Raw genomic sequence first — 72,089 nt, forward strand, 5'->3', positions numbered from 1 at the left:
TAGACCGCCAGGCTAGCAGTCAAACTCGTGAAGTTCGTTAGACATTACGCTGTTGCGTTGCATTTAGACGACGTCATCTGTGCGAGCAAAGCAATGTGAACTTTCTAGTAGCTGTCGGAATCTCCGCTCAAACTCATTTGATATTAACTACTTTTTTCGTTCTGGATTAGCTGTCTGACTGAAGCATTAAGTACTCAGCCGAGTGATATATTGCTCATAGACATAAAGTGAATCCATCAGATTTTTTGTGAATTGCTGAGATGAATTCTTTTCAATTTAAGATTATTTTGTGCCTGATTTCACAAAGATTGGTCCTATTACTCGAATTATAAATGATAGTCAATGAGCAGGCCCTTTCATCAAAACATTGTCGGTAATTTGGGGAAACCATGCAGCGACGATTTATGAAGGATGAACAAAGCAGTGGGATCTGAATAATTTATAGTTTTTGTACTTTTTGATTATTCAGAAACTGGATGACGGATAATAAGTCGAAGTTAGGAGCGATAAATCTGAGAGAATTTCTGTTAGAAAACCACACCATCAGTAACACAATATTTTACAAGAGAATATAGTAGAATAACCAGCCATAAATTATTTTGTGGCACTGGATTTAAATTCACGATTTATACAAATACGAGAAGCAGACAAGTGTTCCCTGCGCAGCAGTTCAAGCGACGCCTCAGCCGCGGTAAGTTTTTCTTACTGAACGGGGATTTTCCCGTTTAAATACTTGAGGTTAAACGGCAATATCAAGGAAAAACGGTTGGGACTTCAATTTTCCTTTTATTAACGGTTTAATTTTAATGCGTAGCAACACCAACTGGATGATCACCAACGTAGCAACACCAACTGGATGATCACCAACGTAGCAACACCAACTGGAACACCTTTATTCTTGCACACTTAAATATGGATATAATTTAATATGTACAGCTACTTGTTCATGAATGTTACAATTAATGGCATGGGCTTTCGTGGGAGAGAGAAGTGTGTCCGGCAGGACAGAGACGTGTATCTTGCAGGAGAGATACGTGTACCTCATAATAAATAGATGAGTATCCTGTTTACTGTGTGGAGTGCATTGGTTGTTTAGGATACTTGGTATGTATTGAGTTTCTGAAGCAATTGGAGTTCGCATAAGTTAAAATAGCTTATTTACCGAGTTTGATGAAACTCTAATTTCATTGATGGCATGAACCGGCTATTTAACTATTTCAGAAACGTCTAAACCCACATGCTTGAAATTATGCATACATACTTGAAAATATGCGCAAGTAGAAATTGAAATATTTTATGAGTTTGATGGGGATCCAATTTCAATTGTGACAATTATCTGTTAATTAATTAAACATTAAGAAAAGATTAACACCAGATACATTGAATAGTCACTGTGCAGTTGCATAATTAAAATATTTCATGAATTTGGTGGTGTCCAGATTTAATTTTGATAGGTGACAGTTACTTAAATAATTCAAAAATATTAGATTATCCATTTCAGAATTGATGGTTTTCGGTGATAACTATAACGATTCAGCAGCGAATATCGCATAACTCAAGGATTGATTTCCTTCACCTACTATATAAGAGTGCAGTGGCTACATTTAATAACATAGACGGCACAGTGGCTATTCCAAAATAAGGTTCCTCAATTTCAAAAGAAGTCAGTTAAGCCGTTTCAAAATTGCATTTTCGATTAGTAATAACTTTCACTATTCAACAACAGTTATTGATTCAAATACTTAAATCATTTTATTTATATTACTTTTCCGTTCAACTTGAAAATTCCCTTTAACATAGAAATTTATTCACTTCAAAACGGCATTTAAGGTGTTCAAATTTCACGAGTGTCAGTTCAGCCATTTCTGCAGTAGAATTAGAATAAATAACTCATTAATTTTAACTTGAAAATTCTTTCATGCCTAAAAATTTATTCACTTTAAAACGGTAAAAATGCTTTTCAAATTCTCATGTCTGAGTCATAGTGCAGCCACTTCTGAAATAGAACTAATTTAGAAAGCTTCTCAACTTTAACTTCAGCCGTTTCCGTCCAGCCATTTCGTAAATGGCTGGACGGAACTGGACATCTTTCTCAACTTTAGTGAAAATCCAACCCTATATATGCAGCAAGTATCAGACTATCAGTTAATTAACTAATACAGATACACCAAGACTCACATACATGAAATTATCCCAGCCACTGCGTGATGTAAAATTAATATATTTCTCTAGCTTTGTGCATGAGACCGAACATCAATTGTGACAGTTATCGGTTAATTGATTCTGAGGGTATTGCGATGCATGGAAGGTTCATACAGTGTATGTGTTTAAGACCGTGTGAATAAAATTCATGGTGTCGGTTAGTCCCATATTATGTTTCTACGGAGATTGCCCTCTTTGCCAAGATTTTGCATGGCGTGTGTAAAAACTCTCGAGTAGAAATAACTTTTATCTTGGGTAATTGCTAATGAAGCCAAGATTATTACAATGAGAGACTGTTATCGTGGGCAAATTATCGGTGAACAACAGTGGCTGTTGAACAGAAATTAGCGGGCAGGTCTTGACTGCCATTGTCTGCGCTATACGGGAACAGAGAAGACTGTTTGTACTCTGTTGCCTTTTCTTGACAAAAGCCTGCCCGCTTTTCCTTGGAACCTTTGCTTAAATTAGAGAAAGCTTGCCGGCTTCACGTGGATTTAGAATGTATTCAGCTCGAGCTGGTACCACAGAGCTGGAGCAATGAGCAATGACTGCGCTAGATCTCTAGATCTCATTAAAAAATATGAACTCAGACCAAAGTTATATCTTCTTTGCTTTAGAATGAGTTATTTCGCTTGTAAAGACGGTCAGCTCGCTGAAAATATTTCGCCTCGTGAGAATACGAATCTGAAATTGCATTAATTTTTGATATATTTATTCATTTTCTATGCTACTGCCGGAGAAAATCTTGAAAAAAGGCTATCGAAATACCGTATAAAAATCTTCGCATTATGCAAGAAGAACCATCCCGATGTGAAACAAGAAAATTATAACAAATATTAATGAATTATTCCGTTATGTACAGGGCATAAATTAACCCGCTACGAGAAATGAATGATCACACTATATACAGTATCATGAATCACCACGCTACGAGACCGTAATTAACACGTCATGTAATAATTATTCGGGACGTAAATTATAAATAATCGCGTTATATTGAATATGTGTCGTCAGGCTGCGAAACATGAAATTGCTCCCACATTTCAAACATTCGCTCACATGTTAATTGCACCATTAATAGTTTAATTGACACAAATATTTTGTGGATAAATCAAGTACATAAATTGAAAATTATCTCGAAAAATTTAATCAGTTTTAAAATCTGAGTCATTGAAAGAATTATCAGGAAATTGATGCTTTAAACTTTAAAGCATTCAAGCAAACACACACCGAAGATACGAAGCAAAGGAACTTCCAACTTTCCCGCGAAGACCAAGAACTTTCGCTGCATAGGCAAATTTTGCAAAACATTTGGTTCAATACCAATGCAAATATTTACAGTACTCCAAAGCATATGTTCTGCTCAACATTAACTCAAAAGGAGCAAAATTCGAAAGCTAGTTAAGTTAATTATTTCTCTTCCAACTAACGTTTTTTCGAGGAAAGATGCAGACAAAGTAGAAGAATGATTATCGGAAGCTGCAGCAATTTTAAAGCTGCAATTGGGTTTCATTTTTCGACAATTTCGTCGAGAACACGCGCAAGTTTTGGGGCTCGCATCGGTCCCGTCTATTGGGCAATTTTCTGAGCAGTTTGATACGCTCCGCCGTCACCTCGCACCCAAATTGAGTTACTTTTCCTTCCATGTCGATAAGGTAAGCGAAGAAATTGGCATCCCCTTAGTTGAGCGGTATGGGTGTATGAATTTTCAACGTTATTATCACTTGATTTAGTCAGAGCGTGACAGTTTTTCTAATGACGATGGTCGAGTTGGTGCAATAATTTGAATTTGATATCGCACTTGTGGACAGCAAAGTTCGGTTTCAGGCAGTTAGGGAAAACAGCTGAGAAAAGTTTGGCTTAAATTATTTCTTGCTGTGAAATAGCTCGCTATTCCTTAACTGTTTTTGATGCTGAAGAATTGATGTCACTTATTTGCTTAAATCACAAGTTAACTAAAAATTAAAAGCAAAGAATAGTCCACAAAAATTCATATCTTTATAGAAAACGTTTCGGAGTCCAGCTCCATCGTCAGTTCGTAGAATCTAGAATTTACATAGAAAGTCACAAATTAATACAATTGAAAGCACAGCAAAAAAAATTGAACGCTGATTGAACATAAGCAAAAATTTAACACTGTTAATTTTTGATACATTGGGAGGCAGAGAAAAAACTAAACATAAAACTTTTTTATGAGAATTTTAAACACTTGATCAGTGCACTAATTTGGTCGATAATAGGTTTACCGCACTGTCTCCGGAATAATTATTAAACCAGGAGATGGTGTATTTCATCATCTTGTTATTCTATAGTAACTCCTATCAATAAAACTGTTAAAAGATACGACGAGTATTTTAGCATCTCATGCCATGACTTTACTAAAATGATTTATTCACAACCCTTATCGCTTGTTCGAAAAAGATATCGAGGTTATTAAATATCTCAGCGCCTTCGATGATGAATTTAATCAAAGTTGACTTGTACTTTCTATTCCAAATTATCTCGACTATGTTTTTTTAAAACAGGAAAATTTTGGGGCCCGAAGGAAGCCTCGCTAGAAGACGGTACTTCAACGAACCCGTCGGAATATTCTCCTGCCTCGAGGCAATTTTCCTGGGAGATGATTGAAATTTTGGCTTTTTTCTCATTACTCTTCGGTATTTTGGAAAGCGGATATTGGCGCTGGAACTCCTGTGATTCCAGGAAATTAGTAAGATGAGTTAGGAAGACGATGAACAGGATGCAAGATGGTTTGAAAATAAACGTCTTGTAATCGAAAGGTGTTTTAAACATGAATCTTTCAAAATGAATGAACATTTGTTCATAAAATTTATAAATCTCAACATTTTACTCAACACGGTCCTGCAGTGAAGAGATACGCTGAAACGAGTCCGTAATAAAGATAATTACTAATACGAAATAGAAATTATGAATAGGACAGATTCACCAATGTCGTCTTGAAGTGCGTACAGGTTGTTATTGACAAAGTCGTTGGTTGATTATGAAGATGTAGAAGAAACAACTCTCTCACAGAAGCAATATACAGGTGATTTCCGCACCACTGATCGACACCTTCTCGAATATTTATCTTTTATTTCATAAAATCTTCGTTTTATGCTTTCCCTTAATAATGTGATAATGTATGAAAATTCTTTGTAAAGTATTTCACTGTATTTGTAAGGTTATGAAGATATCGTAGCCGGATAGACCGTGCTCCAAGACAACGACAAGAAGTTTCGTCAACTCAATTCATTCTCTCTGCCGGGTAGGTTACCTACAAGTCATGCCGAAAATGACAAATTTCAAGCAAATGAAGGTTCTTGTTCTGCGCTGCAGCTGGAGTTGACTGGAGCGTTTCCTCGTGTTCTAGGAGCTCTTGAGAGCTGCTCAGTGCTGAGGGAATAGAACGGAAGCTGGAAACCAAACGATGGTCGGGGGTCTGAGTGGCATTGCCGAAATCTAGGACGATGTCGTGTCTCGGACCTCACTTCACTAATGTCCTCACTGAACCTCATTGCCAATAGCGAGAAGAACGGAGCTCCTTGAACACGATTTTCCCCTCCTTCCAGGAGGTGACACGGCATCCAACATGCAACTCATTTTCTTATTATTTTGGCAGGATCTGTTCACGATAGTCCGTCGTCGTACGAACGACACATCACGATTGTTTATTAATCACACGAACGGCGCATCATTATTGTTAATTATCACATGAACGGAACGATAGTTCATTCTCGTACAAACGTTACGCACACGTTAGTTTATATTCGTGCGAACAACGCGTCACGTAAAGACGAATTATTTGTCAATGATGAATCTTCAATGCGACATTTATTGATTTGTGCTAAAAAATACTACCTCAAACCTGCTCTTTTGTCCCTAAATTTTTTCTCTTCTTGACGTATCAAAGGTACATTTAGGTGAAAATATAATTGGATACAGTCAGTATCCTCAAAAAGAAATTATTGACATTAAGTTTATGTTAATAACTGAAGATAATTCGGAAGCGAAAGAGAGGAATGAACGTTAGCGTTCATCGCATATGTTTTGCAAGAAAGTATTTTTTATAACATTTCGCTACGAAAACATTAAATATTTATGGAACAGTTTTATCGGTTAGGAACAATTTGCATCAGCTTTTCTCAGTCACGATTTAGAACGGCAGAACTAAACGAGACGACAGCTGTTTACTTTTCTGCTTGAAATGCTATTAGATTCATAAATACACCCTTTAAAATTTTCAGATTTCAACTTGTGTCTATTGCTTGACGATTTCTGAAATGTCTCAGAAAGGTAAGCATCCGCGAAAAAGAAAAAAGCTCCCGGCGGAAGAGTTTTTAGAGGTGCTTTCCTCATGAACAAAGCATGACCGGATCTATACAAGGCCCGGCAGCAGGTATTAAAGTCTTTAGTAGTCCGGGACCACACCCTTCCGAGGGCCCGATTTGTATCTGCAGATCCATTAATTCCTGTACATGCCAGGACAAAAATACAAATTCTTGCGGCAAATTCCGAGTAAAATATTTACTTGGGAAGATTAGACAGCGTTCCTAGCTGGCTTCCATAGCTCCCTCTTGGAACACGAAAAAATAGAGCTTTATTGTTAGGTCTTAACAATGGCAGCCTTACGACCATAGCGTGGCTCTGCTCGGGAGCTGGTAAACACGCTCGCAATCGGCCAACTTTCGGTTGCTTTTTCTGCAATAAGCAAGACCTAAAGCAGGCAGAAGCCATGCTGTAATTCAGCCCATTTGTTGCGAAGTAAAATAGTGGCAAGTATTTTTATTAGCAGTGAGACTGTGCATCGTAAAGGGCGCTGCCAAAATTAGTTTAGTGAGTGGTTCAGCTAGCGTCTGCTGCGCACTCCTGACTTCTGCAAGTGAAAAAATAAACTTACATTACAGCACTCAACCGTAATGTGCTGCTTGCTCCTAAGTAGGAACATGAAATTTTTTTTTCTTTTTGAGAGAAGTTAATTTGTGACGTAATATGAAATTGTGAAGAAAAAAAAGGAGACAGAAATCAGTCAATTCTCGGTATTCAAATTGAAATGCATCATTTTCAATCCTAGACTAGCTTCATTGATTCAATTCATTATTATATTTTTCAATACTAAGTATTTAAAATATTTCAATGAAGTGTTTCTTCTATGGAGTTATTCATAAATACACAAATTGCCATGCAGTACGTAAATTCACAGTCAACTGAGCGCTGTAAGTGTAATGTCGCCCTTGTTTTCACTTTTTCACATATTTCACAAAAATTTTCATTCCTTTGTGTCATCAAACTCATAGCGATTTTATTCCCTCTTATTTTCCCAATCCTGCACACGTGTATCGCCGTAATATCAATTCTCATCTTCGTTCTTCTCCTTCTACTATTTATACTCTATCGTTATAATCGTGAATCACATACATTTACTTCTACTCCTAATCAAAATTCATAATCACGATAATAATTTAATTTAATTTGAAGAAGTGCGGCAGTGGCAAGCCAGGCCACGTCCGCTAGTCAGCCTCGCGCACCGCTCCTCTTGGCCGTTAAAGAGGAGGTCCTGAAGTGCCTACGCCGGTCACACAGCACTGGCTCCGGCCTCCAGTCCTTGTCAAGTGACTTGACTCGTCCTTACCACGCAGGCTCCGGCCTCCAGTCCTTGTCAAGTGACTTGACTCGTCCTTACCACGCAGGCTCCGGCCTCCAGTCCTTGTCAAGTGACTTGACTCGTCCCTCTTTACCACGCAGGATTTTATAATAATTTGATATTTAAATTCAGCGATTAATTTTTTTGAACTTGTTACCTTGTGTTTAAACAAAATAATACTAATATTATATTTTAGGGTAACGTTAAGCACAAAAAATACATATTATTAGCTCGGATATTACATGCCTTCTGATTGCTTGAGTCCGTGTTGTGTTGTAGTAACAGCTTCATTTATTAAAGATTTCATTATAGAGATTTTCTTGCTCGATCTTTTGCAGTTCAAATGAATGAACTTGAGACTTTGAATAAATGATGAAATCTAATATCGAGATGACGGAACTAGACTGCACATAATAGTTAAGTACCCGATACATCTGTCGCAGCAGCGTGAGTCGTGAATGTTCAAACGGGACGAACATATACTCATGTTCTACAAAAGAGGTCCTGGAAATTATAGGGAAAATGAAAATGTGAATGCGTGAATTCGATACCTTACTTATATATATATATCGATTATCGTGTATACGAGGAAATAATTTCATAATTCCATGTACGTGTCGTGCCCAACATATTATTTATTTAATGCTAATAAACAAGCAGCAAAAAATTAATTTTAATATTACTTTATTTGTAAAACTCGCTATGACAATATAAAACTCAAACTACACACCTGAGCGTGCAAGTCGCAAAAAATGAAATTTCAATTGAAAATTGAAAAAAGTTGAAATTTTTTCTCTGGGATATCAGTGATACTTCACAGCTCAAACGCAAAGCGAACATAAAATAAAGAACATTTCGCCTGTCCGATGATTCTTCAGGTATTACTGAAAAAGTATTTTTCTGAATTCGCAGTCTTTCTGAAATTGAATCCACTATTCAATCACACGGCCTGGCATTACACGGGTCAGTAAAAAATTCTACAGATCGTGTCTAGCTTTTATGTATGACACTCGAGATTCAGAAAATTGTAGGACTTTGAATGAATACAATACTCCCTTAATTTTTTTTAGAATTCAAGCTGTAATCTAACTTTAATGGATTAAGAAAGGCTTTTAACAGTACTCTCGGCTTAAAGGGATTTTTTGAAACATCAGTTCTAAAGTTCGTTACAGTTTTCTTCAATACAGACTCCTTACAATTTTAGCTTGCCCTTATATTTCATTGGACAATGGTTACTTTTACTATTTTAAATCGGAATCATGATTCTATTTTTATTGAACAGATTTATATGGAAAATTCAAACGTTTTGGGGGGGGGGGGGTAACAGATTATTTTTATTTTCTTAATTCAATTAAGGTGGTGTTTTTCAAGAGAAATGTTCAAATTAAAATGTTTTCTGAACTCATGGATTGTTTATTTTTTTAAGGAATGCATGAGAGGTTTCAAAGAAAAGGTTTTGTAGGTCTTGTTATTTAGCATACAATCACGGAACATGAAACCATTTTTTCTTGAAAAGTTTCATCAATAGTTCGGATAATTTAAAAAGCAATTGGTGATAGCTTATATCTCTCTCTGTAATATTCAAACTGAATGGTTATTTTTTCAGTATAGACACATTAAATTAAGTAACTCAGTCTTATCTCATCGCTAATAATTGATCATACATCGAGCGTAGATATGTTGCAGACGCGAATCCTAGCATTTTAGTGGAGTTACCTCAGTCGTGTTAGATTCAGTTAAGGTTATTTGCGAACAAATTTTATTGCATAATTTACAATTTTAGCATTCAAGCCAGTCAATGTTGCATTTCACACAGCCTACGTCAACAAAATATGTGATATGCATGTCAATTACAAATATTGTCATTTCTGTACCAAAAAATCGAGTTGTAAGCTTGATTTTCTGGCTTTAGTTAATTTATATTATCTCTACGAATCTAGATATTCTTATACGAGTTTCTTTATCCAATCATGGCGCATGTTCAGGTGTTCACACGCCAAGCTCGAAAATCCGGCAAACATCTTTATTTGGACTAAATTCTGGGTGATAAAGTCTAATATGTGGTGTAATTTTCTTATAAAGCACTCCCACGTGAAATTTGCCACCTTCATGTATTGAACAATAAACCTTATTAAATTCACAAGCTCTAACTCCCAACCAATAACAAAATATCGTCCCACTTGGAACGGTCTTAGTCCCTCAACAGGGCTATAGATTGGAGAAACAAACTCGTATAAGAATATCTAAATTCGTAGAGATAATATACATTAATTAAAGCCAGAAAATCAAGCTAACAACTCGATTTTTTTTTTGGTACAGAAATGGTAATATTTGTAATTGACATGCAAATCACATATCTGACGAAAAGGTGCCGATAAATAGAGAAATATAGCTGAGCTAATTTGTTATTCATGATAAACTTAAAGAGATCGCTGAATCACAGTAATTGTCCGAAATAAATGGGATATGGATTGTCAATTATTTTTTGCGTGCCGTCTGTTATTTACTGGAGCGTCTGGGTGGACAAGCTTGAGGTGTCTAATAACACATTAATTATTAACTTGAGTGTGACTGGATGCTATTAATAATGTGTGTCTGGCAGGAGGCAGATCGAACACATCGACTTACAAACATTAAGTCCTCAATAGTTTGTCAACTCTTACATATTCGTGCTCCAGGCTCATTATTCAACATTAAGTAAAATTTCTTCGGATAAAACTCAACAGTAAGAGAGAATCACCGTTCTTTGGAGTTGAAGTATTAAAATTGATGCAATGATGTTCCCAAAGGTTCGTGCGATATGACGGTTTAGGCCGAGTCTAAAACGCATGGAGTATGAACGGGGTTTGCGATGACGATGTCGCGAAGTACGACAGAATGTGTTAATTTTACACACATAGCCTTTGAACGACCATGCTTTGTTTAGACTCCACAGCACATGGAGGCTAGAGTACGGCTGAACATAACCGGAGAGACTGCGATACGAGCTGCGTCATGAGTCGAGGAGTATTAGAATAAAGTGTTATGGTGAGCACGCGGCCTGGCAGATATTAATGAAGGTCCGTATAATCAAGCCGAAGTCAGGCGTTAGCGTGGCAATTGATGATGGTCGGGGATCCTGTGGACTAGCGAGAATGCATTGAATAATGTTTTCAGTGAAGATTCTGCGAACCAATAATTCAGGGCGAGTGCAACATGGATGCTCTTCGACATAACAGCGCCAAGTCCCTTTGTGCTGAGGTGCAGAGTTTCGGTGCAGAGCTTCGGGAAATGATTGGTGTTGACACGCAGTTGTTGAGAACTCAATTTGTTTATGCAGGATTTGATTGCCAGATTTTTCTGAATTCAGGCGACTTTCAGGGCTGAAAAATACCACTTAAGACGTATATCCGTGTCAAAGAAATGATAATTACTGGGAAATCTTGCAAGAACCCGTTAATGGAAGTAATCGTCTGAGAAATCACGTATAAACGAGTAATGCGAATATTATATCTTGAATTTCATCTCTTAGCGTCATTTACACAGCGGTGTGTGTAGGTTACTCTTCTCGGTATAACTGAATAATTTTTTGGTACTATCCAGCATCTCTCAAAAAACAATAAGTAGTAATTTTCAAACGAAGCAACTGTCTTTCAATTAATCTAGCAAGGAAAACTGTATCGAAAGTTTGCATAAACAAATTCTTGCACTATGCACAAATTCAACACTTTTCACACTATATCAACCATGGCCAAGGTTTGCCGGCAGTAATCGGCCTCTTCGCTTCAGTTAGTTGAATGATCTGTGCACTATATTGTCCAATGTTGCTGTATATTTCGGCAATACGTGCCGTTATGTAAATATGATAATTGCAGTGTACTGGTAAACAAGATTTAATGTCATCTTAATGATGACGTTTTAATTGAACTTCTGAACTATTCAGTCATAATGGCTGCATTCCTTTGAAAGAGCTGCATTATTCAGAACGTATCGCTGCATTTCTCTGACACCGCTGCATCATTCCGTCCCTATGGCTGCATTTCTCTTGCAACCGCTGCATTATTAAGATTGAATTTCACGGTCGTTCGACGGCTGGCGGTTCACGGCTGTTAAGATAAGCGACCTGAGCTTCAAAGCCGCCCGTGCAGCGAGGCAAGCATTCCTGGCCTGCCTGGCTTGTACTGAAGGTCTGAACGTCCACTTCCTGAAGGTCTGAACGTCCACTTCCTGAAGGTCTGAACGACCTCTTCCTGAAGGTCTGAACGTCCACTTTCTGAAGGTCTGAACGTCCACTTCCTGAAGGTCTGAACGTCCACTTCTTGAAGGGCCTGAACGTCCACTTCCTGAAGGTCTGAACGTCCACTTCCTGCAGGTTTGAACGTCCACTTCCTGCAGGTTTGAACGTCCACTTCCTGCAGGTTTGAACGTCCACTTCCTGCAGGTTTGAACGTCCACTTCCTGAAGGCCTGAACGTCCACTTCCATGCCCTCAGAACGGAGCTGCGTAAGTCCAGAATTTTCTATTAAAATAAGTGCCTGTAAATATTGCACGCGCGGAGTCGTTGTTATGCGCCAGACAAATGCAAAAAGAATTATGCGTTCTGCAAAGTTTGGTCCCACAACTGTCATATTTCCGAGAAAATCTCTTCATCTTGGAGCTTTGCAAAGTGTCGTTCCACAACTTAGAATTGTCATCTTTAAAGGATGCCCGAGAGGCGGAGGTAAGTTCGCCAAGTTTATATGAGTGTCGTGGATAATTACAAGGAGAAAACTGCCAACTCGAACGGCTGGTCGTGTCTCTCAGTCCTCCAAGTTTTAGGATAAAATAGAAGAGATGGAGCAATTGGCTGCCGATTGAACTTTATTCGTGGCTAAGTTTGGAGCAAGAGAAAAACTTTAGCACAGGAAGGTTGGACTTGGTAATGTTCTGCGAGCTTTCAAAACTTCACAGCAATGGCGGTAGCGACGTGTTCGTAAATGTCGCTCGAGCGTGTATACGTAATGAGATAAAACGCGGCCACTTTCGAAATTTTCGCGTTCCAATGATTTAACGAGACTCAAATTTTGGATGGCTGTCTCTTGAGGGGTTTGAATTGATTGAAAGCTTGCCAATTTGTATATTTTTTTTTGCAATTTATAATTTCAATGCTCATTTTTTGATAATTCCACTCTTATACCAGTATGCACATCGAACAAAAATCTTGATTTCACTTCAGACCTTGATATTTTTTAACTTTTCTTTGCCTTCAAGAAATGGCGGTTAATTTTTAACAACGACTACATCGGAAATTTCATGTCGAGGAAGAGTGAGCGTAAATGGTTACACGCATTGTATTTAGGCGCACGCTTGCGTGTGGAATGTCACATGCAATTGCTTTTATGCTTGTGGAACGTTAACACACTCAAGTGGGTGTATGCGTGAGAGCGTCCTCACGCATATATGTATGCGTGTGGAGTTTTAACACACGCACATGCATGCATGCGTGTGGAGTTTCAACACACGCACACGCATGTATGCGTGTGGAGTTTCAACACGCGCAAGCGCATGTATGCGTGTGGAGTTTCAACACACGCACACGCATGTATGCGTGTCGCATGGCCGCTGCACGGCTCAGCCGAGCTCGATGGCGTCAAGCTGCTGACGTCATCAGAAATATTCAGCCATGTAGAAAATATCGGCAAACTGAGATCGCCTTTGAGCGAATTTTCCTCAAAATTATGAGTAAATCCATAGAAGTTTGGCGTCTTGTTCAAGATTTCGATAGATCCTTCTGCAAGCATATTCTCGGGTTCTTGTTCGGCATTTATTTCTCGCTGAATGCTGTTGACCTCGAGCGTTTCAATATTTCAGGTTTCATATCTACTGAAAAGTATTTTGCGGGATTATTTATAAAATGAAAAAATATAATTAATTAAGCTTGACTGATTGGAGCATATATATATCAATGAATATATGTTATGTAAAAGTGGGCACCATAACAGAACGAGAATAACTAACACACTTTGTAAAATTAGCTGGACTTTTAGAAACCGAATTTCAAAGAAAAAAAATTATTCAATCCATTCATATTCAAGTTCTATCACGTATAATATCCCTCAACATGATAAAATAAATTTTGGAACAAAATAAAATTGTGTACCCTATCATGCATGCAATCATCGGATGCGGTCACGTTTATCAACTAAAATAATGTAGAACAAATTATTCATGAGACACAGGTTGTAGGCGGCGTGGCGATTGGGACGTCGATCGCGAATTTTACGAGTCAAAGGTTACAGAAATTTTCTTATTACCTTTGATCAGCATGCATGGAATAACCTAGTGCGTTCAAAAGCATAACATCTTTTTTTTTTGACAGAAATCATTAGTTTCGGTCATGCCATACGTAAAAAGTCAAACAATTAATATTAATGATCATCATTATTCATTACAGATTAAACATATGCTGAGTTATTAGTTTACATTTTTAGAATATTTCACCCGCATTTTGAAATTTTGACATTGCGGTTAACCGGAAATTTTATCTCTTGGTTTACTGAAGGTGAATGGCAACAATTTCAATGACCCAAAAATCGATTTTCAATTTTATTGAATCAATTTGAAGCACAAAAAGTCTGCAAGATTTGAAATTCGTTCAATTTTTTTACCCAACAGTTTGTCCCAAACAGTGCCCAGTGTCGTGCCAGAACCCAGGCATAACTATTTTAATTTGATTAAATTGGTATATTTAATCTATCATATCAACTGTTATGTTGTCATGCAGCAACTCATGTGAATACGTCTCCGTCCACAGTTGGACAAAATTTTTAATGTTTTGGAAAAAATTTTGTTGTTGGAAAATATTACTCATGACTCGGGGAAGCTGATACATGCTTTAGATTAGTCTTGATATCTTACTTCTCCGGAGACTTTTTTATTTGAAGTCAAAAGTATTTTTCTAGTTAAATAAACATTAAACATTGATACAAATCCTGTTAAATTTTTCCAATAAGTTAAATTTTCTCAGTTAAAGTCGCTTCTGGACTTCATTTGCATATGTCTTTGTCATTATATTATTACTTTGTGAAAGAAAAGTTTTTCAATATTCTTCTACTTTTATCCCGTCAACCCAAAACGCATGCATCAGCCCAGTTTCACAATTATAAAATTATATTTATATATTTCAATACCTTCGTCCACGTGGCTGAATGCTGAACACGAGTCGGAATTGCGAAGTTTTGTTGTGAAAATAAATGCATGCACAAATCTTCACAATATTTTATAATTGAAGCTATACGACGTAATCCAAGCCATGTTATCCCAACGGTCGTAAGCGCGGCTATTGTATTTAGGTTGAGGATCACATCGCTGTTCTCTTCACAATAAAATCTTTGACTAATATTAAGCGGCCTATGGGTGGTCAATCATTTGGCCTGTGATCAGTCGTCTGTGATTCTGAACAAAGGTAAACGGAGCGGCTGAGCGCAGGCTTATCAGGAGGAAGGATGTCTTTCTCCAGCGGGTCTCCATAAACCCTTTGAATTTCACTCAAACGAGGGCTCTAAACCGCGTAAAAATTGAGCATGGAATTCATCACTGAGTTCCACGTTGTATTTACTTTAATATTATAGCTATTACGTCAACGCTTGCCGTTGCCAATCAGAAATTGAAAAAACACACGTAAAGTCGGAAATCCACATTTACAGTGCAGTTGAATTATGCTAATTTCTGGAACAATTAATTTGCTGTAAGTTTCACTTCTGAAAGAGCCGTATCTGGAGCGCTTATTTTGATATTTGCCTCGTTAACAGCCGCTCGATACGATATACGATAAATAGTGATATTTATCATTTTTACAGCACTTCATATTGACATTTTAATATTTTTATAGAATAATAATAAAAAAATTTTGAAAGATATAAATGTTAGAAAATAATTTTTGATATTTATATTTGCCTTACGAACAGCGACTCAAGGTGGTATTTATCTTACAGCGTTTTATATTGATATTTACCCTACTATAATAGCGATTTTATTTACCTTTTTAATATTGATATTAATCTTATTGAAAACGCTTTGTATTAATATTTAATGCAACTAGTTACCACGAGAAAAAATGTTAAAATGCTTAAAATGCCAATTCTTTCAGTTCGTTCAAGTAATTCAGTCATTATAGTTAGTTATAGCTGATAACTTGCAAATTACCATGTTTGATTGATTAGCGCTATCAAATAAACTTGAATCTTGAATTATCAATTCAATTAAACATCAAGTTTAATTGAAATATAATTTTTTCCGTATGAATTTTCGTTATGAGATAATTAATTATGGGCAATAATAATATTATGTCATCGTATAAATAATTATCAGGGGCATTGCGACTCATAAACTCGAGTGCCAACATCTCCTAAGATCAGGAGTCCGGAAATGGCCTTTCTGTCTCTTCTGATGGCGAATTTGCCTCTAGCGACGCCCGCCCTGCAACCAGGATAACTTAATCAGCATAATGTGCGAGTCCCCGGGTTGCGGATCTCCTTTGGAAGTCTTAGGGTAACTTTGCGCAGGGTCCAGGTTTCACTCTGACGATCGTCCTGCCAAAGTTCCGAGAAGTACTTCCAACTTTATGCCGAAGCGAACTTTTCGACATATTTTGAATTAGAGACTTACCCGGTGCTGTGATGAACTTAACTTGGTAAGTCCTATTTGATTAGAAGAGCCCTACGGACATCAAGGTTTCGCTGGCTGTAGTAATATGGGTAAGTTGTCATTGAGGGTATATGAACGTTATTTAAATTAAGCAATATATATATATATATAATTAATATATAAAGTGCCACATTTATTTAATTAATTCGAAAGGAAAACAAAAATATGAGATTTTCTTCATTCTAGAAAATATTTGGCTTCTTTAGCGCCGCGGGAAAAGGCACACTCTGACTGAATTAATTATTGCAAAATAAGCTTTTAAGACGACCTTTGCTAATTTTTAAAATTTATAAGTATATAATATATAATTTATAAGCTATAAAAAGCTATATCGACTAGGCTGGTTTCCATTTTATTGAACTGACATTCGAGGATGATTTAGAGAAGCTGTTATATCCTCTCCTAAGCGATCTCTTGTTGCCCGACGTTTGATGCCACATAAATTTTATTCTGAAATGTCGGTGCTAGAAATAAATATATTTTTCAAATGCTAATTCGAATATGCTGACCAGTACCAGCTTCTTGCATATATGAGCTTCTTCCGATAATACAATTTTGTGGATTGTAAAACGTTCAAATTCTGTGATAATTTCATAATTACATTATTTAGATTTTCTCCCAAATATGTATTGCCTGCTAGATTGCAAACTACAAGTGCAGGAAAATGTCTTCAAAATGGAATCATTCATAATTTCATTTTCAAATGCAACGATGTCTGTTAAATTCGTTATGAACTTAATAGCTATGACTTTTAAAGTCTTTCTTTATTTCACGATCTCTTGTTACAGCATCATTACGAGTTCAGATATTGATTGTTCAATCGGATATGATTATATTTTCGGTACTTGATAATGATTATTTACGAACAATACATAAACCGAGTTTAGGAAAGTATCGATTTTCGCTAGAAATGATACCAAAATATAGAGTAGTTAATTGTTCCTGAAGAATGTAGCTAATCAAACAAGGAATAAAACAAATAAAAAAACTTTTAAAAACCGCGTTTTCTTAACGGACAAAAAAGAAAAACATTTACTCTTACATAACATTACATTACATTTTACATAACTTAAATGTTATGTAAGAGTAAATGTTTTTCTTTTTTGTCCGTTAAGAAAACGTGGTTTTAAAGTCTTTTTATTTGTTTTATTTCACTATCTTTATTTTTGTAAAAACCAGAAAAACGTGGTTTTAAAAAATAATTTTAATATTTATTTATTTTCTACTTTTTAGTTAGCAATTTTAGCAATTCAAATCAATTTCCAGGGTTGGCTAGTGTGGATGTTTGAGAAAAAACTGAATTCCAAACCGTGAATTTTTAGTGTTTTTTTTATTTTTTAATTAAAAAAAAATTTAATTATTATTTCTGATGATCAAATCTTGAATTGTTAGGCAGCATAAACATGCATGCCAAATTTCAACTTGCTAGGATGTTTAGAAGTGCTCTAATTTAAGGTTTGAATTTTTTATGACAGACACACACGAAACGAAGTCAAGAAAAACGTGGTAACAAGCAAGCGACAATTGCAACTCCGAAAACGAGTAGTCACGTAAACATAAGAATTTTAATGCTGCCTTGCTTCCTGTCACGAGATGAATTTAAAGTGAACGAAGTCCCCGTTCCCCCATTAAAGTCCCTCAAAATCAGAAATATTTTATATTTCTCCCCTGAAAATCAAGCTTCCGGCCGTAAAAAGCGCCTGTAGGTTTGATGAACTCATGATCACTGAAGGTTTTGGCGAGCCTCTCCGGGGTAACTTTTTACAACGTCTAGGCTGCCATCGAACAGCAGAAGACTCAAGTTTTCGAGATGCTCCATGACGTGAAAAAACTAAAGCCAGGCCAAATAGTTCGCTTTCAAATGCCCTCGAAATGAAAAAAGCTGACGAAGAATTGTTAAAGGAATGTCTGGGCGAAACAGCACCGTCCAAATGGAAGTCAGAGGAAAGAGCAATTTTGCGAGGCACTCTTTAAGACGTTCTTAGGATGCTATAAAAGCTTGATGAGAGGCCCGCTGCCAATGCTCGCCAACAAATCACAAAAGGTCCGACGACGTTTTTACCCAACGTCGCGACTTAAAGAAGACTCGTAAATGGCCCTCAGCCATCACAACCCTCGATACTCACGCCAAATAAGTTGAAAATGCTCAAAAGAATCTGGGAATAGTAAAATCTGTCCAGAAGTGGCCTCGAATTTGACAAAGACGGGCACTACGCGAGCTATTCATTATTTTACGACCGTCTCGCTGTGATGATCTCCTTCCTCTAACATAAAGAAATGTTTCTGACATGAATAAATCTTAGGCAAAATTCAGTTAAAGGCTTCAATTTACATGATGCTATTCGAGCCATAACTCGTTCTAAAGCTTTACTGTACACGGCTTTAATACAGTAGAAGCGTCGTTACTAGAGCCCTCTACTCTGAGATTTCTGATGAAGTGCAAAAACCATGTATACATACACCGTATATGAAGTTTTGAATCTCAAACTCCAACAAAATTCAGTTCCGTGCAAAATCCAGCACTTCATGAACAAAATATAATCCATTTTGAACGAAATTAACTCAAAAAATGTTTTATAGCTACTCGGCATCCGCTTTGTTTAGAAGCTAGAGCGTCCCTTACTGAAATAATATTTTTCAATATCAAGCTCGCTCTATTTATTTTCGCTTGACGTTCCAGGAAAAGATGAATGAAACAAGCTCTCATCTACAGCTCCTTTTTGTTTATCTATGTACAATTGAGCTTTTATTAATTGCCTTTACCGTTCACTTGCTCCTTAAGTTTAATTGCATTAGACGCTGCATGTGCTCGCGTTTTTATATCTGCGACAGGCCAATGTTTACAATCTGTAAATAAAAATAAAGTGATCAGTGAATTTTCGTCCCGTAATGTATTTGACTGGAACCCACATATAGAAACTGTTTTATATCTAGCAGTAAAACAATAGCGCCATCATTTCAAACAATAATTATGTTTGTAATTGACGAATTATATGTATTTTCACTTAGCCGATTTGATTCAATGCCTTCCAGTCTTTTAAAGCTAAAGAGTAGGAATTAATGTTTACTTGGTAATTTATAGAATATAAAATTATTTGAACGACACGTGGGTATATTTTCATTGAAACTTTCGACATATTTTTGAAGTGAAAATTATTTCGATATCGGCGGTCGAAATCAATTGAATGATAATTATTTCAAATAAATTTTGAAATCAAAAGAAGGAAAATTATTTCTAATCAAAGCATAGCTTCTCTAGAGCCGTCAATCGAGCGTAGAGCTTCTCTGTAGCCGTCAACCGAGCGTAGAGCTTCTCTGTAGCCGTCAACCGAGCGTAGAGCTTCTCTGTAGCCGTCAACCGAGCGCAGAGCTTCTCTGCAGCCGTCAACCGAGCGCAGAGCTTCTCTGCGGCCGTCAACCGAGCGCAGAGCTTCTGCAGAGCCGTCAACCAAGCGCAGCCATCTTGGTGCGCATGTCAAGGCCTCGCATCGGTGACAATGTTTTAGTTTGAGCGAAATGTGTTGACCGAAGCTTGGTGGGTTGTTTGCTGCGTGCCGGCTGTGTTTGCCGTCTTTATTCCCTGTTTACCGCGACGATAAACCGGCAGCCAAGGCTTCTTTCAACCAACCAAGCTGGTCATGAACGTAATTGTTATAATCAAGAACACTAGCTGTTCTTATCTGATCCGTGCGCGATCGGGATAATCTCGATACTATTTTCACCAGCCAAATTAATGAACAAAATTATCTTATACTCCTGCATGGCAGTCTCATGAGCACAGAAATGTTCTATCAGTGCCTGAGGGTTCCCACCTGCATGTATGAAAATTGCTGAGTTCCAGGCACAATCTTGCTTAGCGTCCTGCTGTACGTGGGCCTGTAGCGTGTCTGTAGCGAGTCTGAAGGTAGTCTGCAGCTAGTCTGCAGCAAGTTTTCTGGTCTGCAGCTAGTCTGCAGCAAGTCTGCAGCGAGTCTGCAGCTAGTCTGCAGCAAGTTTGCTGGTCTGCAGCGCTTGTCAAACATGTGGCAATTTCCTGGCCCCGGTTGATCGATGTTGGTCCCTCGCTCTGGAGGGGGGGTGGAGGCCCCCTAAATCAGACTACCAACTCACAACGCTGGACAGGTTCATCCTAGATCATTCTTTCACGGCACTGTTAGCGTAACTATACAAACACGAATAGGCCATCTATCGATGTAATTCAATTTAGATTATGTATACTATATTATTTTTGAAGTAGTTATTTATGTTGGTCGTTGGGTTAATCTGAGCGGAAATTTTTTTTCGGGTCATTTAATTCTGTAAATGAGACTTGAAGTACACTGCAGAAGAACTTAATAAAAGTCCAACCAAAAATTAATAGGAGTCTAATCTAGAATTTGCATACAAATTTCTTTTTATCATCTAAATTTTGTAGTGATTGTGGGTCGTGTTATCTTAATTTCCATTAAAATTAAAATTTGGGACATGATGTCATCCATATTTAGGCAACGTCATCAATCGACCGCTGCAACAAAAGTTTTGTAAAACGATCCGCGGGAAAACTAGCTGCTAAAAAATTCTAAAAAAAAACTTCAGGGATAAAACTGGCATTTGTTATCCACCGCTAGGAGTGGATTTTAAGGGTATTAGGTAGGTACCTTTGCGGCAGCTTCGATCCTCGGCGGCTGGTTATAAAGCAACCACCAGATGGCGGTAATGGCTAAAGTTTAATTGGTTTAGCCATTGGATAATAACGCCGCCGATGTTTGCGGTCCCATCGAATTCCGACTTGTTACCAAAAAGTTCCGATTTTGCAATACAGATGAGGCGGCGGAATCATTTCTCGGGCAAGTTTACCTCAACGAGGTTGGGCTTCACAAGATTATCTTCGATATTTCTTACTTTCTGTCAGCGAGGTACTTTGGTTTATTTATACGTTTCCTATTTTGTTACGTTATCGCATAAATAAGCGTTATTTATGTTTTGCACGAGGAAAATTTGGTAATACAGTTTATTAAGAGTTCGATTTTATTCACGTTTTTGTCAGCGTTCAGTTCGATAATTTCCAAATTAACTCCTAATAAAACTAAATAAATAAATTCAGCTTATCTATAATGCTATATAGAAAAATTTTGAAAATCCATTACTCTTTCGAGATTTTTTAAGATGTTTTCAAATCTTTTTAGTTCAGTCCATGATCCGAAATTACAATTGTTTATATAGTCTTTCTTCCTTACTTTCATTGTGTCGAGAAGTCGCGGTCACTTATTATGGTTAAGCAGGTTGCTAACTAACTTGAATGGATCAATTCGTGAACATTCTCACTAGACGCACCTCTTAAGTTTCCTCATACACGAGTCGTAAGCCGAAGAAAGAGTAGATATTCAACCTTGATTACTCGATTTCAAATCGTGGAATCAAGGAAAATCAATTGATTCCTCAATTTCAAATGAACGATCAGAATAATATTTATTAATATTTCAGTTTTATTTACAGTGTGTCGTTAACCCCAAATCGTGATTTTCTCGAGGGTTTTCATTCGACGTCCATTATTGCCATAGCATTTGACATAATGAATTTTAGATGAGCGTCGGCTCAACATGAGCCCGAGTACCACTGTTCAATAATTGCACGATATACTGACGTTGTTTTCCACGAAACTTGCTATCATGAAAATAACGGTTTTTCATAGTTATTATTCGCGATGTGTGTTATAGTATTCTAAATAAATTTAATTATTTTAGATAAATACCACGTAGTAAACAGGCGCTGTTTTTGCTGGATTAGACGACCGCGATCTTTGTCATCTGAAACATTATTTCGCTGCCATGAGCTGGTGAAGTTGTGTTGTATATCAATCAATATTAACCTATTGCAGTTCATGTGTACGAATCCCTCACCTGACTGATTAGAAAATTCTGTAACAATTCAACAACTGAAAAATGGTTTGTGAATACCTCTTTTTTAATGAAAACATCTAGACGGCGACGGTCCTGTTCTAGTAGATTTCACGCAAAATCAACTTCAATCTATGCCGTAGTTAGAAGCGTTGGAGCACTGGCAGCAGGCCGGCTCGCCCACCTCGTTCAATACGCATTACAATTATTAACCTAACTCCGGAATTACCATCTGCTATCAAAGAACAATTGAATCGTCAAACTTCAACTCCAGGTTACCTGGGTTTGAGAATTTTATAACCATTAATAGCTTGGTGCATACCAGATTATAATTAATGTTTGTGATATTATATCAATTCAAAGCATTTGTCCTAAAGGAAGGAATTGGACTAATTTTTCCCTTGTCTATTACCGATCCGTCCATTATTTCTTCCATATACTTGGTTGCGACGATGATAGTTGTTACAACGTATCTAATTCAGGAACTGCTAGCTGATCACGCTGCCTGCGTAAAAGGTAAGCGTATGATCAATTTACAAAATCATGTCATTCTGCGCCGTGGCCGCTGGTCAGTGATTTACTATTAATTTCTCGGATCATGAACTTATCACGGAGTAATTCCTACGCAAAATTAATTATTTTATTGCGCGCCTGAAGAGAATATCTTCGCGTGTCTACTCGTCGTAGCCATTGAAGTTTGGCACCAAAGTTCTGTTTTTTTTTTCACCAGAATGTTCAGAAGCAGCAAGCCTTACAAAATTCACCTTTGAGGCTAAGCCTCGAATTATAATTATCGAGCTAATAGCTTCTTAATGAACAAGTATTCGATATACTTCCGCAACTTCCTAATTTATCATCTAAAGTTAGCGAGTTTAAATTGGTTTCTGATTAGCCAATTATCATATTAATTTATAATGGAGCCCAGAAAGCCCTTGTGCAGCATAAGACTAATACTTCTTTTGACAAGTTTGGGCGGGAGAGGCCGCTTTTCCCTTGTTAACGAGGTCACGCCACTTTCTCCGGACTTAGATTGCATTTCAGTTTCAGATGCGCCTTCGAGCGAACTTGAGTCTGTGAGCGGCTGTACGCTAAATAGAACCGTTTATTTTTTAATATTCAAGACATTATTCATGATTGGAAATTAGTGCATGTGAATCTTTAATTTTGAAATAATCAACGTGTCCTAGTCAATTTAGATAATGCAAATCATGCGTCAGTTGAAATCTTCCAATTCCGTAAGACAATGCCATTCGAATCCGGGTCTGTGCGAATCAGATTCTGAAGCATACCGAAGGGCGAATTTCGAGGGCGGGATTAACATGCAGTTAATCATACGAGCCATGCAAACAACAATCGTGTAGCAGCGTGGAATCACCGCAAAAATTGCTGTACATAAAACTGTGAAAGCCATTTATTAATCCAATGCAATTCAATACACGCAACGATGACAGATTTTCTTCGGTGCAATTCCTTGAATTTTCCGGTCACACGACTCTGACAAATGAGGCGATTGTCAAGTTGAGAGCAGAATCGTACGTTGCTTGTCTTCCTCGAAAGAAACATTGGATTGTCTTCAGAAACTTTGCAAGTTATAAATTTCCAACCGTCAGTTATTGCAAACGGCAACGAGATTCAACGGTTCTGTTGGAACTCGGCCACAAAGATTGACTGAGATGTGGAACCACACTCCAAAATTATCGGAAACAATTTTTTACACCCAATAGTTATAAATGCTTATTGCATCAGATCTATAACATAATTAATAAATTTTACAATCATTTCTGCCAATCAGAAATTATGTAAGAAATCTTTTAAGTTATCGGAGTTATTATGTCATGCGAAAATTTGACGCATCGTGAATCGTAGCTCTCATCTTACTTCATTAATGAGAAACATGTGTGAACCATTGTCCTTATCTTCATGAACTTCTCTGGTTGTTTATTACTGGTTTTATAAGAGATTGATAACTGATAACATTTAATGACATCGCCAGCATAACAAGCAAGTTTAAAGTTCAGAAAGTTCAAAGTTCGGTTGAGAACCAGAACACAAACTTTGAACAAATAATAAATAAGAGGTTTGTTGTCATAGGACATTTGAATGCAAAGCAAGGGACATTTGAAAGTTTATTCATTATCACTTAAAAATGATTTCGGGTGCTTGCGTAAGTCTACAGAGAATATAAAAACGGCGATTCAAATATATTCCCGTATGATTTATAAAACTCAAGTTTTGCTATACCCGTATATTCAAGCCTAAAAGTCATTTCCTATACTATAATATTCATGCGCAATAAGCAAGTTTGCGATCAGTTTGAAAGGTCGGCAGCGTAAAATACGATGCAACGCGGAACATATTGTTTCAGTTCTGCCGGGAGCTCGGATCGAGGACGTCGAAGTTGGCAATTTTCGAGACAAAATATCGTCTGAAAGATCCCCTTCCTTAAATAGAGCATAACGCTTGTGCGCGAGAAACTCTGCAAAATGCAATCTTGAGGCTCCATTCTTCTCAGATTCTCGGGAGCTCGAGCGGGAAAACTCTTCTAGGTTGTTATGCATGCAGATGAGTTAATTATTCTCGACACGTCTTAAGAAACGAAGCTGGACAATCTGTGGATGTTAATTCCTGAGATGCGTTCACCATTATAGGGTGGCAGACCTCCTCGGCGGTGCGTGGATTGCAAAGTTCCAAGGAGCTTATTATTCCCCAGCATTAATTAATGCACAAGTTTGGCAGTTAATTACAATACGCCCATTGAAATGCTCCTCCGGTGTTAGTCTAAGGACCAGGATGAGCTCCAAGATAGACTTGTGTCGCGAGTTGTTCGACCGAGACCAAGATCCTCCTCAAGATTGCTCTCTAATCCAGCCTGATTGCAGCGAACTGCTGCTCGCTCTGCCTCAAACTTCCCATCATGCTTCACTGCTCCGTCTTCCGAATTGTTCCCTTATATACGATCCACAGACTGGCACTGCTGCTCTATGAAAACCTGTCGATAGCAATGAATAAAGCTCGTGTAGAGCCACTGCTTCCACCAACGTCCCTCTCTCGTCCCCCATCTCCCGCTCTCCGGCAGCTCTGCTAACTTGGAAATAGAGATTAATGCTGCCATGATTGTCAGAGAATCCTAGAATTTTGAAATGCATTGGAGAATGTTTGTGACGGGAACAGTCTTTAGATCGGCAAAAAGTTGTTCAAGCGCTCGTTCGAGCGAAGCGAAATTTATTTCAGAAATTATTTATCGGGATTCGTGCCATTTTTCGACAAATCATGAATAAAATTGAAAAAATATTACATTTATGAAAAACGAATGGACGTTTTTCGAAGCGTAGACGAGCAGAGGATGACGTACAGAAATTATTCGATCTGAAAGCTCCTCCATGCTTGTGTTGTGAATAGCATACCGAAGACGTACGTTTAGGCTGCTCATATTGTGATTCTTATTATCAGGTTTGTCTACATTAATTATATTGCTACGAGTTATTCCTAACCATCTGAGCTCTGGCATCAAATGTCATGTTAATTATACCGTGTGATTGTTTCCGTGTTGGCTCATGGGGTCGTGTTTGCTTAAGCCTGGAATTGTCAGCAAATATGTCTCGGTGGTTTATAGAGCCCGTATAGCTGTGATACCTACCACTTTGAGATATGTTAATTTACAAAGTTTGAATTTGGGTTTTTAAGAACAGGAAATTTATAAATTAGTCAATAGATTTAGAACTTAAATTCAACTAGTTGTTTATTTAAAAATGTTCATTAAAACTTTGTTTGAGATTAGTTAAAACTATTTAAAATTGCGAAACTTGAGACGAACTCGAGTATTTCGTTAGGTAATGAAATAGTCTCAATGAGTTTTCGATTTATTCACAAGTATTTAGTTTTAGAATTATCAGCATGGTGCAGTAGCCGGTTTTCTTCCGATTGATTAAGATAAAATGGTATTGGAATATTAATATTCAGGGGATGTTAGGAAGCGTTCCTGCAATACCAGTACAGTCGGGCTATAAACAAATATTAAATCCAAAAAAACATGAATGAATGAAAAAAATAGAGAGGTTAGAGGGAAATTTTGTCTTAAAATTAATTTTTTTCTTCCTTCCTCAGGCTAACGATTTAAAAATCATGGTTGAATTTATTCGTGATTATCTAACCCAAGCAAAGCTAGGTTTACCTGCTAGTTTTAATTATAGATTAGAACTTCAGAAAATTGTTTCGAATCTACCTGGTTACCTCGAATACCGTTGTCTATTATGTCGGCTACTTGCTGGAGAAAACGTTAATGAAGTTTATTCGGAAAATACTTCGTCTGAATTATGCAGGCACTTTTTATGCATTCTTCTTATACGGCGTTCGTTAATTTTTACCACATCTCATTACCATTTATATAAAATTTTTGTTCCATTCCTAATTAAACCCGAGACATAAGAATCTCATTACAGAGAATCTAGGTTTCATTTCAAAGTTTTTATTTTACTCGCACAATAAACGCTTTAAGGTCTAACTACAAACATTTTCCCCATTGAGAGTGATTTATTACTGAAATTTTATCATTATAATATGTACTCCGATCCTAAGCATCACCTATTAATTTTGAAAAAAATGCAAGTACATTCACTCTGCGTATGAATAACTTTGCAATAAACCGAATGACTGCCTTATAAGCTAAAAAGTTATCATGTTTGTTATCTACGGGTATTTCTTGAGGTTAGCAGCTCAGAAACTCTGTATATTATTATTATCAAGTTTCTAAGTTCATTGGCTTATTGTGTTGAATTAAAGTGATATTTTACGAGCGTCCGGCACCGCAGGCTCCCTCCTAACATCTTCCATTCTGTAAAACTGGCGGGAATTTCTGCCAGCGGTGCGCGGTGCTTATGAATCTCGGATGGCGGAACTGAAGTATTCAGGAATCTGAGCTACAACTCCACTACCACTGCCTCCACCACCGTGCAACTACTTCGTCACAACCACCACCACCGACTCCACCTCTACCACCACATACCACCTCCATCTCCACTACCACCTCCACCTCCACTACCACCTCCACCTCCACTACCACCTCCACTACCACCTCCACCTCCACTACCACCTCCACTACCACCTCCACTACCACCTCCACCGTCACCACCTCCACCAGTACCACCACCAGTACTCTAAGGTTTCATTCATATTTTTAATACAGCAGTTGAATGTGGGTTACTGATAAGCTCCTACGCTTCAAATAAAACATGAATGTAAAATGTCGTAAATTAAATTTCACGATTTTTGGGAACTTACACGTTTTTTTGTAAGACTTCAAATTATTTCTGTATGAAAAAGAACTACTTATGAAATGTTCACTTTATGCAAGACATCTGACGCACGAGTTGTCTTTTTAGAGATGAGCCAGACGTGTAGGGATTACTTGAAGTACAATGCATGTACTTTAAATGCTGTTTCACCTGCAGGTTTTTATACATTCTTTTAAAACGTTCATTTCCCTTGCAACAATTATGCTGTGCGCATTAATTGTCAACCTGTTTTGCGATTGCTTAATTCACTGCCATTCAGAGATGGTTGCGTTCTAACTTAAACGTTGCAAGCAGGCAATGTATGAATATTGTTTGATTAGAAAATCGCAATATCTGAGTCTGAACAAAATATTTCTTAGAAGTTAACAAGCACAGAATTTTCGAGAGTAAATTAAAAAATGTACTGAGCAAATCCAAGATTTTTGGCAGCAAATCCAAAATTTTTGGGAGTAAGTTTAAAATTTGTATGGGCGAATTCAGGATTTATATGAACAAATCCAGGATTTATATGAGCAAATCCAGGATTTATATGAGCAAATCTAGGATTTATATGAGCAAATCCAGGATTTATATAAGCAAATCCCAGATTTATATAAGCAAATTCAGAATTTATATGAGTAAATCTAGTATTTATATGAGTAAATCCGGGATTTATATGCGCAAATCCAGGATTTATATGAGCAATTCCAGAATTTATAGGAGTAAATCTAGAATTTATATGAGCAAATCCAGAATTTATATGAGCAAATCCAGGATTTATATGAGTAAATCTAGAATTTATATGAGTAAATCTAGAATTTATATGAGCAAATCCAGAATTTATATGAGCAAATCCAGGATTTATATGAGCAAATCCAGGATTTATATGAGCAAACCTAGGATTTATATGAGTAAATCCAGAATTTATATGAGCAAATATAGAATTTATATGGGCAAATCCAGGATTTTTGTGAACGAATCCTGAACTTGGTTTTCTTCTATACCTACCAGACAATTAACTGATACATCACTAAACGCTTCATTAAGATCTCAAGTCAATGGACTCGTAAATTATCAATGCTTAATAAATAAGATTTTCCAAGAGAAAAATTTAGGCTGAAAATGCCTCAAAAGATTCTTCCTCAGGCTGAAGAAGCAAAATTGTAAGAGCTACAAAATAAAGATATCACTTTCTTCATTCACTAGAGAATTAAATGACCGTGACGGACTAATCGATTAGGAAAGTTAGGCTGGAATAAATTAAGTCCAATTCCAACTTTGAAGCCATGGACTTCATTTGAATTCTGAAAAACATCTCCAAGGAGGGACTAGTGCATCTCGCTCACACCTTGACGAACCAAAAAATGTTAGCCAAAACTTTTATTAAGCACTTGAAATGCTCCATTTATCGCGTTAACGTCAAGTGTTGTTTGTGAAGTAGAATTAAGCCCATCTTCGGTCTAGATATACCTTCCCTTCCTAATTGAAATTCCATCAATTAGAGAAGCTCGAAGCTACGAACTTGGGCCGCCACTATAGGCTATTAGGTCGGGTCACTGCAAGGCAGATTGGAATCTCAGGCTGGTGATTGGCCCCATGCATCCCTGAAGAATGCAACACATCACACGCACGCTCGGGAGCTGGTGCTTCGGAGTTGTGTCCGCCTTGCGACTGTTATAGACGCTACTTCCAGATAATACGTCTCTAAATATTTTCTTCTGCTAAATAAACATAATCAGATAATTTGCAAATATTCCTTCGTATTCAGGCAAAAATAGCGTTATGGACAAAATGAGCTGTTCAACCTTAACTTTATTTCGTTGATATCTGTAGATATTCTGATCACGTTATAAAAATCAATGGCTATGCCTTCCTAAATTCGAGAAAATTTTCTCATTAGACAATAAAGTTGGAAGCAAGGCTCATTTACGAGAAATGTCACCATTTAAATAATTACTCGCCCAGTCCTGGCAGTGACTGGCCTGTTTGACCAAGCAGAAAAGCACTTACAAATTCTGCTTGCTTCTAAAGAAAACGTCAATTAAGGCTAAGTGGTGTATTTACAATGCCATGCTCACTTTTGAAGTTGTAGCGTCTTGCTAGTAACTTATTAACATGTAAGTCTTTAGAGGCAGAATCTTCGTGACAAATTTTTCATTACAGTCATGAATTCAAATCTTTTCATTGTGCTTATGTTGTTAAAAACTTAAATATTCTCCTTAATTATTCTATGGATTGTTTGTTGGTTTATGTGTATCTATTGCCAATCGCGATTTGCATCAAAAAGTTGACTCACTGTGTCGAGTTATTACGTCTTGCTTCCGCTAGCCTTCAAACTATAGCCAAAATATATAACCTACTGTAAACTCTGGTGAAATCCACGTTAAATAGTAACATTTATTACCAGAAAGAAGCGCTTCACTAGTAATTAGAATAAAACGTGATTTGCTTAACACTGACAGCTCGGCCAAAACATGCCCAGCTTACCTCTTGCCTCTGATCCTACTTTGGCTTGCTCAAGCCTAATGGACGTTCCCTATACTGGCTTGGATCCTAGGCAATATTTGTGCTAATGAAGATTGAATATCGGCGGTGATAGCAATAGCGCAACATAATTGCTGCAGTGTTTGGGATACCGTGCGTTCGGACCCGCCGTTTGGGGCTCCAATCAAACTGTCATCTTGAAACGAATACGAACGGCCAAACATCGCGGGCACTCGGATGCAGTGACATTTTCAATCGTCTCGTTATTCCATTGGGTACTGAATGCGATGTTCGTCGAGGAATGAGATACCTTTAAGAAACTAAGAATAATAAATTTCATTAATATTAAAAATATTTCAACTCTGCTTAGATTTGGGGAATTGCACACATATTGTTCCGAGTTTTATTATGCCACATGCCTTTCATTAAATTGAAAATGGTTGCTTGCATCGAGAACTTTGAGTTTATTTACATGCGTATTGGCTGCCTCATTAAAATGAAAACATTGACCGGTCGTCGCATGAGCTCAAGTCCACAAAACGTTACAAGAATGGACTCTCCTCGAGGCAGTCCTTCTCCCTAGTCCACTCGCATATCCCATCTTCATAGGCGCAATACCGTCATTATTTTTGCCGTGGTAAAATTGGCTGCGCTAATGTGGATATAACGACTAATCAGTGCAACAACAACAACTGCTATTTGAGAGGCAGCAGCGAGCTCTGTTGCCATTTAACGAATCCAATCTTGCCTTCCCTACATGGGAAATTTTTTTATAGTCATTAAGTTAGGTTTTTAGGTTTAAACTTAAAGGTTACGTTTAATAATTATATAGTATTACATTTATAATGATAAAGTTAGGGCAAGGAAAGTTAAAACCAAAATTTTCACGTACTTTCATGTGAAATTATACATTCGCATTAAAAACAAGTTAAAACAAACAAACAAAAAAAACAATAAAAACAAATTCGCATTAAAAACCGAAAGGGCCGTGGTAAAATAATTAAATTTTCATTCCATGCTGTCTGTTAAAGTTATAAATGTCGGATTTTCACCGCTGATCTCAACCAACACCTTTTTTCTCTCCATAATTTTTTTGTATTTTCATGAATTTCTTTTCCCTTGCTAATTAAATTCTGCATAACTCTAATGTGTCAGCATCACTCTAGACCTGCCTCTTCCCTGTACTTCATTTAATCAGAATAACTTACATTTTTATACTCATCTTATCATCCCATGCATTTTTAAACTCCATTCCCCCATCACACCGCCCCTTCTCTTCGTGGAATAAAGCGGTAATGACATTCGCTGAGCTTAATTAGAATCCAATATGGAACATACAAGAGTATGACTGCAGAACTGATCAGAGTTACTGAGGATAACTCAACAACCTTTTTCCATATTAAAATGAGAGCACAAATAAAACATTTATTCGTAAATTATCAATTTAAATTTGTAATTATTTTTTTCAGATATCTTCCTTATCGAATAAGTAAACATATATGAACTAGAAAAATACTTTCTTGATGCTTAAAAACGTACATTTTGTCTCGATATTATAAAATAGCCAGCATTGACTGAATCATAGCAGAAATTGACGTTTTAAGAGAGCGAGCGTTGCTAACTTGCTAGCAGTAAGTTATTTAAAAAATAATGGAAAAATTAAGCTAAATCAATTACCGACTTCATTTTATCAAATCAATCGCTGTATGCATGATCATGGAATGGTATATTTCTACCGTAAGTTGGAAAAAAATATTGTGTTTTCTCTTCAAGAAAAACAATTTTTATGAAACAAAGAAAGTTTGATAAATGATATAGTCATTGTCTTTATCGAAGAGTCGTAGTGAAGGCAGTCACGTTGCCAGGCACGTGATGTTTATCACAAAGCTGAAAACACCGGCGAGCTTCGATATTGCCTACGCAATATTGCTATAAAATTGACAAGGAGAGTCTGTCAAAATGGAGACGAAGTTTTATTCGTGTTCTCTTGTGCCGCTTGCTCACTTGAATGTCAGACAATTTCCCAAATGTCGGCAACGTTGAAGATTATTTCTTTCGTTCCTAGGAAAATGGCGGGGAAATTATTAACATAAGAGCGTCGCATTCTTCTCGCCATCACAATGACTCGTCGCTCTCACTGCATAGTGTACTTGCGTCTTGTTTATCACATAGAGTTGCAGCTGGGAAACTCATATACATTAAATATATTGCAGCTCAATACATGTGTTAGAAACTTCAATGCAAATTATAGCTAAGCGAATATGCAAAAAAATCTATGATGTATATAATCTATAAAAAAAAACAGGAAAAGTAGCAAGCGAAACGCAAGAGCAGAAATCAAGCGATATAATGACGATGAAAAATCATCAACATCATTTTCTCTTGACAACGTTTACATTCAAATGATAAAATGATGATGATACATCTCATGATAACATTTACATCTAACCATTTATATCCATTTAATTCCAATGGATCCACTCATATTGTGGGAATTTATCCCTTATTTGAACACATAAATCTCAAGTGTAATTCTTGTTGCCATGACAACGGCAGCAACCCTCCCTAATCTCACACAGCACGCGTTCCTCACACAGCACGCGTTCCTCACACAGCACGCGTTCCTCACACAGCACGCGTTCCTCACACAGCACGCGTTCCTCNTGTGTTATTGCTGTGTATGTTGACGTTGCATTAATTGATGTGTTATTGCTGTGTATGTTGACGTTGCATTAATTGATGTGTTATTGCTGTGTATGTTGACGTTGCATTAATTGATGTGTTATTGCTGTGTATGAGCGGAACGGCAATGGAGACACTCATCCGTCGGAGAACGGAGTTAATTTATTATGAAATTCGGTACCTTGGAATTTAAAATACCACATAGCCCGGTGTTCGATGTTGAATAATTTATATGCAACCACGAAAACTCGTTAATTTTGTCGAACACTTGGCAACTCACGAGACGATTGCACAGTCGGGCATATTATACGCACGAAAATTTTTCGTCTGCTCATTCATTTCTACAAATCAAACGACGGAAACACGCGATTTATAGTCTATCAAAACCTGCTATTAATTTAAAGTTTAACCATTTCTTATTAGTGAAAAACATGTTCATTACTGGAGCGAAAAAAATCTCTTGCATGTAACCGCGGTTATGACTTATGCTGGCGCCCATCGCTGTGTCGGTCAAGTGAGCTCCGACATTCGGTCTTTCCAAATTACTTCACTCCGACTTCATTTTGTACAAGAGAAGAATATGTGATGCAATAATTTTCTTTCGAAGAAGGCAGGGAGGTTAATTAATTAAATTTTCACGTAGAAGCGAAAAAATTCTATGGGTTCATTTTGTAAAATTTAATTGGCTATCAATCGACCTAATGCGGGTGACATTCCTACTGAGTGGGTCTGGCATTCTTGGCTGCGACAATTAAGTTCACAAATTAGACTTGAAACCTTCAATTAAAACGCCTGTCGGGGCTCGTCCTCCAGAAAGGCAAAATGATTGGCATGGAAATAATCATCGACTCCAAATTATTAACATTAACCAATGTGAGCGAAGAGATTCATTCATATGATGGCAATATAACAATAGTAATATGTATTAAAAATATTAAAATGTTTACTTGAACACGAAAATCAGTTTTAGTGAGATATTCACTGAATATTTTGTGGCCCGTAGACGCATAAGTTTCAATATAATGTCATTTCAGTTGTTCAGGGCCAAGGTTCGAATATTTCTGTACCTGAATGACCCGCAGTAAAATTCAATTAAAAGTTTTTATTTTTCATGTCCCCCTCTAAAATCAAGTAAATAATTGAGTCGTCATATATTTTCAGTTTAATATTTCGGCTCGTACGTCTACCTCGATTTACAGTAATGAATTAGTTTCGGTTTGGTCGCTCGAGTATCGGTTCAACTTAGCGAAACTTTCTAGGAAGAAGCGAATCTCCATGGACAGTAGCTTCATTAATGAACGTCCGAAGACGTGAATTTTCCCTAATAACGATTTAAATTGATTTTTTACGGGCAAACACTTTAAAATTGTAATTTTTATTTGGAATAATCGAGTCAACGCTAAAAATTGAAATTAATGCGCTGTAGTCCAGTTTGGAAAAAATTAATATTGAATCATGTGAATAACAGTTTATTAATATGCGACCAATTTGTTATATTGCATTACAGACTGTCTTCACGTGCTGCATACTAGAATAAGATAATTGTAAGTTCACAAAAAATATTTGCATCGAAGTAACAAAAATGCCTGTCAAAAGCCACATCACGAAATGTGAATCACAGCTGAGCCAACTCATACAGTAGCTCGTTGACGCTAAAAGCAAATTTGCGTTTCGAAGGTTTAGTGAGTGTTAAGCAAGGCATTCCTTATGAAGGAATGAAGAGTTGATTGCCCTGAAATAGGCTGTAGCCTCTGAAACATCCCTGCAATGCACACAACGCAAGGTGCTTGGCTGCGCGCAAAAATCTTGTATTCGCCGAATCTGTTCTCCAGCACAAGTGTTCTTCGGAATTGCAATGCCGGCATCGCAAACGAATGTAAAAATTGGCTAGGCAATCCAGAGCAGATGGTCAGGGTGAAACTACATCGGCATCGCCGAGGACCATCCATAGGTGAGTTTTAAAATTCCAAGTGCACCTTTGTTGGGGTTTAGAGTCCGGACGCCGGCACGAATCCCAGAGTTTTTGCCGAGTGCTGGCAGCTGATGCAGTCACGGCAGCTAGTCAGACTCCAATTGAGAGTTCTGCTTGTCAGGAACCTCTAATTTCCGGCGCTGTGTATTCAAAAACTGAGTTCCAGAAAACCTTGTACAGTGTCGGACGAACGCTGCATTGAAATTGAATTTGCGATCTTAACTCAGTGAATTGAGCTGAATTTTGCAAAGATTGCGGGGTGACTAGAAAACACACCAACTGTATTCCAGACTCAGAAATTGTCGAAAAATTCTCACTTTATCAGAGGCCTATCGTCCGGTGCTATTCGCTTCGTATTCAATGAAGAAATAAAATTGCCGGCCACGAGGGTTCCATCGATGCCGGAAAAATGCCAGCTGCTGAATATGGAAACTTGGCCTCTGGTGTGTTTATGCAAATTGGGTCACCAGGTTTATTGTTAATGAATTCTAGTGCGAAAGGAAGACGCTGTCTGTTTCCATGAGAAGTTCGCTCTATATAAGCGCAGTTCTGTTGACAATATTTTTACAATACGTTGATCCCTGGTCATGATATTTTTTATCGTATTTGACCATTCATCAGAAGATTCATTGTATAACCGTAGTCAATGTAATTCGTATCTAAAGGCTTGCAAGGTCGCTAGATTGCAATCAGAAGACACTTGCTCCGCGAAGTCCTTCATAGGGGATCTTTAAATCGCGTACATGTTGACAAATCCCGAATGTCATTCAACAGCCGTTGTAGCCTAGATCCTTCCATTATGATTAAAATTTTTGCAACTAAACCTTTTATGCATCGGGGACATTTAGGAAGTGAATTTAATGTGGTAGATCATGGCAAAAAATTCACATGAAAGAAGTGCACAAGCTTTATGCAAAACTAGGTGTAATGCAGAAGAAACAAAACTGGTGCTGGTTTTGCTAACAGTAAAGTGGGGTTTTCGTTGCCATAAAGCAATATTTTAGCGTAAGTAAGGTCGAGTATATTTAATTTTTGTTCTGTTATAAAGTAGAATTTCATTCGGTAATAGAAAAAGAATGAAATTTAATATTTTTTACGCTTATTCACAGTTGTTCTGTCATTTTTATACTAGTAATTATACATGAATTTTCCAAAATTAGTCAGGGTATTGCCAAATACTCTGACATTTGCCAAAATTAGTCAGAGTTTTGCCAAAATTTGCCTATTAGTCAGAGTTTTGCCAAAAAGTTCCAATTACAAAGTGTTTACAATTTTAATAACCGTGAGTTCAAATTTTTTCCAAAAATGTTCCCGAGAAAAATATCCGAGATCAGAGCTCAGGAACGCTACGAGTGTCTCATTGTTGTCCGAGTCAGGGGGCAGCCTTGCATCATTTGTTCCTAAGGGACGGCGTCTCTCCTAGCAAGACTCCTACTCGATGGATCATGCAAGAGTGATAAAAGGAGAGTCCCTGAGAAGCTCTTGCCGTGAGTAGGTGCTCCCACGTAATGCTGCTCACCAACTCCAGACGACCTGCAATAATAACTTCAGTACATAAAAAATCTCCTCCTGGCCAACGTATTTGAGGCCGCCTCTCGAGGCTTCCCGGTACCGCGAAGACATCATTTGGCCGAGATGACCTGTGACCGAATGCTGTGGTTCGATGCCAAATCATTATGTGCAGTATTAGTATTATGAAACTTTTAAATTAAAAATTTTCTTTTGAATTATTAATAGTTAGATTTTTGTAGAATAATCTCTAATTTTAACTACACATACTGCTCATCTCTTAAGTACAGGTCAAATTATAACTGTAACTTCCAGAAACAGGTACTTGAGTTGCATTTTTTGTCTGATCGCCATTTGCGTAGCCGTTCCCCGTTTGTAGCTTCCTACGATACTCGACCTACGGCCGCTACTGTCGATTTTGATGTGAAAAGTTTGTGCGGCGATCGTTCAGAAGAGTGACTAAGTTGCTTCTGACGAAGAGCAGAGACCCAAACGAGCTTCGCCTGACGAGGAGCAGAGACTCACTCAAGTTTCACCTGAGGAGGAGCAGAGACTCACTCAAGCTTCGCCTGACGAGGAGCAGAGACTCAACATGATGAAAATTTAAGGCTTGATAATTAAACACAAATTTAGCGCAAGCTATACAGGATAATGACGTAACTATGATACAATATTACCATAAAAATGTTCTTCTTTTAAATAAAACAAGTTTCAACTTCATAACGTTCTTAGTTTTTTTATTTATTAACAAATTAAAAGGGTTACTTAATTCTGGTTCACCCTGTACAACGTTGAACGGCTTATCAAAAGGCGCCGCACTTTAAGCGAGTCAATGTATGTATCAGCTTCATAGCATACCAAGTTTATTTGGACGGTAACATAATATGAACCGAGGCTACAAGAACAGCAGCTGCACAATATTAAAATGGAATCCAAATTTTTTCCGAATGGAAGCCATGTCTTGTCAGTGATACATTAGGGAATAAATATCAAGACAATCGCTTGGTAATCAATTACTGACGATGCAGACAATTTCAGGAATTTACTAATAATGCAGATAGAAGGCCGGTTCGCTTATATCGTTGGATTTCGTCTATCGAAAGCGTCTTCATGGAATTGACTTGCTGAGGCCTCTCGTACGAGGTAATCCTTTCAAGCTTGCAAAGTCCTTCTTGCTGCTTCCACCAATCAATTTCCTGCGTGAGCTCGAACGGAAATTCAGTGTTTCAAGGCAAATATCCCATAGGAAGGACTCCGAGACTAAGAGCCAGACCAATCATGGGCCTGTCAGTTTGACAGCCAGACAGAGTTGGATTTAAGCGTCTTCCGTTGTCTTGAGTAATACCCTTGAACGGCCAGGCTATCCCGACTGAACGCTTGTATTTGTAGGCATTGTTGTCAGTCTCTTGTAAGCGGATCAAAGTGCAAATGGCCCAGCTGATAATGAAGACCGTACCGCCTGAGACCGATCGACTAAGTCCCTGCCAACGCCTCACTAAACCAACAAACTGATACGTGGAGCACAACTGGAATCTCTCATTGTGGGCAGCTCCGAGATCTCATCCATGTTTGTTAATATATATAAGTTATTATCCTTCTATTTGCTCAATTAAATTTAGCAAGCCATCTTGTCGCATCTCTGGAAGTCTCTTATACTCTGGTACATTTACGCAGCCATTGTTCCTATTTTCGATCTTAATCCTTATTTCGAAGAACAATAGAAGCAATTATGTGGGATGTGAATTTTGATTTGAATAATAAACAATTTCCAATAATCTTTGTTTCGGATTAAAAGTTTGTCAGTCTTCTGATATATCAATATTGAATTGAAATACTATTTCTCTTGGCGGGAACCGAAAAACGGAAATAAATATGGATTTAACTTTCGCTGTAAATACTCTTATATGCCATAAATCATGCTTGAATTGAACTTAACCGTGATAATACCATAAATATCCAAACCATATACAATAAATATCCAAAATCCCATCACCCAGATGAGTCGCAAAAGAACGGCCAGCACCAAACACAGCTCGGCGCTGGTGCGGACTGTGTGGACACCTCGCGTCCGGAACACAATGCCACGAGGCGGGCAACTGAGGTGACGAAAAAATGGGTGGCGGGAAGTGAAGAGCTGCAGGAGAAGAGAAGTGCACTGCAAAGGTAACCCAATATTGTGGAGTCCTTCCATTGTGTTCAGCTGCGAGCTCAGGACCGGCTGACCATTACTGTATTGGTTGACGACCCAACCCCTCCACCTTGCACTTGGCAACGACGAATAAAACCTCCTCATGGTCACCTCGTATTGTCGAACTTCAAACTGAATTCTATCGTTTTTTTTGTACATTATTTCCAGTTTGAAGGGTATTTATAGCCCATGACAATCGTCGTGTCTGAGACGAGTCGGGAGGATCATAAGAGATCGAAAAGGTATAACATCAATTAGGATCAATAATGGTCCTAATTCTGAGTCATAATATCAAAGATGATCGAAAAAACTAACTATACTGTGATTAAGGTTATTAATGGTCATGAATAACGCAGATGAGATTATGTAATATATTAAAATAATTTTATTTAATTTTACTCCGGTGTCGACTCTTCGGCCAATATGAGATGATATTAAGCAAATGTGTTATCGCAATTGTGGTTTGACATAACACTATAATAACGGATTAGAGATACACATCGGAGAGTCGCACCACTGTGAGCGCTCATTTACGTTTACAGTCTTTAAGAATAAATGATTTTGAAGGCGCACTTTTTGAAGATTTTCCCGGCTATAGATACCAATTATGTTATTCATCCCCAAGATACTTTTAGTCTCCTAAGTTGTAAGTTTTGAAATATTCTAGATGAATCGTTGGGAAACAATTCCAGTTTTCGGATTTAAAAAAACAGTTTTCAAGTTTTCAGTATTATTTGAAGGACATACATGAAAGATACTGAAATTTAACAGTTATATTATTATGATTGCATAAATATGAATACAAACTTCGAAATCAATTTGTTTGATTTGTTGTGGGTAGATTCCAGCAAATACAATATCAAATCTAAAGAAAGTTCTTCAGTTCTTCTTCTTTTAGTTCTTCATGGCTTTTTGAAAGCGAATAAAATGAAACGAAAATCCAAAGAAAAATCCCCATTCATTGATTGAGAATTATCTGAGACTAGCTTCATCATCTAGCTAAAGATATGACAATAAATACATATTCAATTAGAGTGATTGAACTGTAGAAATTGCAATTTCAATTTGAATTCTTGATCATTAAAGAGCTGTTAAATTATTAGCTAATTTGTGATCTAAGTAATAAAATAAAGTCGTTTACTAAAATAATTTCAGCGATATCAGATTTAATATCAGCGTCTTTAGGGAATTTTAAATTATATATAATAAAGTTTACATACAATAATAGGGGTCAATAATATAAGAGTACGGATCTCGTTTCCCTTGCCCAGCATCAGCGTTGAGCAGGAGCTTGACTTTAAAAGAAACTTGTGTTTTTCAGAGAGCTTCCAATAGGACATCTCCTTCTCATCGTGAATATTTACACCGATGCAGAGTCATTTCCTTCATGACAACAGGGCTCTCATATGCGCTTCAAAAATGTCAAGTGACACTTTCTGTTACAGGAAAAAACTGCGCGTCCTGTCAATGACTCGACGAGGCTCGATATCGCCGAGTAAAATTGCTTGCGCTTCCGTCAAAAATCCCGTCAAAAAAATCCGTATCGCCGTCCCTGTGAACTTTTGAAGAACGTGGCCGGTGATTAGCGCGATAAAATGCCATACTTAATGAAGACCTAGAGGGGAGACGAGCAAATATCGCAGTTATTATACTTTTAGGAACATTATTTTAGTTGCGTGAAGAATTGGGATGTACGGTGTTTTGATAGACTGGAAAATCGCGTGGAAGCTTTAATCTATTGCGAATAAATCAGGTCATAAAAAGACTTGATGAATGACGCAGAATTTGTCTTTCTTTGATGGCTTAGAGTTCAGTATTATCGGAATCCATTGCTCGTGCAGCGCCATTGAATATTGCCGCGTTGTTCTGTCTAAGTAATATGGAGGATTAAATTTGGCTTCCGAAGTTAGAATTGATGATTTTGTGCTAGAGCTATTATATTATTTCTAGTTAATCGACTAATTGAATACGAATTATTACATTAAAAGAGAGCGCAGTGCTCATGCTGACTGGTACCAATTAATTTGCGTGCAGTCTTGTTACGTTACTTTTTACAATATAATTAGTGCCTAATTTCATGATTTTAATCCATGACAATATATTACTCTACTTTGGTTATCATCATTCTTGAATTTTCCCGAACGCGGTGAGACTGAGCTTATTATCAGAGCCAAAAAGAGCAAAATTTTATGTGTGTGTAGCGAACTGCGACATTCCTTCGAAAAATTCGCCATATAAATCGCACTCGAATAATTAGGGGAGTTTCCGAGGAGCTTGGAGTTCGTATGCTGGAAAATGTGCCGGGAACTGCAAAGCCGACATACTTACGTTGATTAATTCGGAGCGAGCTGTGATCAGTTGGTTCAGATAGCCTGAGCGGCCTTCCCGTGCATGAATGTCCTGGTGTTAACTTGGAACTTTTAGTAGATTTCAATTCAAGTTTTGTAATGAATCATGACAGTATGCTCAGAAAGTTCCGAGTAATAAAACTAAGACGACCGAAATTAGTTTTATTCTATTATGCACATAGAAATGGTATTTAACTTTGCCTTAAACTGATTTCCCGATTTAATAAATCCTGAAACGAGGGTTTGTCGTTTGCCTAAAGATTAGCATCTATATTTGTATCCATAATCTAACTCTTTGCTTGATTGTCGTTTGTTATTGTTTCATAACATGTGAAATTTTTGCCATGACCATGCAACGTGATTGTCTGTCGGAAATTTCTTGCATCGGTTGAAGTCATGTCTTGAAGTCAATTTGAAGTTGGGGGATGTTCGACGGCCAGCCGAAAACGCTCGAACAAAGGCGGGCAGCGTTTGGTGCTCCATCACAGTCTAGCGATCACAAGTCTTTGGTCGCCCCCAAACTAATAAAAGTGTAGCCGACCGCAAAGTTCCTGCTGGTCACAAACCGCAAAGCATTTCCCTCCGCTCGATGGAATCAATCATTCCTTTGGAGACTAAAAAAAAGTTCGGCGGTGGGTAGAATAAAAAACTCCATCATCCCTCCAATATCGGCAAAATGAATGCCTTCAGAAGACTTAGCAGGTAAAGTTTGACTTAGCACTGCGACCCAGTATGATGTATGTGAATAAATACACGCTTAAATGACTGGGCTCCTTTTACCCGTCGATCTTCACTCGACCTATTTCAGCCATTCTATTTGAACCTCCAAAATATATCGAAACGAAACTCACATTTGCTGCGTAATATTTGATCTGTGATATACTTATAGCATGCCTTAATTGTTTCGATGCATATAGGCAGGACCGCGAAAATACGAGCCCGGGTGCGTTAGCTCCACGAAATGAGTAGAAGTGCGAAAATTAGGCCGAATTTAAGGAATGAAGGTGAATGAAGCGTACTCTTATATGACACAGACACACGTATTGATACGGCGCACGTAGACCGACATTTATCCTACGGAATTTGTATCACGACATCTTGACTCATGCTTTCTACACGAATAATATTTAAAAGATACTGAGAAACAGGAGCTGGGCCTGCAATATCGAAATGCAATATGTAAGATACGACGTTAGTAGAAAGGAATCTTATCTTATAGAATTTGTATAGCGACCCTTGCTTTCCACACGAGTAGTTTCAGGAGACTAAGACAGAGGGATATTAGGGTGAGAAACTCGTCTCACGACACGAAACGGTCTGGCAAGACAGAAACAAATGACGGCCGCGGCTGAAGGATCGCTCAGATTTGCCAGCGCTGAGCAAAACTCCAAGAAGGGGATTTGTAAGCGTCTTTAGATTAGATGGAGAATGACATCATGTATCTCAGTCACATGATGTCCGCCAGTCCGACCTTTAATTGCATGCTACACCAAGTTTTCGCCTACTTGACAATCCTTCCTTTTGAGAGAATTACGTGGTCAAATTGTAGGAAAACGACTCACTGTCATGAAAAATGGCTAGTAAAGATAACTAAATGCAATTTTTTTAGCTTGAACTCATGTGATCAGAAGCAAAATTACGTAATTTTTGATCAATTAGGAGTTGATATCCGCCGCGGCATGAAATGTTACGCCGCGTCTGTTTTGGAAATGTTACATTCAAAAGTGTATCAACTCGAAAGTATATGATCTCTGAAATTCCTTCTCTGCAGATTTTGCATTTATTTTAGGGATAATGTGGCTTTAAATTATATCAAGAAACCATCCGATAGGGCGGATGTGAAAAGAGGATTGGCAATTAGTTACTAGGATGGGGGCCTCTTGATGCCATGTCCATTCTTGCCCTATGTTGCTACTCTTTTAGCGGTCACCAATAAATAGATTTTGATTTTATAAAACAGATTTTAAACTGAAGTATCATAAGCTGACGCTTACGGAGCCTTATGACGTTAGGAAAATAAGAGACATACTTGAAAGCAAATGTATTTGTCTTCATAATTTATACCCGTAATATCAAATGTTAATCTTGATCGACCAAAATTTGCTGGCAATACAACGACACATCTCTCCCACAAACTATAATTTCTTACGAAATTTAGGCTATAATATCGACATTTAACTGAATCGACTTCCCCTGGTTAAAATAATCTTGATGTTCTTGTCATGAAATTATTACTTACAAGACTATAATAAATCTATCTTTCTATTTCTCCATTGACATGTTGTAAACTTACACATATGACAGACATTAGGTTGGGAGGTGATTCCGACACTACATGCCTACAAACCATCATAACAACTACACTGCTATGAAATGCTCAAATCTCTCTGTATTAAGCATAGTCGTGTACGAGTATTTCACTGAAACATACCTCAGTGGGGTCTTCTTAAAAAAATTGCATCGGTTGTGCGAAAAGATTTAGTAATTCCGGTAGCCTATGCTCCCTCATTCTCTGTTGCAGTGAAGCGGTCACTGAATTACGTCGAGTGACCGCCTCGCATTTTACGGAATTGAGCACCAGATTAATTAATTAATGATCGGTGCCGAGCCAAATGGAAATTGTCAGAAGCTGCAGAGCTCAAACTATTATTTATTATATGCAGTAAACGCATCATGAGATTGCTAGCACCGAACCTACTCCAATATTGCTCGAGTGAAAAATATTTTGAGGTGTAAATACTTTACTATGAGTAGACACAAAATTCACACGTTAGAAATGCCTCCTGTTGTAAAAACTATTGAGCGTATATTAGATGTTCTGCTGAACAACTTGATTCCGTTAGTTGCTTGACGAATGGCAAATTGTATGCTTTCCGAAAGTCTATTAACTGTGCTAGTTGTTGCATAGCGTGTTTTGTCCGAGATGTTATTCCTGCGGTTCATGATACTCTTTCCTATCATACGTAAACTAGATGTAACAATTATCTAATATCAGTTACTTTCTAATATGCACATTTGATACAAATGTAATTATATTTTGAGAATTAGGGATTTATGGGGATTTATTGGGGATAAATGTTCACGCTGCCGTTGACTTTTAAAAAATCTTCCTCATTAGAGATCGTTCTCAGTATCGTGTTGTACATATTGCCAACTAATATCTATTCAAGTGCATCAAATGGGCTCGATGCGCCTCATTGCGTGTAATGCGACTCGATTATATCAGATAAGCTCATTACGTGCGCATTGTCAGCAAGTAATCCTCTTAGGACGCACTGGATGCGCGAGCCGTCGCCTAGTTAACGTCATCTGAAGTTTCGAGTTTACCTTTGACTTGAAACAGTCAACTGTCAACTGCTGCAGACGATTCGTCGGAATTTTAGTGATATTTTCTATTCAACAGCCATTTCTGAAATTTTTCAAATGTTTTCAATAGATTTTTCACTCTCCTTTACAGATGTATTGGCTATGCTATAGTGTTTGACGCTCTTTCGTTGGGAGATTTATAATTTGTCTCGGTACAAATATTTGTATAGGTTATAAATTTCCTTCAAGCCAAATAATTTTCCAAAACCTAAAACAATGTTGAATGTTTCGTGAGAAATTTCATACCTCAAGCTTGCTTTTTTTCAAAACATTTTTAAGCCATCTTGACAATTTTGTTCGTACTCGTTTTTAGGGAAAAGTTCTTCGTAGAAATTTGTGTGGACAGATTCGAGCGAAATCCAGGCGTTGTTTGGGGGACCCTAGCAACGTTTCGCACTGAATTATATTTCTGCATTTCGCTTGCACGGGGCACGGAAAATTGCGTTGACTGTGCTAAAAAATGAGTTATTTGTATGCTCTTTGCCTCTTGGACTGTTTCAGCTCTTTTCCCGTGCAGTTAAGTTAGGTCTTATAGTAAAGTTTTTATTAGAAGCTGGCTCCCGATTGCGAGCTAAAAAATATATTCTGCGAAATAATATGTGTTTTAGCCTTTTTATTCTGACACTGTATTTCAAAATACTAAACTACAAAGATTCTTACTAATTCATTAACAAATGTTTGCATTCAATACCATATTTTAAAATAAGTCAGTCGCACGAGAGAGAAATCATATCAAATTAACTAACAGCCAACACAATCACTGGGTAATGTTACTGCACCATCACGCAACCATATTATTTTATCTTAGAACGCTTTGCTAAACGCTGATTTCCTGCTGATTATAAATGAAAACTACTCGCCTTGACATAACCAAAGAAACCGAAACTCGAGTAATGACTTTTATTGAGAAATTCTGGGTAAAACTTTTGTTGGTCCCATCTTTGTGCCCAGGCCGCGCCGCCATCCATCGCACATATCGAAGAAGCGCCCTGGAACACTTTGGCGTCCTCCAATGAAGAATACAAAGAGCGGGACTAAATGTGTCCAAGAGCTTATCCATTATGCATACATTAGAGCCAACAACGATTTCCAATAACACCTCCAGCAGGAATCTTTTGTTCCCTATTTTTGTGCTTTTCGGCAAACATCTGAGTTTAGGATAGGCCCAGAAGTGCAGAGAACACGCTTGAAAAAAATGGCACTCGAATGCCGTAGGGAATTCAAATGGGCGAATTGTCGCTGTGCAGTCAAGAGCGTTAGCTGCTAAAAGACGGACGGCCTTTCTGATCGACTGGACTCGATAAAAAAATATCGCCTTTGCTTCTTAGAGGGCCAATTTGTTCTCATTGAGCGCACTTGTGTTTGCGCTCATTCTGAAACCCAAAGTTTCTGGTTGAAAAAATTCGGGTCTCAGAGATGCATTTTTGCAAAAGTTGCAAGTTTTGTGAACTAGTGTAGTGACCAAGTTGTAGAAGAATTAGTTCCAGGGTTTTGGTATATCATCGTTAAATGACAAGTTAATGCTCATCTCTAATTATTTTCTGTCGATAATTGGTTACACGTTCTCTGGATATGTGGAAATTTGATGTCGATATTGGGTCGCCTGCCGAAGACCACCACTGCCCTGGATGTAATGGACCATCATGATTCCTGCCTTCCGGAACGTAGCCTTCAACACGTCTGGACAATCATATCTACGCCGTGCGTCGAACCAGCACTCGGTCGAACGGCCACTCGTCGAAGGACGATAAATTTTGGAACAGAACTAAGCTATCTAACCTACCTAACCTCAGCTGCAGTAAACGTAAAATTACGTAATTTAGCGATGCCCGGAAGTCATATTCGATCCGCGGCCTGGTGGTGCACGGCAGGTTTTATGCAAGGCCGGAAGAGGACAAAGCCGAGTGGTTCACGGCTGATTGATGGATGTCCGGAGAGGTCCACGGCATTCGATTCAGGGCTTATTGGTGTACAAAATTGGTGGTGCACGGCAGCGCTCCCATATTGTCGAATTAAGTTATTTCAAGCAAACTTTTTTCTTTCGAATGCCTTGTTGCAGCGTCTTGGGCAATGTTATTCCTGTTTCAACTCTTATAAAGTTGCCAGAAGTTTAACCCTTCCTTTGAAGGTTAATGGTTGGTCAACATTTGTTTTCATTTGAAATCATTATTACTATTTTTGTTAATATTTATTCCATTTATTTATTTATCCTTATTTATCCGCCATTTATTTATTTATTTATTTATTCCATATATCCTCATTTGGCTTTATTTAGTTGTATTTCTCAATCTGTTTCTTCAATATTGACGCCAACAATTAACAAATACTTTCACTTTTACTTTAATCTAATTTAATTGGGAGAAGTTTGCTGCAAAGTGTATAAAGGGTTCGGCTGGGCAACGATGAAGAAGATTTCTCCAGCTCTGATGATGAAGCTTATGTTGGGGTACGATTCAACCATGGCGGTAGTGGCGTTATGTTCCCCCATAACAGATTTGTGCTAAGCCTAAGCTGTAAACTTGGGAACAAAAATATTTTCCAGATCTATTTAATATTAGCGCATTCTTAAAAGGCTCGAGCTTTAGCACGCTTACGCAGAGAGAAATAATCTCTATAGCACGCATAATCTAAAATGTAAAAGATTTTTAAATTCAACTGCTGCTCGATATCAGATATCTAGCTCAGTATCCCCTACTCCTTCAGCTCCTCTACCATGTGGCGCCTGCAAAAGTTTTTAATGAGAATGTGTACTCCTCAAAACAAGCAATTGCCTGGCGTCCAAAATATCCCTGAGCCGTGATGAGTTTTTTAACACGAAAAGTATTACGCGATATGAAACTCTATCAACTTAATAAAACCCCCCTTCATTGCTGCTACAAATCCATGGCGTCCGTAGCACCAACGAACTGGTAGCTTGGATCATTGCATGCAATACCGACGTATATTTGTTACAATACCGAGCGTTCACAGCTATATAGAGAACTTTCTGTTTCCATTCAATCTTTAAATAACGTATGGACAGTCCAATTAGTTCATGTATTTTCTCCTTTCTATTTCATACGTCAATAATTTGTAACTTGGATATATTATGCGCATAGAATTGAGCTCGTCGAACTCTTGTGGACGTCACTTCTAACAACACGTAAAGTACGTACCATTGCTACAGGAGAGCCAGAGCTTCGCTTCACATCACAGCCTCATGAAGATTGCTTCGACAGCAAAAGATTCCATTTTTCTTCGACTCCACCTCGATGAAGTTCCGCCAAGTTGTGCTGCGTTGAACTTAAACATTGAGCAATATACCTCAGTACCGGCATTAAAACTTGTGCCCTAACTTACGAGCTGAGCAGCAACTTAAATGGCTGCTCAATTAGCTCCTTCTTTGAGCGCTGTCTAGTTCCCGTTGCAAAACTTAGTAATGAGACACTCCTTAGAGATCATTATTAAAATCTGATGCATATATAGGACATTTTCTGTAACTGAGTCGTAGAGAGCTGCTGCCTCGGTGAACATTGTTGGCAAGTTACTTCTATAAATTGACCGCACCGAGGAAATGCATTTGGATTTCCATGAAAAATTGTGTTATAGGATATACCAGATAATTTTTAAATGAGTTCTGGATTATGTGTGAACGATAACAAAGTCTTGTGCATTGCAAGGTTTTACCGTCTGTCTATGCTATTACCTCATGAAGTTCCAGCGTCTGCCTATAAAACCACGTCTTATACAGTGCGAAGTTCAATTAAGCGTCTTTTCAACAATATAAAGTCTAAGTATTGAGATACCAGCATCAGCCAACAATATCAAGCTTTAAGGTTCCAGCGTCCGCTTGGAATATCAAGTCCTTATCAGTGCAAGGCACAAGCGTCTGCCTGAAATAGTCTCGTGAGGAAGTGGCGTGGGCGAACCAAAGAGCGAGTTGATCGAGCCCAGTAATAACGTCTAATAAAGCCTAATAACAGGCCTGCCCGCACACACGCTCTGCTCCAGGTATTTGTGCTCAGCCTCCAGCCGACCTGGAGCAGCGGCCGCGCCTGCAGCACCGTCAAGTCTCACTGGGCGGTTAGAAAAAGTTTTAAGAGAATCTTTTTATGGTATTTAGTGCATGGGGTGTACAGGGTCTTTAAGACCTGACTTGATCACACGCATAGATTTTTAAGAGCGTTATTTTAAGAGCGTTAGTATTTGTTGTTATTGAATACCAGTACACGTGATCGTGGTGAATTCGTACAATAGCGGCTCATCGAACACTAATTTGATGAATGCAATAAATTTGCAATGGTAGTTAACAATATAAAATATAATTGATCTTTTATTCGGTGTATTAAAACACTAGTAGGTTACCGACCGGAAAAAGATAAAAAATTCTCACACCGTTCCAGAAACCGTAACAGGTTTCGCATGCTTTTCCAAAAAAACTTATACATTGCTAGCAAAAATTGTTTTCTTGGACTTCCAAGAGAAAAATGTGAGTAATTCTACTTGAAAGTGTTGACATGAGCTCAGCTTCAAGTTTATGTCGTACGCAGCGAGAAAACAACGATGCAATTATTTAATTATGCCCTCGCAAAATCCCAGCCCTACGACGTTTATGATGCTAAAACATGTCCACTTTCGGGTATCGTGCCCTGAAAACTCTACGGCAGCAAGTCCCCTTTCTTTGAGATTCATAGGCAGGCTTTTTAAGTGGCGGCAGCAGAACGAATTTAAGCGCAAGTCCATTACAATTTGACTTCATTAGCTGGAGGGCTGGGTAGACTCTTTAGGCCATATATTTCTACACGCTCTAAATGGCTGAAACTTTCCATAAAGCTTCGCCTTGGATTCTCCTCATGAAGCAAACATAAATTCACATATTCGCTGCAATGTGTTTTACGAGTGTGGCTCAGCCATAGACGATAAGCAAGGGCCTTCGCTCAGCATCTATGCTGCAGCATTATTTATGACGGTCTCGGCCTACGTGTATTATTACCTAACTTAAACTCCGGTAATAAATAATACCAAGGATCGTCCTTCCTGCCTGTCGAAGACCGTTATTTTCCCATATAAAATTAATTGCACGAGTAAATGTAAAGAATTTAGATTTAAAATGAAATTCATGGTTTGGAACAATGTTATGGATACTTTACGGCCCCTATTTCACAACGACCACTTCATATCATCAGTAATAATAGATAATTTTTTCATTCTAAGGAATGATATCTATATTTGTGAGGTAGGGTGTTTCTCAAATGCATTTACCTGAGTAATTTGTCGCTACAACTTTTTTGGCTTCGTTTGATTGAACTGCATTGAACTGCACAACGCTAATTAACTTATTAAGATTTATTAATTATAGTACAAATAATTACTCAAAATACTGTTCATCTTGTTCATCGTTAACTAATGATCTTCAATAGTTTTAACTGGAGTCATTACCTATTTTAAAATAGATATTCATAATAGTAATAAGTTCAAAATAATAATATGTATAAATAAAATAGGCCTCTTTCTCATGCCTAAACCAAAGCTACACGAATGGCTTCTGCTCAATCCTGACCTCATAAAGGCAGCAAATTATTCTCATAAGACTTTAATTTTTCCGAGTCCATCGAGCATGAAAAGAATAAGAAGTTGCCTAAAATTTCTAGCCGGTGACTATATTATAGAAAGATGCGAGACGAGTTCCTTATACTTTTCTCAGGAAGGCGGATTAAAACTCTGACATGAATATAAAGCAGCGGTCCGCATGCCGATACGCTGCTCTCAGATTAAGATGGACAAAAAAGAAGCCTCGAGCCTTGAAATTGCGCAAGACTTGCACGGTACACTTTAAATAAGGAACTGCTACCTTCTTCACAAAACTTTTCGTGCTCTAGGCAAGCGAAATTAATGTATATTTGAAATGGCGCCGTATAAGCCACGACGCAATTCAGCCTGATGCTCTATTAGAAATATATTGCTGGGGTCACCCAGGTTTGGCCAGCCGTACTTATAGTACTTTAACGTGGACCCCAGCAATGGCTTGCAATAAAAGACACTTCCGAAACCACTTTCTTGAAATCTGTAGTTCCAAAACTCTCCTACAGAAAAAGAACAAAGAATAAGTAACCTAAGTAACAAATAAACGAACAGAGGACAAAGTATGAACAAACCTTCTCATGAGTAAACTAATCTAACTTTGCAAAATATAACAAGATAAAGAACATCTCGGAAAAAAACGCTAAATGTAAAACACAGGAACAAACAAATAACCAAGTTAAAACACAACTTGACACTATGGTTCAAATGCGGGACTGACTAGGACGGACTAAAACCGACAAATCTAACTTCCCCATTTCTAAACTGAAAATTAAAATTACAAAAATAAAAAATTATAATATTATAAAAATACCTAAATCGTATTCCCTAACAATAAGGCCCAGAGGTTCTACCCAGAAATCAAGTTAAACTAAGAAGATATATAGAATTGTTAAAATATACATATATAGATAATATTTTGTTATATATATATATATATATATATTGTTTACAATTGTTAAAATTGAGTTTGGAAGAACCAAAACCGAAGTTAAGAAAGTTTTCATTTGAAGTCAAAAGGAAACACCAACGTCGTATCTGTGTTGAGGTCTTTGTTGCGTCTCAGTTCGGGTCTGATCAAAGAGACGGATGCAGCAATCACGCTATGGCAGCTGAGCCATAGAAGAGAGGACAGTTCAATCACATCAATTAAAGCGATCACTCCCTGTAATTAATTACCAGCATAAAATCCTATAATGTGAACCCCACATTTCCAAGGACCGCCAAGCCATTTATCTCGGACGCAGATTAGTAGTCTCGCCCGTAAGAAGATTCCAGTGGACGTAAAGCCTAGATTGCGACAGATGCAGGCTGGAGATAATGGTCTTTATGCGCCAGCGGGCTCGGTGTGTGAGCATGGCTCGAATGACGAATATAACACTATATGCTCCATATGCAGGCTAGAGATAATGGTCTTCATGCGCTAGCGGGCTCGGTGTGTGAGCATGGCTCGAATGACGAATATAACACTAGATGCTCCATATGCAGGCTAGAGATAATGGTCTTCATGCGCTAGCGGGCTCGGTGCGTGCGCATGGCTCGAATATATCACTAATGCCTCGCATTCATTAACCATTCCATTAAATGAATGCATTCATTAACCAAAATTTACAAATATTCGATATATTCTGACATAGAACATTAGCGCAGAAACGCGTGCCATTGGAAAAAAATTTCTATCTCTAATCGTTTTTATATTGAATAATTCAGTTAGGCTCTGTCACAGTATCAAAATTGCTGTTCAGTTATTGAGAAAATCACACCTAAAATTGTGTCAATTTTTTTTAGTATAACATGTCACTTTGTTGTTCCTGTTCTATGCACTTGATCAATGCTTAATCATCTTGCTCTTCCTTAATGTGGATTAGAACTAAATACAAGGACCGATTAAAAAAATCTTCACGATATCTGGCATTTTTATCCTGAAGAAACTCTCTGGAGCACAAAGTAACTGACGCTGCTTTATTTATTTATTTTCTTTTATATGCTTAGTTATTGTCGGTATGTATTATTTTTAATTAAATATATGATAGAAATATGTAACGTGTTCAAGCATGTTAGTTTCAAAATTACAGATATAGCCAACGACGAATTTAGGGCAAGATAATTAGCTCAATATGAACACAAATGTTTTAAAAAAAATTCACAAATATTTCAAATGTCAAAAAAATGTAAAAAGAATAATTCAAAAATTTACAATGAAAAATGCCAGAATCACCAGATTCGAGAATTTCTACCCCGTGTAATTTATGTTTCCTGAAGTAGAAATTTGGAATCAACAATTCTTTTTCCAATTTGTATATGTATCCAACGTGGTGCATCACGTGTATTATAAGAGTTCACCACGAATTAGTCATTAAAGCAACGTCGACATTTTTTATTCCGGTCGTTCGCGTAGCACACATTTTGCTGGCGCTGGGGGCAGTAAAAACTTTACTTTACGATCTAACTTTGAAGAAGAGAACGGAAGTTGAACGCGTGCTTTTTGTCGCGCCTGCTCAAAATCATTCAGGTTATTCTATCCGAGAATATGACTCAAGTGTCCACATTATATTTTTCATAAAACCTTGGTCTAACATTGAAGCTTGCGAAAATTTTTTGCGATCAATGAATTGATTTGATTGCTCGATCGTTTTTCCACTCAAATATTCAAGTTTTAGAGTAAGTAACAAAGTTTTTTCTATGCCATCTAAATATAATGATTCTAATATAATTGAAAAACATACAAACCCCAAGAAAAACTATTTATGCATCGCAAATGCATACATTCCAAGCGCTAAATTATGCGATTTTAAGACCAGCTACCTCACCTATAGCAGCAACATGAACTTCATTACCTTACGTGAAGTCGAACCTCGTAGGACACGTATTTTGGATACAACATTCGCCCCGTGTATGTACAGCTGAAGATTACGGCTATATCCTTTGAGACAATCTAAGCCGATAGGATAATTCCAAGAACACCGTTGCCTTTTTCGATTATATGCAAGACTAGAGCAGTGCAACAACAAACAAATCCTCATGTATGGAGAAAGGAGAGTTGAATCCCTCCAGGGAGCGCTGTTGTCGGTGTTTGTTTTGCCGTAGCGTCTTTTGAGCGCGCGCTGCATATGCATGCGCGCTTGTATTCTTTAGAAGCTTGCCACTTCTGAGATGCGTGCTCTTCTCGAGATTCAGGAGCCCTAATCCCGTCTTGGCATCACCAAGGCCCTATTTTCTCGGCGCTTCATTCTGGCCCATATTCCTTAGCGTCAGTCACACGTCGTTCGTATGAATACAGGCGGCTCATATCAGACCATCCAGTCCTGCACACGAGAATTAGGTGCGCCATCGTGCCTCCACGTACTAAAAGTAAGACCCGTGCCGTGTATGTGTAGGCCTTCTGGCCGTGTTATTTAGTTCGTTACAGAGCTGCGAGGGCAGCGGCACCGAATACATAGAACATGAAGAATTAGCTATGCCGAGAACGTTAAAACATTCAGAGATAATTAGGGTTAATGGAATTTTTGGGATGGAGTGAAATTGTGGTAGAAATTTCTGGTATATTTGACAAGGGCCATTGAGTCGGGTCAACATGCCGTGAAAGCCAGGTTAAGGAAAGTTAGATGTAATATAATTGAAAAGTTAAGACTGATAGAATAGAATAATTTTCGAATGCGAGAAGATTTAGGAAAATATCTAGGGTTTCACATATTATTCTACACATAAACTTAGAGGAATTCAAGAGTTTTTCAAATCGCTTGAATTTTGGCCGATCATAGCTGTGTTTACATTTATTATTTATATATTATATTGGATAGTTTAGGAAACAAAACGTTTGATAGGCAATAACTTTTAGCTTCCTCAATAATTATAAATCAGTTACAAATTGAACCCAAACTAAAATTAGTTTCGGCGATGCCGGAAGATTTCACTGTGGTTATAGATTCCAAAATACAAAGAATAGAAAGTTTGATACGGCACAAAGTGTCTAAGCTAAGCTACAACGATCATGCAAAATGCCAATTACCTCTACAGTGTCTCCTTGCTTTTAGTCCAGGTGCGTGCCGATGCAAATAACTGACCCACTAATAATTTCATTCACTTATTCTGTCGTATAATGCGTGACTGATTCATGCGTCATGCCACCAGCGCGCGCCATACAAACGTCGGTACTGCAGAACTGCGTCCAGTTAATTAGGCTTAAAGCGGACCGAAATCGGTACGATATGTAGTGTAATTAATGTCCAATGACGCGTAGAGAACAGTTCAATTCTTTCTTGCGTTCTAGTTTGGTAACGATTGTTTTTTTCAGACCTGTCAAAGTTACCACTGACCGTAGACATCCGTAGGATGCATTTAATGGAAAACTTTACCATAATGCTAAGTTTTTTCCTTTCAGACACATTCTGAAAGTATACCGACCTAACCCTTCTTAAATAGGCATATACAAGTACTATCCATTCATAATGTTAACTAAACATCGTTGGTATGAGAGCCAGATAGTCAAGCAGATAATTATTCTTCGATGACATTTTAAAAAAATTTTCATCAAGTTTAATTGCCAATAATCAATCGGATCTTGATTAATCTCTACTTAAATATTTATTATCTAATCAATTTAAAGGACAACAATAAATCCTAAGGCCACATATGTCGTCAGCCGTGAGTCTGGAGCAGCAAACGACTTCATATAGTTTTTACAGTCTTCGATCGCTGCTACATTTACTGGATTAAAATCGGATTATATAATTATAAATTTGGAAGAATTATATCTATATACAATTCTTCCAAGAGTTAATTTAGCACTTTTTAATCAATTTTAAGCTTTTTGATCACGACTTGTAGCTCCTGCCTCAACCAAAAGAGTTGCGAGGGCAGAAGGAGAGCCAGGGGCGGCCGCAACAAGCAAACTACACATCAACAGCACAGCTCGAAGACGGCGAGCGCCAGCCTGTTGAAATGTATGCAAATGCCGCAACACAAATCCTGGGCTTGCTGTCCTTCCATATTTAATTTAGTACGGCATCGCATGCAATATTGAATTTAGGGCTTGGCTGCGCCCAGTTAAGGCTTTAACATGGCACCATAAATACGACCGTAATGGCTAAAATTGCTGGCTTTCAAACCATTTTAAGGCGCTGCCAGTCATATATCGTCGCATGTAGGCTTACTTTTGACTTTCATTACATTGTCTCGTTTGCTTTAGAGAATTTTGTGTCTGGCAATATACTTAAGTTGACACAAACAAATAACAAAATCATTTTGATCGCTCCCCGACTCGATCAATAATCATGCGCATATCATACTGAGTTAATTAATAATCCTTCATTTTTGATTTAATAATATTCATAACATGGAATTTGGAAAACTCGTGGTTCATTAAGTAATTATATTTTCTCTCTAATTGGTTTTTGCGTTCTAATTTAACTGCGACCTTAGCAGCCTTTACACGCAAAGGTCATATGAATCTGAATGCCTCTTGTCCAAGTCACATCCTTTGATATGAGCATAAAAGGCTGCTCATACAAGCTCTGCTGATTTGTTCCAGCAGTTGAATTAAAAGAAAATAATAATAATGGCCCCAAAAATCTTCCACTTTGAAACTGTCCAGCCGTCGTTCTTCCTTACATCAAAAACAAGCATCTTCCTCGCGCGTGATTCTTTGCCGCGCTTCTTTGATTGACTCGCACACCTCATTAGTAGGAGAAAAAGAAGCCTTTTATTCGCTTGCATTCTTTTTGGAAGCAAGAGCTCTGGAATGCCCGCTTGCTCTGGTTTTCATCAGTGCTTAATGTTTTTGCTACAAAAACTACTTCGCCGCGATTTTTATTTCTTGGGGCTGTTTGCTCCAGGCATGAAGCCATTGAAGACACGCATATAGAGCCTACGGGAGTCAGTTTTAGGACTACGCTTACTGCACAACTTAATTGAATTTTAATTTTTTAATTATCTAGGCGACTGAAGAATTTTGTGTTATACTTTGTCAGTGAATTTTTGTGTTTCAAAGTGAGAGTTTTTTAATTGTACTTGCTTGTGAAGAAAGTTGAAATAAGTTGAAAGTCACAAAAGTTTTTTAAGCGGAAAGTAGTCGCCGTTACGGATTTAATCAATACAATTCTTATATTGGCGGTCTTTCTCAGTCGTGCCAATGTCATAGAAAGCGAAAAAAATATAAATGGTTTCTACGTTACTTCAATGATATGAATATTCACAAATGTGTCTTTTTCTTCTTTGTGGTCGGTTTTCGTGGAGAGATTATGCCTGTTTACTACTAGTTTTAAAATCCATTTCCCTATTTAAGCACCTAAAGTCGATATATGTCAATTTTCATGACAATTCAAGTCATTTGACCCTAAAACAATTCTAGAATACGCACAAGAATTGAAGTCCAATTATCATGTCAGGTATAATACGTCTAATCGTTCATGATCCATGAAACCTCTGAAATGATCCTGTGCTGGTCTTTATAAATTTCAGTTGAGGTCGAACTCTTTCTTATAATTTACATATATAGACAAATTTATATTCTTTACCACTATCGGTACCACATATTCTGTTCATTTCGTTGAGGTGAAGCATCGCGCGATAGCAAGAATATGGTTGTCTCACCTTCCCTTCTGCCAAATTTTAAGCTCATTTGGATGTTCGAGAGCGGCCTCCACGCACGGTTAAATCTTTTCTTGGTGCCGGCATAAAATCTACGCTGAGAAAGAATAAATCTGCGCCGCTGACGCGCTTCCCTCCCGAGACCAGATTCCAGTCCATGTCACTGGCTCTTATCTCGATTCCTGACGTCCATTTAATTCCTACCGTCCTCTTTTCTGAAGATCGCCTTCAGAATTTCCCTAAACTCACCCCAAATCCTTCATGATCTTGCGTCAGCGATATTTTCCACAAGTATTTGCTAAAGAAACCGAGCGGCGTCACCGACCAGAAAGTAGCGAAAAGAAAATGTCCTGCGGCCGAAGACGACTTCGGGAGCGAATTCGGCCTCAGCGAAGACAATCAACATTCATGGTCTGCACGACATCGGCGAAGACAATCAACATCGATAGCCTGCAAGACATCGGGGCCGACAATCAACATTCATGGTCTGCAAGACATCGGGGCCGACTATCAACATTCATTGTCTGCACGACATCGGCGAAGACAATCAACATCGATAGCTTGCAAGACATCGGCGTCGACAATCAACATTCTTGGTCTGCATGACATTCACTCTCTGCTCCCATTGATCCGCGCTTGTCACTTCAATTCCCTTTGCCGCTTCATTGCCTTTTCTTTGTTTGTTGACTTTAACACTTTAGTAATTACTGCAAGTGAATTTTGAAAGCATTGACGGCAAGAATTTTACTGTTAGTTTGGTTAAAAATACATTATTATTGTGGTTCTTTGTGCAATTTTGACGCCTAATGTTATTTATACAGAATAAGCAATAAATTTTATACATGATACTCATTAACGTATATAGATGTGAAGAGTCTTATTGATTGTATAATTGTAACTTGCAATTGAACTCTGTCAATTTTGTCTCATTTTGTTTCAGTAATTTCCCTAATGTGCTAACAATCAACGAAGTAATGCGTTCACTCACGACATTTCGTTTCAATAATGAGTTACGTGAAAGCTGTTTTGAAGCATTGATATAGTGTAAGGAGACCTTCACGGACGGATGGTTTCACGTGATTTTCATGCTCCACGACCCCGAAAAATACAACTTTTTTTCAGTACAACATTTGCCACCATTTACCTGGTCTTAAAGCTGCAGAACTCAGCCCCGATGTTTGGAGATCAGGTGTTGCGTGTGGAGCAGAGCTCTGCTCCGGTGTATGGAGATCAGGTGTTGCGTGTGGAGCAGAGCTCTGCTCCCGGTGTTTGGAGCTCAGGTGTTGCGTGTGGAGCAGAGCTCTGCTCCCGGTGTATGGAGCTCAGGTGTTGCGTGTGGAGCAGAGCTCTGCTCCCGGTGTATGGAGCTTAGGTGTTGCGTGTGGAGCAGAGCTCTGCTCCGGTGTTTGGAGCTCAGGTGTTGCGTGTGGAGCAGAGCTCTGCTCCGGTGTTTGGAGCTCAGATGTTGCGTGTGGAGCAGAGCTCTGCTCCGGTGTATGGAGCTCAGGTGTTGCGTGTGGAGCAGAACTCTGCTCCGATGTATGGAGCTCAGGTGTTGCGTGCGGAGCAGAGCTCTGCTCCGATGTTTGGAGGTCACTATAACACAACACATTCTTCCCTCAGTTGTTTCTTGTGTTTGCGGCTGCAGAAACAACAGCGCTACTTTTCACACTGCATCCATTTGTGGAGAAGGGCAATAAAGAGAGGACTCGAGTCTCACACTATACGACCTCATGAACAGCATGCATAGCAAGCGGCTGGATCGCTCGCACTGCTCACGCCTGTCTTGTACATGTCCGCATTGCTTACGATGGCATTTCTCACGCTTGTACTGCTCACGGCGGTGTAGCTCAAAGTCGCATTACTCATTGTGTCACTGCACAAGACGGCATTGCTTACGACTTTTCAGCTTAAGATGGCATTGCTTACAGCAGGAAGCTACTGATCGCTGTGCTAATTTCATTATTTTACGTGGAGATTATAGGGCAGAACGCGAATTTCATCTATAGTTTTTCAACAGCGATTTATAGGCCGGGATCGGAACACATGTTACAAAAACATACACATATTGTGTCTGCTTTTCGTTTGACATCACAACTGAAGTAAAGTTGTAATACACTATTTTCCGAATTTGTCTACCGTAATTTTACGTCTTCTTTCAAATGTCGCGGTGAAGACATTTTCCCACATGCGTACCTGGTAATAAATTTTTAAGTATGTTTGTGTTTTTGTCTGTTTCATTTGAAAGCTCGTTGAAAAAAAATCAAATCCTAAAAAAATATTTGATAGTATTTCTACAGGTTCACTCGTGTCATGGGCGCTTTTTCGTGCACCCGGAACTAGTTCCCGAATTTTACCCAGAATGAACTTCAGGCTTTGATGTGGTGTCGAAAATAGAAAATATTTCGTTGGTGCTGCAGAAATTCTTTGAAGGCGACACCTCGAGCTCATCATATTTTGGTTCCATAATTCAAACTTTGAAGGTTAATCATTAAATTACGAGGGAAATGAGATGCGGGGCGGCGGGCCATGAGAATGTGGACGGATTAACGAAAATGAGTCCGCGGTGCAAATACATGTAAGCTCACGCGTCTTCACGCGCGTCTTACGAGCGCCCGCGCGTCTTATACGAGCGTCGGCGCGTCTTCCGCCAAATGAACATGAGACTTCCGCCGCCCTGAGGCTTGATTAGCACCCTGGCCTCAGCCTCAGCGACTTGTGTGACTGAGAATATGATTATATATTTTGTCATAAATAAATTCCAATGAAAATTATTCGTTGTGCTGATAAGTGCGAGCTGGTTCGCACTACGGACATTTTTTCCGTATTTTATTTGTTGTTTGGAGTGATTTGCATAAATTTTACGGCGAATTCCATTGCTATCATCTTAGTCAGAAAAATATTCAGTACGAATTATCAATGAAAGTAGATAAAGTGAATTTCATTTTTATGTTAGTAAAGTTGCATTGCGTATTTTTTTAAGTGCACATGCTTAAATTTAACCGAAACTTGCTTTAATTAACATAATAGTTTCAATTAATAATATCGCTTCAATTAACATTATTGGTTTAATTATGAAATCGGTTAAATTAACTAAATCGCTTGAATTAATTATATTGCTTCACATAATAATACAGCTGCATTTAGTAATATCGTTTCAATAAATACTGAATAAATCAAGCAACATGTCATTTACATTCAACGATCTGAACGTACCGTCCATAGGCCTCACATGTTTAACGAGTAGACTGCAACACAGTTTGCATGTAAGTATTAGGCAATACGAAAGCGCAGAATTAATTAGCTATTATGTAAAAAAATAAAATAACCTATTATAGTATGAATAACAAATCATTTTCACACAATATTTCATAAATATTTGTTGTTATGGCCAATTAGTTCTACATATTATCTCCCTCATAATACAAGAGTTGTGCTTAGTTAATCAGTGTGCTATAGCAACACAATATATAACAACACAAGTTTGAGCATGAGAGAACAATAGAAGTTTTTTTGATTTTCATGTGATCCTTACATCACGCGCACGATTTAAACGGCATTTAAAGCCATCATTATATTAGGCCTGTAATACTTATAAACGCACCTAAAATTATATCAAGAGGAATGACCAAGTAAACTTGGTCATCGATTTCCGCCACTTTTTTAAGATGATACCACTCTGACTGAAAAAACTATTCAATTCTTATCCATTATGACTTCTTTTAGATGAGTGTATTAGTCAATATGGACTAATATACTAGTTCCACACACACTATCAGTAAAAATATTCATCCTTCTCTGACGACGACGAAGTTATTCGAAGATAAAAGTCCTCAAAAAAGAGCGTCCTGAAGATAAATAAAAAGGAAATCTCCATTGTCATCTGGTAAAATGTAGGCGAGTGGTTCATTTTCCAAATCAGAACTCTCTTCCTTGTCGGCAGCAAATGAAGCCAGGCTTATTTTAAAAGTCTAGGGGGCTTTTCTTGCGACTCGTGCGCGATTATCGGCTAGTGAACGATGAGCTCATTGTTAGAGATTTGAAGATCCGGACAGCATTTGCTTGATTACCGTGCGGGGAATGCAAAACAGGAGGTGACGATCTACCCTCCCGTTCAACTTTGCAGACGTGCGTACGTGTGTAGTCGACATCCATCCAACAGAGTTAATTTCCCTATTGAAAGGAGCCGACGCTCATGATTAAAGTCCTTATCGTGGCGCCCTCCACATCAAGTGATCGAAGAGCTCTCGAGCGCGCCGCAACCCGACGCTTCGGCATGACGAAGGAAATCTCTGCACTGTCGCTGCAATTGAAGTCTATGCCGAACCAAAGGCAAAGCGATGAACGAAAGTGGCTCTATTGCAATGTAGTTTGGATAATAATTCGATAACAGTAAATTTATGTTTAAAATTATAATCGCACTATTGAGCGATAGAGGTGATATGCGATGCTTATCGAGCTATAACCTTGTTTATTTCAGGGGAATTAACATTAATGGTTGCTGTCAAATACTGTAAATTGATATGTTATTTATCAAATATGACAATATTCGTATAAAAGAACATAAAATACTAATTGTTCTCAAAAAAATTCCCCCCCAAAAAAAGGATTCGAAGCAATCAATTCGGTCAAAAAAGTATATCCATATTCCGTTCGTCTGCAGGATTACATATCGGTGCCCCGGACTGACTTTTCTTCTCAGGCGTACCAGTAATTGGACTCGGGCGGCTACTTTGCCAGGAAGTGTGCGTAAGACCTAAATGACTGTTCCTGGTAATCAACGTAATCAATGGTCCAATAGACGACACAAGGAGCCCATTAGATGTGCTCCCACGCTCCCGCCCTGCGTATGGACACAGGCATTGAGAGGAGATCGTTTCTTTGACTCCTCATCTGCACCTTCACAAGACGGTCTTCGCGTCGCCAATACGGCTTATACAAGATCTATTCATTTGTCAGAGTCTCCATTGTCTCGCGAATTCTGTGTCGGCCTTGATTTTCTTCGCAAGTCGTACATATAATTGTTGGCAACAAATGGTTAAAAAGAGGCTGACGACATGCTTTTGACTCAACTGCAGCTTTTCACATAAGCATTGGCTTTTTTTATATGAATTTTGCATTCACGCCTGAACTGAAAGGCGCTTTTACTAAGTTAACATCCATTTTATTTAATAAATTTAGGAACTCTGCATCTAATTTCAACAGTTTTTTTCTCACGAGACAAATAGAATAAATTATCACAAATTTTATAATGTAAACCAATTTCTGATGATTTATAGCAATCCAGAACAGATATATTTTTACGTTCTAAAGTCACCCTTGTTGAGCCTTTATTGTGCATGAAAGTTGCAATGGCGCAAAAATGCGTCAATCAAACTTTTTATGAGGCATGTGAAAGCCTGACATGTTTCATGTGATTGTCTTATTTAATCCTTCAGTCATCACACCTTTCATCCCTTAACACCTTCTTCTTCAAAAGTTTATGCAAAGCGAAACTCCACCTTTTTAATGAAACTAACCGTATCAGAGCTGTCATGTGGAAGACTCACTCATTTTATTTCTTTATTGCCTGGCAGCAGTCAGGTGTTCGCGCTAGAAAAAAATAAATGCAAGTTGAGACAAACATTGCATTGTAATTCATTGCATATGGAAGTTCAATGCGAATGTAATGCCGAGGGTGAGATGCGAGCGCAGCGTCGGAGAAGAAGAGGAGAAGGAGCTTTAATTGCTTCCAACATCCACCAGTAACAAATGACGTGCCAGACAATAATGCGCTCTCCCACCTCAGATTAATCTCCCCTTGCCTGCAATGAAGAGCTTCGTGTCTCTGCCGCATATAATGCCAAGTTACAGGCCAAAAATGTCTTCCTTCATAAATCCTGGGTAATTACATAGAAAGATTATTGTTCGCGTGATTCCTGTGACAACATCAGAAGAACGATCGAGTAAGTTGGGTGCTTCATAAGCAGTATTTTTTACGGAAGATTTTCATTATAGGGCACGGGTAGAATTTTTTCTCTGGATTAAAAATCGGTTTCGTAAACCTTAGTTAAGATGACCGTCCAATGTCCGTAAAGACCTCACGCGTTATAAATAGTCGCATATGCCGGTAATTTAAGCTCAAGATCTATCAACAGAGTGACATCGGATCAATAAAATCGTAACCTATTAATTTGCTCATGGCCTATCAAGAAACTTATGACCTAACATTGCACATATGACTATCAATAAACTGACGGCTTATCAATAAACTTCTGACCTATCGATAAATTTATACCTTTTCCAAAAGGCGAACCCTAGAACTTAGAACTCACTTCCCTCTTCATAAATTTTTCTGATACGCTGAGCGTTTAAAACTCTTAATAAACTGACATAGTGACTTTAAATGCCTGCTGCCACGCCTCTGACGAGGCAGGCTTACAGTCGCCTACACGTGTTTAACTTCTGGTGCGCTGTCTCTCATGAGGTGCGCGGTGTTCCATGCAAATTTCCTAAACTGATTAGAAACTTCCGGCAGCCTCGACGGTGAATGCGGAACAAAATGTCGAGCTGGACCTGAAATTAAACTGACACATTGCGCATTTAAACGAGCGCCTTAAGCCATTTTCCGTTACCGAGGTGTCAGTCTCACTAAGGGAGAATTCGTTGAAGTTTAATAGTGAGCTTTGACAAGTTTTAAAACCCTTGCTCGTTCCAAAAACTAGCATCAGTTGATTAAATATTAAGTTTTAGGCATGAAAATGCGTGGACTTGGTTCAGAGCTCGTAAAGCGCAATAACTATAAATATGACGATGGACTACGCGACAAAGATAAGCTGCCGGGGCTCAGTGCCATGGTGCTGATACATGGAACGCGTCGCATGTTAAATTATCTGGACCATATAAGTTCATTATAAAAAGCTATTTGAAATAAACTTAGCTTAGGCACTCAATAAACAACACAACTTCGAAGAACAATTTCCCACGTGATTTGAATAAAAATTTTCACTTAATTTTCAATGTTTCTCTTTCTATCCACGAATTTTTATGCCATGGATTCACTATGTTTTAATTTCTATCTCATGTGCATTTAGTTTGCATTTAATTTGTAAACCTGTTCAGTTGGTTGGTCATAACTTCCTATTAGAAGGTTTGAAAAATCAAAATGCACTGTGGAGGGAGCATTTGCGATAACGATCAATCGATTATATTCAACGAGCCGTAGAGTGCGGTACTAGCAAATATTCTGCGCCGACTAGAAGTTCATCGTACGTGTGTCAGGGAATTTAAGTGAATAATTTGAATAGGAAATACCTGCAACTGCAAACACGTTTGTCCAGAATTTCGCGATGTTTGTCGTTGCAAATGAGATGCTGTAAGTTTTGCTAACGCCGGTCTTAAATACAGCCAGCGCTGCATGAGGTGTTGCAATTAGAGAAGAGTTGTAGAGCTGCAAACGGCCTGGTCGGTCGTGGCATTAGATGCATCGGTCTACTTTCATCAACTTCTTTTATTGTATACTGGAAATTGGATTATTCCATTTCTTGCTAGTCGTAAGTTAAATTAGTCTGATATTTATACTCAAGTGAGTTTAAGATCAAATATTTAAATATAATACTGAACTTGCATGTTGGACCCTTGTTATGGACGAGCTCATTGCTGTAGATGCGTTCATACTTCATGTTATACCAAGAAAATTTAAGGTAAAAAATCCGTCTAATTTCTATACTGCTTTATAAATTCGTTGAAAAACAACTCATAACAAACTTGAATACGTTACTCAAACGAGCAATCACTTCAAGCAACCTGGGATAACTTTAGTGTTCGAAAGATAGATGACGAAATATTTCCCACTACTCAAATCTAAAATAGCGCACATTTTTCGAGGCGTCACTAAGAACTTCCCATCGAATACCTTTAAAACCAATTCAAGATTTTTATCCCGCATGAAAATTGTTTCAAATTTCCCACATAAAATTTAACGAAAATATTACCATATATTTTTTCGATATTTTTACCATAGAATTCTTTTAGAATACTAGAATCCGCAACTACGTTTCTCACCCCCAAGAGAAGCATCCTCCAAGATCTTGCGTCTGCCCTTGAGAAGTATAAAAAGAAATGAGTTTTTTCGGAGCGGTAAATGACGGAAGCTTTTCTGTGCATGAGGCAAAACATCTACCCTGGGGGCAGACACGCTAACGGAAAGTCCCAGAAACTGAGGTGTCATGTCTCAACAAGTGGCAACAGTAATAGCAATACAAATACTATGATTATATTTACTCGTAATTTCGATATATCTATGTAACATATTTATTGTCTGTATAACATATAACGCATAACTAGCGGTGATCTGAGCCGCCCATAACAACTGAGCAGCAAACTCATCGATTGCCGTTGCCAAATAAACTCATTAATTTAATTAACTTACAATATTTTACCATTCAGAAGCGATGTAATCAATTAAGCTTAACATGGTAAATTCGGGTACCCAGGATAGTTGTTTGATTTTGGGGATCTCAAAAAACTAATTGTATTATATTTTATTTCAATATATAGAAATACACACTAATAGGAAACGGGCACGTAACTTCTTGTTTTCTCCTCAATGTTAGCTCGTCTTTAGTGTCCATTTATGTTTCGTGTGAACATTAAGTGATTATATGTTTTGGGGTTTGGCGGTTTAACCTCTAAATACAGTACTTCCCACGTTTGATAGTGTGAACAAAGTACGGAATACTTACGACCTTCACACTGCGTACGCTGTTCCAATATACATGAATGTCGCCCTAAGCTTTAACCTGCACTGACATGTCACGGTGGATCTTGATAGTAAAAGTTTCGGACCAATGAATGTGTGTTTTTTTAATATTTTCTTAACTGTGGGTATGAGAATAAATATAGTAAAAAATATATCGTTCCACACACCAAATTAAGACGAGTGTGCTTCTCGTATAAATATCTAATATCATCTAATGCAGTTTCACAAAATAATAATGAATATCATGCTCTTTTGACATCCTACTGGAATTCAATTTTTATATATTCATTGTTCATATTTTGTAAAATCTGCAATTCCGTTATAAATCTACAAGAAATACCAGGGATTTAAAGATATCTTCCTGCTTACAAATACTGACCGTCTCAAAATTCTCAATTACACAAATACGCAATTTCACTCAATTTTCAATGCTTAACAATACTTAGTATCAAATTTCCGAGATTCTGGAGAGTTTTCTCAAGAATCTCTTCCTGTGCTGCAATCATACGAGTATATGCATTGGGCTTAGAATTTTCTCATCTGATTGCAGACCGGCCGAGCGACAGCAACTGTAATGTCAACGCTGTAAGCCTGAGCTTGTCTTGCTCCAAAAGACATCAGTACAATAGCAGTCTTGGTTCATTGTTCAATTGTAAGTTCCGCTACAAAGGAGATCCTTCCATGACTGGTCATGTCAGAGCACTCCCTTCTTAGATAATCTTAAAGAAAGCCCGAGACGTCTTCCGTCACGATTTTTTCCAATTAAAAATATTCGAATAAAACGATCAGCTTTATTATTATTATTGCTGAATTAATTCCTTCTACTCTTCTTCCTCTAATTGTGTAAGAAAGCAGCAGAACAATTGTTTATGTACATATTCTAGGAAAGTTGATAATCGTTGCAATTGAACACGCTTCTAGCAAGTAGTTTAATACTTGATAGAAATACTCCCTCGGCTACTGTCGGCGATTCTTAGTAAATGTTTGCCAACCACCAATCAATTTTATTCTCATGTTGAATAGTGCTCACATCAACTACCGCTGTCACTTTTCCACATTCGTAAAAACAAGATTTCTTAAAGTTTAAAGGTTAGTCTTTGCTCTAAAAAAGTATTATTACATTGTTAAAAAAACCCTATTTGATACATCTTATAAGTAATATACAACTGATGATCCGCTACTTCAACTATAGTGTAACAATATCTCCTGAATTAGTGGCATTGCAAATCCCTTAATTGTAAGGGTGCGAGGATCATACGTTGGAGCAACACTGCTTACCCAGGAGCGTTTAGCATCACATCTGTCGGCTAAATTGCCTCTAATGATCGCTTCTATAATGCCTGCTTGGCTACAGGCACGCACCGCGCTTTGCGGCTTAGCGCCAATGTAAACAAAATTACATGGAGCAGCTAAAGGCCGGCAGTAGCCACGATGATACAGAAGTAATTATTTCGAGTTTCAGCTTAATCGCAATCACACACATTACTATTAGTAGGCAAGGTTATTTGTCTTTGTTCATCAATATACAATATCTTAATGTTGATAGTTAATTATTAATTTGTACGACTTATTTGAACATGTCACCTAACCTGACAAAGAGAGCGATGTTGCTTAAATGATATAAGTATAAAGAAATTAATAACATTTATCTTGAAAACTGACTAAAATTAGGCGATGATCAGTCATTACGGACGTCGTGGCGAAGAATCAGAAGGAATGTAACATTACTTAGGGTACGCACACAGTGAAAGCAGGTTTGCCCGCGCGGGCAACCTGCTCCAACCTGCCACAAGAATGAACATAGGATAATAATGTAAGTGTTCACAGTGAAAATATGTACGAACAGGCTTCTGTATTCTATGGTTTCAGGCGCCAGCCTGAGCAGGTAACCAGCACGCTGGCAACCTGCTTTCACTGTGTGCGTACCCTTAGAGTACGTTGCCGCGGATCAGCTATTCGTACAAATATGAACGCTTCGGCATCGTACGACATTTTTAACAGAGCTAAACTACTTCAAAAGTTACAAAATAACAGACAGTGCTATGGGCTTCTGGTTTTTCCAAGAAAAACGCTAATTGAAAACCTAACTTACTCACGCATGCATGATGGCTTGCCTAATGAACATTTTTTAGGACTGTCTAGTATATTTAAAAAGATTTACAACGAATCTAAAGCCGCAATTGGACCGTAAAATACAGTTAAAGTTCTTGTTGAAGAATTGTTTATTAATTTATTATAATGAAAACTTTTTATCCAAGTCAAATCGTGGAAACTTATGCAAATGTATCATTTCTCGTAGCTCCTACAGTTACATGTGGACACGAACTATTCCTAATTAGTTACATATATAAAACTTTTGCGGGTAGAAATACAAAACACACGGCAGGTGAACCATTCTTGCAAGCTGACATTACTCCGCCCAACTCGAAACAAAGCCTCAATCTTCACTCTGAAAGCAAATGCCGGCATTTTTGGTAACTCTTTAAGTTTTTTAATCATTGGCCCGTATGCTAAATGGGGCACTAGCACTACGAAGTAGCACTACGCACTACAAGCCGTAGTGCGGTACTAGTGCGACATGGAACACTACGGTTGGCATGCTAAATAGGGCACTAGCACTTTGATCGAAGTAGCACTACGCACTACAAGCCATAGTGCGGCATGGAACACTACGGTTGGTATGCTAAATAGGGCCAAAAGCAAAACGCGCACTACAAAAATCTGAAGTGTCCTACACACCGCACTTCACGACGACACTACGGTATATTTAACCTTGTTTACTTCGTCAGCTATGGATCTGTTTGGCTTACAGCAAAGGCATCATCGCGTAAAAACCTCAGGAACAGCATGCCATGAATATAAAAAAGTGCACCGCTTCAGAGAACAACATGTTATTCTTATGGCTGACATTTTCCTTGGCGAAACAGATGAACAGCGTAGAAGTAAAAAATACTTTTCTTGTTTTTGATACCATGTTTTGAATTTTATTTTTTTTTCTGGAGTCATTTCGAATTCTTCTGCAAGAACTTTCCATGCTTCTCTCTTTTTTCCGATGTCTTTGGTAAGCGTGGACTTTGAATATATGATGGGAAAGGTGCGCAGACGCATTGCGAATTTCAGCTCACATCACAATTTTCACTAGTACCATTACCATCGCAACTAGACATTTTACATCAATCTTCTGTAAAGAATGAGAATTACTTAGGGAATAATTAATTATTTGAGCACTTAACTACCATTCTTCAATAGACTCATAGCGTAGTGCGGCACTATAAAGTACTCTAACAGCGAAGTAGCACTTCAAAGTCTTTCTGCATAGGAATCAGTAGTGCGACACTAAGCGACACTAAACATTATAGAGCTACTTCGAAGTGATTAGTGTCTGTGACGTATTTAGCATACCAACAGGACACTTCGGAGTGCATAGTGCTACTTCGTAGTGCTAGTGCCCTATTTAGCATACGGGCCATTGTCTCTAAGTCTCTAAGTAAGTCTCTAGAACATTTAATAATTGTCATTAAGAATGTCATTCGTGACGCTGAATACCCAAGGCATCAGAATTAAAGAAGTCTTTGCCTTGCCTTCCTCTAGAATATTGAAAGTCTCGACTACTCGTAATTCAATAATATTCGCTCTAATGTAACTTCTGTAAGTGAAGTTCTGCTGGCAAAATATGTTTTGCTGAACAACGTTTCCAAGACATTCGTGATTAATTGGACTAAAAGCTCATTCGAAGAAATGCAAATTTAATATATAGTTCAGTTTCATCCAATAAAAATATCTCTAAATGCCTAATTAGTTGGAAAATATTTTCATCTTTCGCTAACCTGCACTTATTCAATCAGAAAATATATTTCCGGTCATATCGAAACCTTCTACTCTAGGTAATACAATCGAATGTAATCAATTTTCATATCAGTCATTCTTCATTCCTTTCATCCTTCATTCCCTTTATTCCTTTCATCCTTCATTCCCTTCATTCCTTTCATCCTTCATTCCCTTCATTCCTTTCATCCTTCATTCCCTTCATTCCTTTCATCCTTCATTCCTTTCATCCTTCATTCCTTTCATCCTTCATTCCTTACAGCCTTCATTCCTCTCATCCTTCATTCCTTTCACCCTTCATTCTTTACAGTCTTCATTCCTTTCATCCTTCATTCTTTTCGTCCTTCGTTCCTTTCATCCTTCATTCCTTTCATCCTTCATTCCTTCCATCCTTCATTCCTTTCTTACTTCATTCCTTTCATCCTTCATTCCTTTCGTCCTTCATTTTTTACAGTCTTCATTCCTTTCATCCTTCATTCCTTTCATCCATCATTCTTTACAGTCTTCATTCCTTTCATCCTTCATTCCTTTCATCCTTCATTCCTTCCATCCTTCATTCCTTTCTTACTTCATTCCTTTCATCCTTCATTCCTTTCGTCCTTCGTTCCTTTCATCCTTCATTCGATCCATCCAGAAAATTATCTGCGGTAAATGTGTCTCGTGGACATAAAATTTAAATTTTTACATCATTCTGCTTTCGTTGAGAATCTTTTGGCTCTGATTGATAGCTAACTCCCGAAACTAATTTTCCGGTCATAAGTATATATTAAGCTCATTCAAAATTTGATTCATCCTTCGTGTTGTCCACAATCAGCAATAAGAACGGAAAATAATAAAGACAATCGAGTGACCAACAGTGTATACCATTCAGCCTATCCAACCATACATATGTAGCTTGATTAAAAACGCGATCTAAATCAAACTTAAACTTCGGGACCTTTTTAAGAATAAACACCCCAGTAAGAACTTGTTAAGAAAACGCACCCTGGTATATCCTTATTAATAAAACGCAATGTATTTGTTTACATTGCATTGTATTAAAAAAAAATCAAGTAGACCTTATTTGCTTGTATTAATCATTCAATTAACTTTGTTAAGAATACACACCTCAGCAATGTTCTTGTTAAGAATTCGAACTCCAGTAACGTCTGGGGTGCTTATTCTTGACAAGATCCAAATTTCTTTTCTGAAGCAGCTCATTATTTCCATCGTAAATTCTAAAGATATTACAGTTCCTTTACTCATGCCCGATGTCAAAGCTTAAAAAATATTTTCCGAAGAATTTGTGGAATTTGAAGTGCGTGGCAACCCACCTCACCCACACCCCATAGGGTAAAATTAATATATAGCCGGGGACAGAACTGGCGTCCTGGGTAGACGAGCAGCCTGGTCTCGTTACCATGGCAACAGCTTGTCAACAACTACAGACGTCCTGCGTGCGTTATCCTAATGAAGTCTGCCACCTCCATTTATTTATACACCTTCAAATACCGAGGCTATCATCTGTGCCTCGGATGATAGGCACGGATCAGTGCCTTTCATCCGTAAATATCGAACAACTGGTTAAACTGGCTATTTTTTAGCTAATATATTAATATCTTATATCAATGCAGTCAATTAAATTGAATTCGATTTTATTGATACTGAATAAAATTTCAGCCAATAATAATAATTTCCTTTACATTCTTCTTTCAACAATTAACAACTCGGAATTTTTTCGAATGCGAAAGATCGCCAGAAATATGTACGCTCTCAATTAATCATCTTCAGGCATACTGTCCTCATGCGGAAGTGCGTAAGTAAGCAACGTGTTGGCAAAACCGTCCATTGTTCAGCATTATTAATAAGCAGGTCTAAATTACTAATAAACAGATCAGAATTATCGTTGAATAGTTCAGAATAATTGTTCGGTTGAATTACGTTCGCTTGAGGGCGTTCCACCGACAGCACAAACGTTTGATCCTAATCTATATCTCTCTGGAGTACTTGACTGATGTCAGTTAAAGTCGCAAATAAATTATTGGCTGGTTAACCCGCTTCAATTTTCATTACATTCCGAACAGTAGGTAATATTAACATCGCTCCATGAGATAATATTACTCTCGCTCTGGGGTGAGAGTCACATTACATCACCTTGCTATTATTCATTCAAACCCCTTACATACTTAAAGATAAAAATTCAGAATTAAAAAGGCAAATATTGAGAACAATTTTAAAAGCAGTTTCTCCATTTGAATCTAATCTTGGCATTATGTAAACATAATATCAGTGGTATCAACAGAACAACTGATTCTACTTTTCCTCGCCTTAATCTCTTGGTGAAATCAAGTGATCGAGCAATGATCATGATGGATCGAGGACTTGACGTAGGGCTGACTTTCTTTATTGGCTTTGCCTTATTTCCTGCCAATAATTTACCGCCAATCGAGGACTTGACGCAGGGCTGACTTTTTTTATTGGCTTTGTCTTATTTCCTGCCAATGATTTGCCGCTAATTGAGGACTTGAAATTGGGGTAACGTTTTTTATTGGCTTTGCCTTATTGTCTGTCAATGACTCACTGCCAAGTCTGTAAATCAGAGCTCAGGCAATAACTACACTGTAGTGGAAGGGTCATTTTTGCCGCTGTAGTCACAGCTGTGGTGGTAAAAATGTGACTTGATATTTCCAGGACTTCGGTTGTCTCAACCAGCGGTCTGCGATAACGAACGAGAAAAATTAAAATTTAGCATGAATTCGGAATCAATATCTAAGTCATGGTAATTTCAGAGGAACTCGCAGCATATAGATTTAGTAAAACCTTATATTTATTTAGGAGATTTCTTTCAATAATTTAGTTTCTTTAAGAATACTATTGTGTAATACTTATTTGTTATTGTGGAAACATGAACAAAGATTCTTAATTTAAATCAGTATACCAACTTTATCCGTCGTTTTCATTTCAGAAATTATCTATTCGCCCTATCTAAGTAAGGAAATTTCCAATATGAGTTTTATGATTCAATTTGTAAGACGTTCTTAACTCTGAAGGCAATGTTTTGAAGTGCAGCAACAGAGCACGGCTGCAGCGGCCACCTAATGTGCCTATTAATATTCTCGTTTGGTTTAACGGAGAACCTAATGGTGGATTTGATGGCTGGCTTCCACGAAGGATTTGAATTTAATGACTCGTTTGT

At 37.9% G+C, this 72,089-nt stretch overlaps 1 protein-coding gene across 1 annotated transcript; it reads right to left on the reverse strand.

Annotated features, from left to right (window-relative positions):
• Window positions 1-19,746: 19,746 nt before the first annotated feature.
• LOC108677175 (putative glycine-rich cell wall structural protein 1) lies at window positions 19,747-27,842 on the reverse strand. The gene is made up of 3 exons (XM_018165342.1): window positions 27,825-27,842; window positions 27,386-27,536; window positions 19,747-19,940 (listed from the first exon to the last, which is right to left on the reverse strand). Exons 1-3 carry the CDS (start codon window positions 27,840-27,842, stop codon window positions 19,747-19,749), a joined length of 363 nt encoding a protein of 120 aa, XP_018020831.1.
• Window positions 27,843-72,089: the final 44,247 nt, after the last annotated feature.

The sequence above is a fragment of the Hyalella azteca genome, unplaced genomic scaffold, assembly GCF_000764305.2.
Source record: "Hyalella azteca isolate HAZT.00-mixed unplaced genomic scaffold, Hazt_2.0.2 contig6587, whole genome shotgun sequence".
Lineage (NCBI taxonomy): Eukaryota > Metazoa > Arthropoda > Malacostraca > Amphipoda > Hyalellidae > Hyalella > Hyalella azteca.

What these genes read in the sequence shown, in the direction of transcription:
- LOC108677175 (XM_018165342.1), bottom strand. An exon ending in TGGTAGTGGAGATGGAGGTG is followed by an intron (nt 19,941 to 27,385) that starts GTATGTGGTGGT and finishes ACGGCTCTGCAG; the next exon opens with AAGCTCTGCGCTCGGTTGAC.